This window comes from Hypanus sabinus, chromosome 30 (assembly GCF_030144855.1).
Source record: "Hypanus sabinus isolate sHypSab1 chromosome 30, sHypSab1.hap1, whole genome shotgun sequence".
Taxonomy (NCBI): Eukaryota; Metazoa; Chordata; class Chondrichthyes; order Myliobatiformes; family Dasyatidae; genus Hypanus; species Hypanus sabinus.
The window spans coordinates 37105612-37161446 of NC_082735.1; the positions used below are offsets into that span (position 1 = coordinate 37105612).

The 55835-nt window shown below is 39.5% G+C and overlaps 1 protein-coding gene across 1 annotated transcript; it reads right to left on the reverse strand.

Annotated features, from left to right (window-relative positions):
- Positions 1-4585: 4585 nt before the first annotated feature.
- Positions 4586-42218, reverse strand: ythdf2 (YTH N6-methyladenosine RNA binding protein F2). Its single transcript, XM_059954716.1, has 5 exons — positions 41817-42218; positions 41608-41632; positions 37239-37318; positions 30291-31868; positions 4586-5489 (listed from the first exon to the last, which is right to left on the reverse strand). The coding sequence occupies exons 1-5, from the start codon at positions 41841-41843 to the stop codon at positions 5466-5468; spliced, it is 1734 nt and encodes a 577-aa protein (XP_059810699.1). The 5' UTR covers positions 41844-42218; the 3' UTR covers positions 4586-5465.
- Positions 42219-55835: the final 13617 nt, after the last annotated feature.

Genomic DNA, 55835 nt, shown 5'->3' on the forward strand with positions numbered 1-55835 from the left:
TCCTTGCTGCAACTCTCCTCAACACCAACGAAGGGCAACCAAACTTTATTCAAAAGCTGTTCCTCTGCCCACAGATGCAGCCCGACCTCCTGAGTATTCCCTCCATGTTGTTCATGGACAATTCCAGAACTGAGAGGTTATAACCATGACCAAAAGCTGAACCAGCTGGGGTTCTTTCCTTCAGAAAAGCAGCTAAGAACTAACTAGATGGAAGCATTTTAAATTATGTGCATGGAGTATTTATAATACAGAAACAAGTTGTTTCATCCAACATAATAGGATTAAATGTAGTGAACAAGATGGCAAGAGTAACATCTTGATTAACTGAAGGTTATATTTCCCCAAGAATGAAGGTTTTAAGGGAAATTTCATGCATGAAAAGGGCTGGGCTAGAGACAATGGATCATTTGACACACTGGGAGCGAAGGCTCTTTATTATAGCAAAAATAACTTTATACCTCAAAGGTGCATGCCCTTGGATGTAATGGGGTTATAGGGAAAGATCCAAAGTCAAATACTCATCAATTAAGGAACACTGGTAATTACTGAAGAAAAGTAAGAAATTCAGGAGAACCCTGTGTAGAAGTGTGAGGGTGAGGGACACAGGCAGCACTTCAAGCCACATAACTGCTTGAACAGAATACATCAGCTGGCCTCAATGAGATAGTGTGAGAAATCAGGTGAAGTGTATTAACTGCTGATAGGCCAAAACCTGTTTCTAAAGGGGAGAATTCTGGATAATTCTAACTGTGGTTTGTTCAGAAGGCCACGGTAACATACACTATAAATATACTGCACTCCGCACTGAATAGCTCTGACAAGATCAACTTGAATCAGGTTCGGTTTACAAAAACATAACCACTGTCACAACTGCAGCATGTGCACTGTTGTGGCAGCACATCTTTGCAATGTGATCAGCTGTTGTAGACATGTCAGCAAATGAACATTTACGTAAGTAAATTACCCAAAGCTCTGTGACGGTAACACAGAGGGGTACATGCAGCACCATCAGCTATCAAACAGCACCAGAGACCTGCAGCAGTTTTAAGGAAATCAGTTTGTAGGCCATTTAAGCTACACTAAGTAGTCCATCTCCCATGACAATCCACTCAGGGACTTGAACCAAATGTAGGCTTCATGTGAATTGGAGTTAGAGGGCAGGAGTTAATTAGAGCAGTGTAGAGAAAATTCAGTCTTCTTTTTCAAGTCATACATTTCTACTTCCCTCTTTTTAAAAAACTTGATTTTACTTCGCATTTTAAACTGCAAACATTGCAACCATTTATAGACAAGGGATTCTGCAGATGCTGGAAATGCAAAGTATATACATAACGCTGGAGGAACTCAGGTGGTCAGGCAGCATCTATGGAATGAATGAATGAACAGTTGACGCTTGGGGCCAAGATCCCTTATCAGGTCTGGAAAAGAAGGGAAAGATGCCAGATTAAAAAGATGAGGGGAGGGAAAGGAGGACAAACAAACAGACATGGGCGAGTACACGTGAAGAGTCGGAGGATAGCAGAGATCGGAGGGGGACCATTTATAGAATGAAGTGAAACTGCCTGAGGATCTCCACTTTAGAGGGTGTCACAAAATTGAGAATGCAACTTTTAATGGATAGGATTACAACACAGGGAAATGCCCAGTTTTAATGCTTAGTATGCAGTAGGAGTTGCCCAACTAAATTATTGACTGCAGCAACACGTCTAACCTTGTAATAGCTGATGGCGATGATGGGCCTAAATGAGTTGATTGATCAATACAAAATACAGACTCCATCAAGCTTAATTTCCAGTTTGATTAAAGACACCATGTAAATTCTGGTTTCAAAGGTTCATTAAGTTCCTTTCCGGACCTTTATTACTATTTATAGGAGGAGTAGGATCAGCTCATTCAGCTTAGTGACCCTATCTACTATTCCTCAGTTTCAATTCTTGATTCTCTGCTGAACCCACAGGGAAGGACAGACAAAACACTAGTAACTCTCACTGGTCCAATTTCTGAATATCAGCCTGTTACAAAGCACCAGTTGGAAATAATGTGCTCAGCAAGATTTCCCTATTTACTCTCAAAAAGGTGTAAGCACTCCTTCCCTCTGTCTGCAGGTAGCCCCTGGGCAAGGTGTAGCACCTGCTTAGCCACTCCCCCTCCCACCACATCCAAGCAGGGTCACATGAAGCCATGTGAGCAGGTGGTGGATAGTCCAATGAGCAATTGGTGCATATCAGAAATCTTGACCATGTGACCTCTGACAGCCAGACAATCTGAGTATCAATAATGGCCGGGGTCACCTGGCTTGTAAAGACACTGCCCAGAAGGTGGCAACAGCAAACCACTCAAGTGGAAAAATTTGCCAAGAGTGGGGATGGTCATGGAAAGACCATGATTGCCCATGTCATGACACAACACATAACAAATGAACTCTCACAAAGTGATCCCTTCAATCTGTTAAGTATGGTAGTAGTAGAAAAACTTGGTCAACACATCTTACCCCTTAAAATTATAACCATAGTCTTCTGTACTAACATCTTGGTTATTATCTTAATCACCAAATTTAAATGGATTTAGTTTGTGAAAGTAGTAAAAGAAACACTTCAGAACCCTTCCAAATTCAGCCAGTCTGGTGCAAGTCAGCCAACCCAGTCCCAGATAAGGAATTACCAAAATGAAGCTGGGAGCAACACATGAAAAGGCTAAAATCCAACCAGTAGGTTTCCAAACCAAGGCAACCCATTAACTCAAAGGAAGTAGGAACAGCATGGAAGAAAGAGTAAACGATGTTGCAACACAGCCTTGAGACAGGAAGAATTAGAACTCTGCAAGCCTTCCCCTCCCACCATCGCTGATGTATCAAGCGTAGAGTTAGTGATTGCAGCCCATTCCACCAGATGGCAGCACTTAGGTTCCTTACCTTCTCCTGTGGGCTGAGTTGGACTGTCTTCTGCCCGATGGGGAGTCAGAACTGTTTCAAAGCTGACAGCCAGATACTGTCAATGTGCATTGAAACACGGATTTCATTCTACTCCTGTCAATATCTGCGCCGCTTCCTCCCCTCCAGCTGTAGATTCCCTTGTTTGTTTTAATGTGGGTTAGAGATACTGCACAGATTAGGCCCTTTTAGCCACGTTGTCTGTCCAGCCACCTCCAATTCAACCCTAGCCTAATCACAGGACATTTTTATAGTGACCAATTAACATAGTAACAGAGGTCTTTGGACTGTGGGAGGGAACTGGAGCACCCAGAGGAAAGCCGCACATTTCACGTGGAGGACATGCAGACTCCTTACAGAAGATGATGTTGGATTTGTTCTGTTCACCTACCTTGTCACATTGAAACACACACTATTGCCCTACACATCCCATCCAATTAACCCTGCAGTCATACTAATCCTTAGGTCTCTGTCATAGAAGGAAGAACAACCGGGAATGAGACTTGCCAGGATTCACAGCTTCAATCCATTCCACTCAAAATTCCCTGATTGTCTTTGACAGTTCATCCTACTGACAGTCTGTATCGCTATTTGCAAAAGATAATAAAAAGCTTTTTTAAACAGTTGGTATTGATTTACAATTTAAAGGATATATTAAGTATAACAAATTTGTTGGAAATACTCTACTAGTGTCAATTTATTAAATATACATTGTACTGTATACACAATTAAGAGGGGTATAAATAGGGCAAATCCCATTGAGTCTGGGTGAGACAAGAACTAGAGGTCACGAGTTAAGAGTGAAAGATGAAATGTTTATGGGGAACTTCTTCACTCAGATGGTGGTGAAAATGTGGAATAAGCTGCGAACAGAAGTGGTGGATGAGGGGTCAATTTCAACATTTAAGAAATGTTTGGTAAGTACATGGAGGGCTGTTTCGAGTGAATGGGGCTGGGCAGAATAATAGTTCTCCATGGACTGGATGAGTTGAAGAGCCTATTTCTGTGTTGTAACTCTCTGCAGCCATGAAATGGCAAAACTCTCACCCTCTTTTCCACACCCCCCCCCCCCCCTCAAGACTGTACTCCTCACCCACACTCTAGGGGCAATTTAAATGGACAATTACCAACCCATGACTTTGGGATGGGAAACAATTGGAGCAGGTGGGTGAAACCTATGTGGTTACAAGGAGTACGTGCAAACTCCACACAGATAGTTGCTGGAATTGTGACATGCTACAACACAGCGCTACATCATTTTGCCAGCAATTTCACACAAACTGCTCCAGTGGAAAGAGCACATGAATAACCCCATCTTACTACTACAGATAGTGCCCCAGGTTTTTTAAAAACTATCAACTCAGAGAACATGGAGACTTTACGTAACATCTGAGCTGAACGATGCCACATTCAACAATGTGACACTCTCAATAAAGTACCGTATTAGTTTGACTAATCTGTTCCAGGAGCTGGAGATTTCACCATTCCCTTGACCTTTTGTATTCAAAGTGCAAGATCTTAGGATGGCAGAACTTAAATTTAACTGGATGGACACAGACTACATCAGATATGTATATAACATTCTCCTTAACCTCCACAATAGTCGTTTAGCAAATAACATTAAAACACCAGGAAGAATGAAACACCAAACAAAAATGCATTCAACGCATCCATTCTGCTGAACAGGATATCACATTTATTACTGAGAAGTGATTAATAATGAAGAAAGGGTAAGTTCCCAGTTTTTCCACTGTTGACGAGGATTGAAAAAAGATTCTAAGCAGTTTTTGTTTCTCAAAGTTCACTGTTTGAAAAATTCCTTACAGTATTTCTTTAGTCCAGTCTTCCTTTTTTTTAAAGGTTTTAGACATAACTGGTGGCAATTTTTATTTTAAACTTGCTCACATTAACTTTTGTCAAGAGTAACTTGCTTTTAATATTTTGAACGAAAGGCGGGACAAACACAAAAGTAACTGCTCTTCCCAGGAGCCTTTTTTTTAAAACAAAACAAGCAGCATTTTCAGTAAAATGAAGGGTGAGGTGGGGTGGGCAGTCCTCGAAAGCCTGAATGAAACAATTTAGGCTCCATAAATTAAACCGAGTTGGAGAAGGAATCTGTTCACACGTTGAACCCAGCTGGGTAATAATGTTGCGAAGCAACTGGTCTCTTCTCCATGGAACTGCATTTAAATGCAGCCCATGGACCATAAAAATGAAGAAATGATTCATTGTTTGAATATTTTTTTTAAACAAGGAAAACAAATGTACCACTTTATAAAGTCACAACTGATAATTGAGAAAGGATCCTTAAAACGTTTTGTTTCCCCACCTAGTTCTTGCTATTATTACCATAGTGCTACAGAAGAGGATTAAGTTTGACAACTACATGGCTGAAAGTCGTAGAATTCACTGAAAATGAAAGAGGGTGGGTGGGAAGGAAGGGGTGGAGAAGGGAATCTTCATTATCACTCAATTTCTTGACGAAAATTCAGGATATGACATTTAGGTCGACGTCACATTTCCAGAGACTGCAGCATTATTTGACACGACCTTGGCGTTCCTGTAAAAACAAGGAAAAGGTTCAATGTACAATTCTCTTGTTTCAGTGACAACAAATTAAACCAAGACATCAGTAAAGTCAACCCTTTGAATTAGGGACTCTGGGAAATTAGAATGTGGAATCCTCTCTTATAAATATCTGTTACTCGTGGAGCTTATAAAATGGAGAAGCACAGTAGTGTAGTGCTATTACAGTGCCAGCTGCTCAGGTTCAATTCCCACCGCTGCCTGTAAGGAGTTTGTACCCACGACAAAGTAGGTTTCCTCTGGGTGCTCCATTTCCTCCCAAATGCCAGGTAAGTTCATTAGTCACATTGGTATAACTGGGCAGCATGGGCTCGTTGGGCTGGAATCTCTAAACATACAAAAAAAAAATAAAGAGAAACAAGCTCCAAAAGCAACTATGACATTATTAGTTTGTATTTGCCATCAATGCACAGATGAAAGGAGAACTGGCTTTCGCTGAGTGTGAAGAGACAGCAATTAACTACATTGTTCTTCAACAGAATCAACACTTATAAAGACTGCACTGGAAGAACCTTTGGTTCTATTGATTGTCAACAAGAACCTAATAAAGCTGAAGCCTATTCTTCACTGTGGCAAATAATTAAAATCTGCTAACTGCCTACTTGTTAAAAGCAGTGTAAAATTGAGATTTCCATACCTGAAGTAACCCAGAATCACTGTGCAGCATGAATTATATTATGTGGGGGATTACTAGGAAATAAACAGTGGATCATGGACACTGGTCCACAATCTTAGAAGCCTGAAGCACTTCACATCCAAGTGAATTACATCCAAAGCACCACCTTGTAGAAAATAAAGACAACTAAATGCATACTTCAACAATCAAACACCAGCACCCAATTCATCTATTGTTTTGATTGTATCAAATAAGGGAAGAAATTTTGGCCAGGATAAGGATACAATAATTGCTCCTAATATCCAGAACTTGTGTGGGGCAGGCTACATGGTGAATGAGGTCATGAGGGTTAGAGGAGGCTTGAGAAAAATTAACTAGGGCTTAAAGTCCTCATTGCCATCAATGGCCCATGGTGGAAGTAGGTTGGAAATGCATCAGGTTTGATGCAATCTGGGTCTTATTCACACTTTAAGTTCAGTACTTTTGAGTTAGGGATAAACACCTGCAAGGTATACAAAAGCTAAAATATTAGAGGTTGAGAATAATGAAATATCAGTGCCCACACATACTGAACCTGTGAAAACAGATTACCAGCTCATACAATGAACAATTTATTCAATTTTTTTTTAAATTAAAGTCAGATTTATTTCTCACTACAAGCAGGTGATCACTATACCTTCTGTTATTCAGGACCAAGGCACATCCTTGGCTTGGCACTGATTGCTCAAGTTAATCAATAATTCTTCAGAATTTTGATTCAATGCTTTCATAAATAAATAAAATCAATCAGGTTCTGCACCTTTACCAGCAGACAACTGGGGTGCAGAGGGACACAGACACTCCAGCCACGTGGGGGAGGTTAGACAGACCCGAACATCTTATTTTTCATTAGAAAGCACATTTTGTAAACCTAAGCCCTCAGCAATGAGACAACACATGTCATTATATAATTAAATTTCTCTTTTCTGTCTCCCACACCACCACCAAAAGTAGCCATCAATTGGGCAAATATAGATAGTAAAAAAAAAGACAATTTTCTAGTGAAGTTCAAGAAAATCCCGGTTTTGCCAGACTAACCAGTAAAGCACTTCTTTAACCACAGGTTGACAAAAGCACAACTACAGTAATACTACCATTAATCATGGAAAATTACGACTTCCACCTCAAACCACCATTCCTCCCACTTCCATCAATGTCTTTCAAACTTTTAATTTTGCCCGAACATAACCAACTTTTAAATTTAATTATGAGTCATTGAACAAATAAGACATTTTACTTTCCTGCCTGACTTCCACCATCTTGGTTAGAAAGTGGAGATTTTTGGGAAATAACTTGGTAATAATTTTATATTCCCAGTAACAAGTCACAGATGGAATCCTACTCACCATTTGATGCTGTTAATTTAATGGATTGTGCACAAACATAAACCCCGTGAGGTTACCTCTGGGTTGCACTAAAAAATAATAATTTTAATGTAGCTCATTTCCCGTCTCCACCTGTGATCATCAAAGCGGATTCGGGATTCAAAGAAAGACAATCATTCATACAAGGCTATTTTCCTCATGCCTGCATTGGTACCAATGCACAAGCATAACCTGGCATTTACAGATCACACTTAAAAACAGTATCTTTCTGATCAGCATGTACTGATGCAAAGCCACGAGCAGTGAGAAAGGGCACAAATGTTTCAGTTTTTACATTTATCGTACATATACAATCACACTGTTTTGGAATTTAATGGACTCTGGTACAATTTCATAGCCACTAAAATCTAATTCATAGAAAATAGGTGCAGGAGTAGGCCATTCAGCCCTTCGAGCCTGCACCGCTATTCAGTATGATCATGGCTGATCATCCAATTCAGAACCCTGTACCTGCTTTCTCTCCATACCCCCGATCCCTTCAGCCACAAGGGCCATATCTAACTTCCTCTTAAATATAACCAATGAACTGGCCTCAACTGTTTCCTGTGGCAGAGAATTTCACAGATTCACCACTCGCTATGTGAAGAAGTTTTTCCTCATCTCGGTCCTAAAAGGCCTCCCCTTTATCCTTAAACTGTGACCCCTCGTTCTGGACATCCCCAACATCGGAAACAATCTTCCTGCATCTAGCCTGTCCAATCCCTTTAGAATTTTATACGTTTCAATAAGATCCCCCCTCAATCTTCTAAATTCCAGTGAGTATAAGCCTAGTCGATCCAGTCTTTCTTCATATGAAAATCCTGCCATCCCAGGAATCAATCTGGTGAACCTTCTCTGTACTCCCTCTATGGCAAGAATGTCTTTCCTCAGATTAGGGGACCAAAACTGCACACAATATTCTAGGTGCGGTCTCACCAAGGCCTTGTACAAATGCAGTAGAACCTCCCTGCTGCTGTACTCAAATCCTTTTGCTATGAATGCCAACATACCATTTGCCTTTTTCACCGCCTGCTGTACCTGCATGCCCACCTTCAGGTACACCTTCAAGAGCACAATATTTCCAAAAAGACTCAATATGCTCCAGAAGAGAAAGGAAGAAGCTGGTGAGGAAGTGGGTGATCAGAATCAGAATGAGCGCAGGAAGTAGGCATCCCATCTGCCACACCTTCATTGTTTTTCTGAAGGAGCTAATTAATTGGAAGCACTTGATCTTACACACTCTTTCACAATTTATTTCACAACTATATACCAGATTCCCTTCTAAAAGGTGTTATTGAATCAGTTTTCAAGGAAACTACATCATTAACAAATAGAGTAAAATAAAACATCAAGTTTGTCCTAATGTGTCCACATTCCCAGTTGTTATGCATTGATAAACCAGAAGAATATTTCAAAGATTCACAATACTCAAAATGAAGAAATTTCTTAACATCTCTATCCTCAATGACCAAAACTGGTTTTAGACACCTCATCCAAGGGAAATGTTAACTGTGCATCTACCAGATACAAAACACTTCCCTTACAAGAATCTACATGTTCTGTTTGTTCAATCTGCCAAACAATTTTCATACTTGTGCAAATTAGAAATTACAATATGCCAGTTATGATTTCACCAGGGCTCTACATCATCGAGTACGTTTCTACCTTTGTGCTCAAATTCTTTGGCCAAAACAGGAGTTGCATTCCTCATCACTAGCTCTATTTGCATGCTTACTGCTGGTGATTCATGAATAAGGATACTCAAGTTCCTATTGATACTAAACCCTGCAAGGTCATCATTGAAAAAAAATACACTCTCCCCCCACCCAAATTTGCCCCGACTTATTTTCCATCTGCACATCCTTGACCAACATCCATCCCAAACCCAGATGCAAAAAGAGGGTTGGGCATAGGGCTAGCTAGCAACCCCATCCTGTAAAAACAGTACTGAAATATCTACAGAAGCTCCAAAGACCTCATTCCTGGGAGGAAGGACATTGGCAAGCTTCTGTCTGCCCATTAGGGATGATGGGCTTAAGACGACAATGACAGCGTTGCCCATTCTTAATCATTTATACTTGAAACTTCTTTAGCTCCACCTCACAGCTCATTATCACCTGACTTCATACTAAACTTAATTTTGCACTTGAGCCTCTGATCCAAATAACTGAAATTTGAACAGCTGGGTTCCCAGTACCAATCCCTATAGCATTCCCTTAGTCACAGCTTCCCAACATGAAAATTACACTGTTATTCCTGCTTTGCTCTCTTTACTAACCTTATTTTGCCCTTAACAAGCACATGCGTTGTCCTAAAATCCAAAGACATGTCAACTGTTTTGTTCTTATCCATTCTGCTAATAACAATCTCCAAACATTGTTCATCTCATAAATCCACCTTTACACTGCCCAGTCATTATTACTTTTCTAAGTATGCTGTAACAACATTTTTAGAAAAGGCATTTGGACAGGTGCATGGACAGGAAAGATTTAGAGCAGGGGTTCCCCAACCCCTTATTTAATGGTATTGGTCCATTGCATAAAAAAGGTTGGAAGCTCCTGGACAAGATGTAAATAGGATTATTCAGATAGAGAGCTTGATTTCCATGGACAAGTTGTACCAATAGGCCTATCACCATGCTGCACAATTCTACAGCTTAATGTGAAAATGAGAAAACAGGCTAAATTTACAGATTAAAATACAGAACGAGCTCTCCACAAAATGATTTTGAAAGCAAAAAGAAAACTAATAACTGGAAATCCTAAGATATTTCCATTCTATTTACAAATCTTACCTACTCAAAGTTGGTGGCACTATGCAATTTTTATTTTTGTTTCTAAAGTGTTCAACAGTCCTAGATGAATTAATAGTTCCAATTTACAATAACTAGAACTTTTTAAAAAAAATATATTCTTATACACAAAGGATGTGTGTAACAGATTGTACCTGTACTGTGCACTGCATAATGCAAACTATGTCAAATGCAAACATTTATGTTTCCCGAACCCTGGATATAAATTCATGCAAATTACAAAAGCAATCCAAATAAATCTCAAAACTGCCAGAACTTTCCAAGATATCCAAAGTTTTTTTAATCTAAAGTGTTTGCTTATTTCCCCCCACTTATAGAAGCTTAGGGGGAAACCTGTACTCTTTCATGCTGAAGTACCAACATTCCCACAAATTTCTCTCCATAAAAACTATTCCTCTTATTTCAAAGGCAAAATCCTTCGATAATAGCAGTATTAGCAAAACGGTTAATACAACAGATTGATTTTGGGGAAGGGAAATAGATGCTTGATTTCTAGTTTATATAATCCTTAAAATTTTGTAAGTATGTGCTGTAGATGACTGTGGCTATTTATTTGTGCAACAGCATTTACAGCTTAAACACTAAAGATAAAAAAGGGGAGAAAAAAATTTCCTCAGTTGTTAAACTTAATTCATTTTTTCCACTCATCAATTTTGTTTGCAGCAGAGAATATATTTGTAGCAGAAAATGCAGAGAGAATAAATGATAGTGCAAAAAAAAATCATGTTTCTGGATTTGATCCACTTTTTCCATTCCATTTTCCTTCCACTGCCACTCTATACTTGCTATATATGCTACTTGGAGTCAAATTATCTACCCAAATCAGTATTTGCAGTTAGGGCTTTCACACTGGTCAAATGCTAACTTTCTTACACACACACACACACACATCAGAAATGCAAGCCTAGCTCATCCAAACTTAACACGAAATCCTTTCAGCTACCCCGAAAGAGAAAGGATAAGGAAGTCCACAATACTAGTTCTTCCAAAAGGTTAATTTGCAGTGTTCATCTACCAAAATAAAATGACCAACATGAAAAATGAAGAACTGGCATTTACAAAAAATAATGGGCCAGTGGTAGTGTAGCAGTTAGAGCGACACCATTACAGCTTGGAGTGAATTCCAATGTCATCTGCAAGGAGTTTGTACACCCTCCCCATGGAATGCATGTGTTTTCGCTGGGTGCTCCAGTTTCCTCCCACAATCCAAAGATGTACCCATTGGTAGGTTAAATGGTTGCTGTAAGCTGTCCCGTCATTAGGCTAGGGTTAAATCAGGGGATGCTGGCCAGCATGGTTCAAAGGCCCAGAAGGGCCAGTTCCACGCTTGTCTCAATAAATAACAATCTTAAGATGTTCAGCTGAACAAAGAATTAAGAAAATAAAGTAGAAAATATTTTAAAATGCCTTAGCATATTTCTATCAACATTAGCATTTGTTTAATCTACACGATGATCTAATGAGGCACTCTTTTGGGATCATGAATGATTTGTTTCCATTGAAGTTGTTTATGCTCTGAGGTGCCTGATGAAGCAACATGGGATCTGTAGCTTCTGCTATGGGTACAGTAGTGTGCAAAAGTCCTTGGCACATATATACAGCTCGGGTGCCTAAGACTTCTGCATAGTACTATATTTGTCAATGTGGAGCAGAGAGCCAGTTTGCAAGTCTGGTGAGAGAACAAGATGTTGGGAATGGCAGGGTGGAACGTTGTGAGAGGGATGTAGGATAGGTGGCAGAGGAATGCCAGAGGCAGGGAATGCCACAGCTGCATTCATGCCTAGTCCAGAGAAACCACTAGGCAAGGTCATTTGATTCTAAGCAAATGGTTTATTGATTACAGAATGTCTCTCTGGTGCTTCCCACTCCGTCCCCTCGGCCTTCCCCCTTTTCCAGCCATGATTCCCCTCTCCCTGCCCCCCCCTCCCACTCTCAGACCACAATAAAGACCCACATCAGAATCAGGTTTATCAATCACATGTCATGAAATTCTTTTTTTTGCAGTAGCAGTACAATACATAAAATTACCACAGTACTGTGCAAAAATCTTAAGGTGTGCGTGTGTGTATGCATGCGTGTGTGAGAGAGAGAGAGAGAGATTTAAGATTTTTGCACAGTACTATACATGACAGGCCAAGCAAGTGGTAATTTGGGAGGCAATGACCTCCTTCATTTATACCGGGCTTTTGTGTGCTCCAGAAAAATTAACAGAAATCAATGTCACCCAAATGATTCTCCTCCACTTTAAGCAGTCATGGACCATTTGAATGATTGTGGATATTACATATTTTTCAATATTTTTTGCTGTTTGCTTTCTTCAAGCTATAGAGCTCAAATGTTTTGGCAATATGGTGTTTGGCATATAAATAATAATAGTTTAACCATTCAAGTAATTTCAGTTAATTAAGGCATTAGTACTGAGGAGAGAACTCCAATGACAGTTTTGTCACTGGATGTGCACAATTTACAGACAATATTAAAACACATTGTTTTGTGGTACCCTGTACCTCAGCATCAGAAGCTCTGATTTCTGCCTTTTGGGTGAGGTGGGGGTTTGAGAATTTAATCTTGAAGCACACTTTTCTACTGATTCTCTGATAGTGGTTCATTAAGATTTGCTTCCTTTGAGAAGTGTGTGGGGAAACTAAATGTCTACTTCCCCTTCACTGATCTGTACTGTACAGTGTGGGAAAGTTACTAACCATCAGTCTTATGAAAGTGAATGAGTTAACATGACTGAGCTCAGCCTCAGGTTTAATATCACTGGTATATAAATATTAAGGCAGTGTTCACTGTCCATTCAGAAATCTGATGAAGGACAGAATGAACACATATGCAGATGTTTGTTCCAAGTTGAGGTGGCCTTTGTTTTATAAAGTTAATGAAAGATGAAGCAACTTCCTGTTTGTCCTATAAATTCAGAGAAAGATTTTGTTTTGAAAGTGCAGTTATATGGCCAGAAATACTGAAAGGATTGGGGTAACAATGTTGCATTTTTCAAGCTCAGTTTACATAGATTCCATTTTGATGTGCTGGCTATAATCATGGCCGGCATACCATTATGAAACAAATATACAAGATGGAATGAATCTCAGTAACCAAGTACAAGATGCTTCCACATTTCCTCTAAATTAGAGAAAGCTTCTGAGGTCAAAAAAAAAAGGTCAGGCATAGTTACCCACGCTTCTTGGAGTTAATGCAATGACTTTCATCTATTAATCTGTACATGGATGGAATTCCCAATGCAATTCAGGGTGCAACTCTGACCATGAAGAGGTGTTTAGTAGATGCTGGCAATGACATGGCCAGTGGCAGTCATCACACATCTCAGCAGTTCACTGAGATACATTCTGCAGCTGTGAGAGCTGAGATGTGTATCTGAAGTTTCTCTCTGACAAATTTTAGAACTTCAAAAAAAAACCTGATGACGAGAAGCATTGCCCACCTGTGCAACGAAGGGTTAAAATAAAAGCCAGTAGACCAACTGCAAAGGCAGTTTGAGCCAGTACTTTATTCCTTCATGCCAAGGCTGTTGATCCTTCATTTTGACTCCATAGAATGATGACCAAGCCCTGGCAGCAACACAGTCAAATCCCCATAATTCTATACCCGTATTTCCTATTCTTGGTTTAAAATTGTTTGATTATTGTGGGCTTGAAAATTTGGAAAGCATTGCCACCATCCCAGCCCAAAGTAGTTCAGGTTGGAAGGTTAAAATGTAGGTAGGTATACGGGAACATGTGGAAACTGGTGAAAATAAAGTATTAATGCAGGATTATTGTAAATGGATGGTTGACGGCTAGCACAGGCTTGGTGTGCTGAAAAGCCCAATTCAGTGCATTATCTATCTTCAGAGGGTAGAATCATAAAGTAATCAAGTAACAGAGCGGCCCAAAGAACTCAAAGATACTACTAAATTAATCAGCCTAGCTAGCTCACCACCTAACAGTATATCATTTGGCCAGAATTATACTGTTTTGGTTAATAAACTGGAACTGGTTGATTAAGTAGTTAATTGCTCTGATGTGTTGCAACAATCAATTCCAGCAGTCCTACCATGAAACAGAACTGAAATTCTATTGGTGGTTATACCAATCACATCCAAATTGTGCATGCCTTTTTGGGTGATAACAACAAAGGTTCTAACCAGCAAGGCAGTTTCATCGTGGATAGACTTCAGATGTACGATCCTGGGCAGGATTTACAATAGACTGCCTGAGAAGGTTCTGAAAACAGAAATGAAGGAACAAAATGCTGGAAACACTCAGCAGGTTAGGCAGCATTTGTGAAACAAAAACCAGAGCTAATACTTCAAAGATCCATTGTCAGAATTCATTACTTTCATTCTCAGCTGGTGGAAACAGATCGATTAAGTTGAGAAATAAACTTTTATTTGAAAAAGCAAGTACACTCATGACAAACTTACATTAACCCCATATTACAGAGCACAACACTATATCTGAACATTCAACAGTTTCCTGATTCAGTTGCATGGCATTGGAGGATATTGCAAGGCTTACCAACCTGATCTTAGAACTTGTTTATTTCCAGCAAAAATTATACTCGTTACGAACCTGATTTGTGTTGGTATGCAAATAAAATGAGCTAGGGATATACTAAAGATGCACACCAAACTACAGGATAGACAAATAGGTGAAAGGAGGAAATGGAGTTCATCAGAATAAAGGTATTATAACAATCTACAACACAACCAATACAATGTACAGCAAACTATTTGCAAAGGAGTTGAGTTTTATTACTTCCTGCACTTGTAGTTCCTTCTTTACACATTAACTGCATTACTCAATTTACGACTCAATTTCCAGTTCCTGTCTTCCAGGTGAAGTTTCCATTAACAAATGCAACCCTCACTAAAAATCTATCGAACCTCACTCAGCATTCCATATCCATCCATAGGCAAACAGGCATTTTTCTGGATCCACAACTGACTCTCTGAGCTTGATTTTTGGTTCTTTGGGCCACGGAACACCAGATCAAATGAAGGGGAGCAATACAGATGAAAAAGTATGGGGAATTCCAAACCGTGGGCTTAGATTACCTAGTCAAGCATAAACTATCAAGAAAGTTCTGAAGGCTGTGCAATGAGTTTGTTTTAAAAATAAAACTTACCCAAATGCTGCCCAGGAATCTTGAAATCTAACCAATGTGAATAATAAATGTTTTCAGATTGATTACCAAGGATCAATGCCTCCAGACTTCTAGAAACATTAATGGCTATCCTTAACAATTCATTGTAAATGTTTTTACAATGTTAATTACACCTTTATAACTGAACTATTTAAGAAATGCTGAAAACTGTTCAACATTCTTAGGAATGAGTGTTGACTCAACTGTGGGAGAAGTATTTGTTTGCAAACACAAAGCATTCTGCAGATGCTGACAAACTAGAGTAACACACAAAATACTGGAAGATCTCAGCACGTCAGGCAGTATCTATGGAGGGGTATAAACAGTCAATGTTTACAGACAAGACCCTTGATCAGGACTGGAAAAGGGGGCAGAAGTCAGATAAAGGTGGGGGAAGGGAAGGAGTGCAAGTTGGCGAGAGATTGGTGAGACCAGGTAGGCTATAGGGGAACGGGAAGGAGGGGGAGAACCAGAGGCAGCTGAGGAAGAGAATGTGTGAGAGGGTAACCAGAATGTGGAATGGGAGAAAGAGAGAGAAAAAAAAGGGGGGGGGGTGGAGAGGAGATAGTAATTACTGGGTTAGAGGAATTAACGTTGATGCCATCAGGTTGGAGGCTATTCAGACAGAATGAGGTATTGCTCCTTTATCCTGCGCTCAGCCTTGTCATGGCAGTAGAGGAACCCACGGTCAAATATCAAAATTGGAACGGCAATTTGAATTGAAAAGGATAGCCACAAGATCCTGACCCAAGTAGGATCAGGTGACAGAGCAGGTGTGCAACACTATTGCACAATCTTAATGAACTCTGAACATGTCTGCGCCAAACTCTGAATGGGTTTCTTATTCATCACTCTACATTCACAACTCCTAGTATTTGTTTATCAGACAAACATATGTAGAAGTGGTTTTAAAGTTGCTCTGGGTTTCGAAACAGTAACAGCAACATGTCTGCAATGTGTACTCTTAAGGAAGCTTAACTTGTGTGCTGTCTCCTCTTGTGGATGTGGATAATCCCACAGCACTATGAAAAGCAGGTGACTTCTCCCCACTGTCATGCCCAAAGCTCATTTTACCAGCATCAAAACCGATTAGTCATGGGAACTCATGCACAATTTTATCGATTCTTGCCTAAGCTATTTTAATTGGCTACAGGAAGGGTGAGAAAATGGAAGTTGCCATTAAGCGCAAACCTCTCATTTTAATCCTTTTCCCAAACAACTAAATTGTTATGTTTGTGCAGACAGCGACAATCTAGATACATAAAGTATCCAGGAAATTAATGGGATTAGTGCTTTATTGAGTATATAACAGAGAGCCTATAACATCCACTTGAGCAGTGCTTATGTTTCACACAGCATACAATCTAATTCCCAAAATATTTTGCCTAATCCTTTCACCTGATCCTTCAAATGTTTCCTCCTGTGCTGCTCACCTCCAGCTAAGCAACATGGAAATAATTTTCACATTCTTACTAACTACAAATTAAGAAAGACCATTTGGCCCATCAAGACTGGTCAGCCACTTAATCAAGGCTGAAGTTTTAGAACTTCCTCAACCCCATTCTCCCCCAACCTGTGACCTTACTCTATCTTACGAGAATGAACCTGGGAATGAAAGGGTTAGCATATAAACAGCGTTTTGATGGCTGTGGACCCATATTCAATGGAATTTAGAAGAACAAGGGAGGGATCTGATTGAATTGAAAACCACCAAATACTGGAAGGTATAGACAAGGTGGAGAGGACACAGCGAAGTATGACCCAAATTCCCAATGGATTTATTATTCATTATTATGCATTGACAACTCCTGGTTTTGATCATGACCACAAATAGACACGTTCACCTTTCCCATCCTATTATAGTTTCACTTAGCTGCTTCCCACCAAAACAGACCTCAAAGTCTCAAAGATAATTAGAAAGGAGGCTCGCAAGATGTTTGTGACTACACACATACCAAACACACAGATGCACCTCAATGGGCAGACTATGACAGCAGATGATTTTAACTTGACTAGAGTGAATAAATAATGAAGAGAATGAACTGAATAGAACTGCATTCAAGGATCAAGGATGGGGAATTGTGTGAAGATGAAATGATAAAAAAAACTTCAGCAGGTCATCCTTAAACAAGAGGTTCCACCAAAGAATACAACCAAAAGAGAAATTTGGAACTTTCAGCATCTAAAACAATGTCTTAAGCAGGGGGCAACAAAGAGTGGTTAACAGGAATGAGTATACTGGAGCTTGAAAATTTTCTAGGCAGTAGTTTAATCAAAAGTTATAGAACCAAATAAGATATATTTATTATGAACCCAACAGATAGCTTAAAATTAAGCTTAATTAACTTCTTTTCCTAAGATGTTAGTCATAGACTCTGCAATAATTGTATACACATTTCTTTGAGAAGCAAGACAAAAGCGGATTCAAAAAGCAGTCCTGAATGTAGGGTTAATGTCTCAAAAAGGTGGTATGAATCATTAAGGACCCTCACCATTCAAAACATGCCCTCTTCTCATTACTGCCATCAGGGAGGTGGTATGAGGCTAAAGACCCACACTCAGTGTTTTTGGAATACCTTCTTCACCTCTGCCATTAGATTTATGAAAGACCCATAAACCATGAACACTACCTCACCAACCCTTTTTTGCAGTAATTTTATTGTAACAGAATTTTTTTTTAAATGTCTTCTACCACACTGCTATCACAAGCCAACAAATTTCACGACATATATAATAAGGCTGATTCTGATTGAAGCACACCGCCTGAAACAATCAGGAAGAAATCCACAAAAGTCGTCTTAGGTTGGTGAGGTTCTTCCACATGATGCAATTGGAGAGTCTTTAATTTGCTGAATATATAGCTTAGTAAATCATTTATTATTTTCCCCAACCCCCATCCCTATGCGGCAGGTTTACTCTCCCACTCTCCTCCCCCCCCCCCCCCCAAGCAGGTCTATAACCACCACCAGTTTTGCTCCTTATAATAGAAAACAGATGCTTTTGTGAGTAAAGTGAAGCCTGCAAGGCTGTGCTTAGAGGATTTTTCCCCAATTATTTCAAGTCATATTCTTGAACACCAATTCAACATTGGAGTTTAGCTTTATTTATCAAATGAACTGCAATGCTTGCATCAAATTAATCAGCCAGGATTCTACTGGGCAGCCTGCAAGTGTCACTATACTTCTGGCACGAACTTGGCATGCCAACAACTCACTAACCCTGTATGTTTGTCTTTGGAATGTGGGAGGAAACCAGAGCACCCAAAGGAAACCCATGGGGTCATGGGGGAATGTACAAACTCTTTACAGGCAGTGGCAAGAATTGAATCGTGAACAGTAATCGCGAGCACTGTAATAACATTATACTAACCACTAGGCTACCAAGCCTTCCTTCTTTACAGTACCAGACATACATACATAATTGTCAATGCAGAGTCTAAATAGAGGTGGCTATCTAGGCTATGATGTTTTAACCTACAAAACAAATCTATCTGGCCAGTTTCCTTTTTTTGGTGGATTTAATCTCCAGTTTTGACATTCCTGTTAAACACTGTCCACCATCAGATTTCTAATAAGGGGTCTATGCTTGACCCCTTAGTTATTTTGTATTGGAGACTTGTCATTTCTTTTTCAGCATTTGCTAAATTAGATTCTCAAAGAATTAATGTGTCAAGAAATTAAACAAGAATGCTTGATTAATATTTACATGATAAGCATAGCTTTTGCAATTACTTACAGCATACCATCCAAGTACAATCACTTTGGAGATCTAGCATGCTTTCCTATGACAAATTGTTTATAGGCCAATACCATTTATATTCATGGAAATGGTTGGCCCATTCCATAATAAAGCTGACTTTGGGTAAGGTTTTCAATTGGGAGCAACTTCAGTCCAACTGTGACAATGACATTTTCTGGGTTAGACTTTTCCTCGTGACAATGAAATTTACTAGGTCAATTTTTGCACAGAAATATGGCATCATGTCTAATCTAGTTCAGCCTTGTACATTACCTTGGATGTTAACTGCTCAAAAATCCAATCAATATTTTTCTATGATTACTAATAAATTGTTAGAGTACCACAACTTCATCTGAACCACTTAGAACAAGAATCAAAAATACAGTAATAAACTCTTCCTAATTCCACATAATTATTTATCAACTTTTTACCTTAAATTATCATCCAACCCAGCCCTCTGTTTTCTTATCACTGAGGATTATTTGATTTTCCTGGATCACATTTGTTTCCTCCAAATGTAATGCTGCATCTACAGAACCTCCATGCACAATGATACACTAGTTACACTTGTGGAAAAGCTGAACTGCCTTGCAAGTTTCTATACCACCCAAGGACATAAAAATCCAACGTTTGTCCAATATTACAAGAATTCACTTAAAGCAGAGGTATTCAGTATTAGTACCACCTTACTTCAGTAACAAAGATTCTTAGTGCTGGATTCATTAACTGATTTAAAAAAAAAATAAGCACAGTATTTCTTAGCTGTGGCAAAAATGGTCACTCTATAGTACTTATCTGTCCTTGCATAGCATACTAATGTTACCTGCTGCATGCTGTCTTCACAGCCTTCTGCACACCTAATACTCAACTACCCATATTCAGCATTAGATTTTACTTCATATATATAAATTAATGTGTGCACTTCATTTCACAAACATCTAAAATGCTTTTGGGATTTAATATGTGAGTTATATTTAGAAACAGCAATTAAAAGCACTCCACAAGAAATGCTGATACAACACAACCTCCAAGTGATTGACAAAATCAACAAGGGAGCCATTTTGAACTGGGTCCTGGAGAAATGCATTGCTTTCCTAAATCAAGTTTGCATATCATTGAGGCAAATACATTCAGCCAACAATTATGAAATGGACCCAAAGGTTTGTGGTCAAAATCAGTTAATAAAATAAATGGCTGGCAGTGAATGCCAGTCTTCAGAATCTGAACATAGAATACTCCACATATTTTTTTATATATACAATCGGCTGCATCATCTCTAATGAAACATGATAATTGAATATTTCACTAAAGTATAATTTTCAGTCTGTGTTCTACATGAAGTGAGTATTTTCTGACACATTTCATTCATAGAGCTCACACCAGTTACAAAACGAAGGTAATTACCAAAGAACAGGCAAATAAATTAAACGCTGGTAAGAATTAGCTTAACTGCTGTGAATACAGCACAATGGGTGGGAGTGGGGGAGCTCATAAATTGTAACTGAATCTCAATATATACAATTACATTATTGATAATATTAAACAAAGTTTTGATCAATTAAGAATGACATTCTTTTAAATGAGGTGAATGATGCAACTTATTTAGAACATTTCAATTAGGAAGAGAATGGATAGGCCAGGTTTGCTTCATTGGAAAGGCAGTGGCTTAGGAGGGAACCTGGTAAACTATTCAAAATTATAAGCAGCAGACAGGCATTAAATTTCACCCCCCCTCCCCCATAAACCTCTGCCTTCAAAGTTAAGGCAAGGAGTAAAAGAATTAATGAAGATGAGAGGAAGTATTTGTTCACCCAAGGATAGCTGTGATCTTAAAAGCATTGACTGAGAAGGTGCAAACAGATACTGACAGTACCCAGATGAACATAGGAGTCTATAGACCAAGAGCAGGTAAACCTGACCAATATAGACGGGTGCCGGATGAGTGGTGTAGATATGCTAAAAAGACATTTCTGTATGGCTGTAGGACTCTTGTCCACAGGTCCAGCAGGCACAACATAACGCAATTTTAGTTTCCCATCCACAAAGGTTCTCAAGCACAAGACAAAACACCAGTGCTTCCCCCCACAATTACACTGTGTTCACTGGGAATTGAATATACAAGGCAGGATAAATTTGCAGATGATATGAAGTTGACGTTGTTGATAGCAAAGGAGGTTGTTTAAGAAAGCATGTCACTGATCAGCTGGGAAAAATTTGGCAAAGCAATAGCTTTTAATCATGAAGAGGATTTTTCCCACGGTGGGGGAGTCCAAGACCAGAGGACACAGTCTCAGAATACAGGGGCGTCCATTTAGAATGGAGATGAAGAAGAATTTTTTTAGCCAGAGTGGTGAATCTGTAGAATTTGTTGCCACTGGTGGCTGTGGAAGCCAAGCCATTGAGTATATTTAAAGATGAGGCTGATAAATTCTTGATTGGTCAGGCCATGAAGGAATACTAGGCAACGGGGTGACCCAATGGGGCACCCTTTGAGAGAAGGGTAGTGCAGTCTGACGTGACCATAATGAATATTACTTTTTCCTGTATGCTATTGGTTTCACTTTGCTTTGAAAATTGAATAAAGCCTCAGTTTATTAAAGAATGACGCATAGCAAGCTCCTCCTCATTTAACACAGGACGCTTTTGATGGCATAATTCCTGGTGATCTGCCACCCTTGTGCCTCTCCTTGGCATTCTGGAGATGTGCAATCCTTTCATCTGCCATCTCTTCTGCTGCTTATTTTTTGTCTCTGAGCTTGGAGATGGGCTTTTCTCAGCTCCTTTGTCTCTTCCTCTCCTCGTTCTGTGCCAGCTGTTGTCATTCTGGAGAAGTGCATGCCTCCCCTCCTCTGTCTCTTCTCTCATCTTTTTTGTCCTGACTCTTTGATCCTGCAGTCGTGCAGCCCTGGCCTCATCTGATTCTTGTTCTCTCCCTGCCGCTTCCTGACGACATTTGGCATCATCCCTTGATCATAATATACCCCTTTCTCTTGCCACTCGGCATAACTAGGCTGACTATATTGTTTTTACCCTAATGCTGGATAGAAGATACGAAGCAGTAACACCAAACCCTCCAGGATGCTGATTATTCTTGATGATGTGGTTGGCGCTCTCCTAAATGGACGTGATATAGTCACCGCTGTCCTTTGACTGCATCAAAGGATTTGATGGGTGTCTCAAAGTACGTCATTACAATAAGATTTAATTATCTCTTATTGATGGGTGGCAGTTAGATCTGTCCCAATCCTGCACATGCTGATGGTGATCAGCAGTATGTGACCGCTCGAAATAGAGCTGCCCTGCCCTTCTGCTCCGGTTGGTGTCGCTGCTGTGAGAATCGTGAGTGGCTTGAGGCTGGCCGTGTGCATGCATCGTGATTTCCATCATGGCTGACATCGGCTCTCGGGTGAAAGCGACGCTGTTGATTTTGGCAAGTGAGCAATCTCACTTTGCCTGCATTCTGTAAGTTAGCGCATTTTAAGTTGACTTAGTCAAAATTAGTGCCGCTGTAATGCACCATTTGCGCTAATTGGAGGTCAAAAACAGACAAACGGAGCATGAGAGTTTTAGTAGTATATAGACAAGGAGAAAGCAGGGAAATGGGGCTGAGAGGGAAAAATACATCAGGCATGATGAAATGGCAGAGCAGACTGGATGGCCTAATTCTGCTCCTATATCTTACAGTCTAACTACAAATTAATGCTTCTAGCAAAGCAAATGAGTGTAGGATTACAAAGCAAATTCTAGATTCTAGGATTTGGTTAATGAACAGAGCTGGGATTTCCTGTTACACTTCTATAAAAGATTGGTCTGGCACACAAGAGTTCCATTGGTCACACTCTATAAAGGATGTGATTGTGTCAGAGGGTGTGTAAGGAGAGTTAATAGTCAATACCTTGATTAAATTATTAAGTTTAAGGCTATATTTGTTTTCATTAGAGTAGGAAAGGCTAAGTACCTGATAGAGGTAAATAAAGTTATGAGACAGCCAATATCTTTTTCTTTTGGGTGGGGTGAGGAGTGGTGGTTGGCAAAGAGTGTCTAAGAGGGAACAGTGTGGAAGGTAGGAGGTTTAGTGGGTGATGCAAGGGCAAAGATTTGCACCTCCACACCCCTTTAGAGATGGTGAAGTCTGCAACATACTGCCTTAACTGGCAGAGGGAGGTACTCTCACAACATTCAAGAAGCATTAGGACAACTGTGAATTGACAAAGTATAGAAGACTACTGGCATAATGTTGGTAAGTGGAATTAATGAAAATGGGTACAACTGGGAGCCAAAAAGCATGTTTCTTGCCTTATGATTATGACTCTCCACGTGGTTAAGGAGGATTGTACATTTGCAATCAATTGCATTTTCAGTTTTGTACCCCACCGTCCACCCCCTTCTGTATTTCCAACATTCTTGAAATTGATGCCTATTTTACTGCAGATATTGCTTAATAAAACTGATAACTGCAAAAACAAAACTTCTAGTACATCATGCAATTGTTAACAAGCTATAGCTTTATAATAATTTCTAATACCCATTGTTACTTTTATCTCAATAGGTTAACAGATGTTTCATTAATATAGCAACTAAAAGTGAAACATTTCTAACTGCTTATCAGAGGGAAAAAAAGCCAGCCTCAAGCAATAGAACAGTTACAGAGGACTGAAAATATCACAGAGATTACAAAAGCTCAAAAGGCACAAACATTTGAGAACAGAGTCAATATCTTTTTATAGAGCCTTTTTTTGTAAATTAGTGCTTTGGAATCTGTTATACCTTCCCAAAAGCAATGTGGTATTCCCTTAATATCTCAATTGGGTAAGGACTTGGAGAGATTTCAGAACACAGGCAATCCCCAGGTTATGCAAGAGCTTTGCATCCGGGTGTTGTCTATTAGCCATTTTCTATAGTATTGTATTTCTCTACATTTGTTATAATTCTTTCATTTCACTGAATAGTCACATAATCATTATCCATAATTAAGATAATGGAATATTTTCTATATCCAGTCATTAATAAATATTGTCAAACATTATATTGGTTTTCAAAATGTTTTAAAAGTTTATGAAGGAATTTGTGTAAAGTCAGATTCTCACAAGTCAGGTCATTCATAACCTGGGAAATCCCTATAGATGCAGAGGTAACAAAGCATCTAATGGTCAATAGACAGTTCATTTGAAGTTGGCCAGAAAAGTCAAGGATATGTCTCAAAATCTAAACACACCAATCAAAATACAGATTAGACTTCCAGGTTTAGTTATCAAAAAATAAAATTTAAACCCAATCCTTCCAAATTGTAGGAAAACATGTTAGAGCTTAACATAAAACTTAAAACAATGTTAAAAAAGTTGCATTTATCCCATCCCAAAATTGTACCAGAGTGATCAGACCCAAACCAGAATCAGATATTCCCCTTCAAAGGTAGAAGACTCCAAAGGCACCAGGTAGATTTAATGCACTCAGCTAGAATACAAGCATATTCTGGTCTATTCAGCTAACCAGTGAACTGTGCCTAGCCAAGTTGCAAAATCATACTGAAGTACAAAAATGTTCATCTTTGTGCTTAAATCCAACCTATATGGTAAAGACAACCCAAACGTGACATTTATGCACAATTAATTTCAAAACCATCCACATTTAAAGCATAATGCTATATTCAAATTTAGATGGGCTGCACTGAAAATAGTTGGACCATATATAATATTGTGCAAGTTTTAGGCACCCATATATCCAAACATTCATTTTCCAAATGAGCTTTTTGTGTTCTTTGTTAAAAGTAACATATTAAGAATTAGACCACATTTCAAATAAAAACTTGATTACTTTGTAGGTGTCTCACCCAGTGCATGATTAACAAAGATAAAAAACAGGTGCTAATGATCAGTAACATAAGCTGAACAAACTAACTTATTAACTGAAACAGAAACAAACGACTGCAGTAGAAATCAAACTAAAAGATGAGGGTGTGACAGGTTAACCTTTAAATCAATTCTTGCACCATGGTAAGTGTGAGCATAGCGAAAAGAAAGGGTGGTCATCCAGCATCAGCAGGTCTTTTGCAAGCAGAAACTTCATGGCAGTCAGGAGTTTCAAGATGCACTGCCCAAGCTCTTCTGAAAAAGCACAAAGGAACTGGCAAGGCTGAGGACCCGAAACAGAGATCGGCCGCAGAAACTGAGTGCACCAGACGAGAGATACATTAAACTAACATCCGTTCTAAATTGGAATTAGTCCAGCACTGCTATCAGCTTTGAACTTGCAGAAACCACTGGAACACAAGTACTATCTGATACACCCCTACTATCTGGATAAGTCTTGTCAGAAGTAGTCTTCATGGAAGGTTGCCACCAAAAAGCTATTCTTCTGAAACCAAGAGACTCACCTACACACAAAGAGACTCACCTACACACAAAAACACAAGGACTGGGGTGCTGAACAATGGCGGCAAGTGTTTTGAACTAACGAGTTAAAATTTGAAATGTTTAGCTGAAACAGGAGGCAATTCATAGAAGAGCTGGACAGCTCTACATGGACAAGCGTCTTCAGCCAAAGATGAAGTACAGCAGAGGATCCCTGCAGAGTTGGGGCAGCAGTTCTGCAAACGGAATTGGTGATCTGGTCAGAATTAATGAAATCCTCTGTGCTGAGAAGTACAAGCAGATTACCATCCCTCCCACAATATCATCAGATGTGCCTGATTGGTCCCAACTTCATCCTGCAATACCAACAACTGAAAAACAAGGACAAAGCACTATCTTCACTGAACAGAACAAGGAGCTCTGCAGCAGATGGTACGGCCTCCACAGAGCCCTGATCTCAACATCATCGAGACTGTCTGTGATTACCTGGAGACAGAAGCAAGCAAGACAGCCAAAGTCTGCAGAAGAACTGTGGGAAGTTCTCCAAGATGCTTGGAACAACCTACCAGCCAATTTTCTTATAAAACTGCACACCAGTGTAGCTAAGAGAATTGATGTAGTTATAAAGGGAAAGGGTTGTCACACCAAATATTGACTTGATTTTTTTTTACTATTTACTGCTCTTTATAGTAAATTATTTGTTATTTTAAAACTTTCCATTTCACTAATTTTGAAAGCATCTTCATTCTATAGAATTATTTTTTTAATGTGTGCTCAAGACTTGCTCAGTACTGTAGAAAACAGCAGTCACTTTTGTGGACAGAAACACAGCAACTTTAGACTGCAGCTAAATGCCAACACAGGCAGTACCAGTTTCAGATGACAGCCAATTTGCACTTTTCTCCATTTGCATGTAGAGGAAAGCATTCTATTCTTAAACGACTCTTCAATGACAGTTTTATTAAATATTTACATTGTAAGTTTTCACTGCATAACCAAATTGATAAATTCACTAATTAGAAAGATTCAATAAAGTAACATGTTCATAAAATTGAAAGTGAAACAGCAGCAAAAAAAACATAGAAAATGCCACCCATCCGCAATATAGCATTAAACTGATTGAAAAGTACATATCAATACTTTATTTAAAAAATACAAAAATTAAAAATCAGCCATTTATGCTGAAGTATCACAATTTACTTTGGTGATTCAGACTTTAATTTAAACTGTTAATCTACAGATCAGCAGTGTAGCACACCAGACACTGAACAAAATGTTACTTTTAAGGTACAGAATTTATTAGACACTGATCTGTCAGTTGTCATATGCACAGTATTCCATCCCTCTAACCATTACGTATTCTTCCATCACCACATCCAGCTACCCATTATTCCCATATTCAATCTGTACTATTTCACCTAGATACAGTCAGAATCACAGCACATAAACTGCCCCTAGACACAGCAAGTGCAACCGGGTACCCATCTACACTAAATGGTCATCGACATCAGCATCAACTACCCTCCCATCCCCACCGGTTTTCCTAGCTACATTGACAATTAAACTTCCCAACACACTTTTTGCAATGTGTAAGAAAACCAGAGCACCAGAAGAAACACATGTGGTCACGGGGAGAATGTACAAACTCTACAGAGTACCGGAAGTTGAGATGTAACCCAGGTCCCTAGAATTGAGATAGCAGCTGTTAATTATGTCACTGTGCTGCCTGCTCTTGGTGCTGCATTTGCAAAATCCAGCACAGCTAAAGACCATTCATCTGGCTTTTGGCATTGTGGCTAAGAAAAAAAATCCTGGCCAACAATTACCTCAATTTGTATAGTGTCTTACATATTTAAGTGAATTTAATTCAGGAAGAGTGCAGAACAGATTCACTAGAATGTTCTCTGGAATGGAGGACGGCATTTATAGGGAGTTCGTACAGGCTGGATTTATTTGTCCTAGAATACAGGAGGCTGATGGGAGACTTGTAAAGAGGCTTATAAAAGGATGAAGGTCTTGAATAGTTTCCCCAGGTCTGGGGAATCCAGAACTAAAGAGCACAGATTTAAGGTAGGAGGGACAGAGAAATTTAAAAAGGAGATCTAAGGGGTAAGCATGAATTACAATAATAGCACTGAAAACTCATTTGGACAGGTACTCCCAAAGGAAAGGTACAGAGGAAATTGACCTAATGGGATTAGCGCATATAGTCAGCATTATGAGAAAGACCAAAATTACTCAACTTTTCCATTATACAAGAGAATATTGGTTAATGCATAATCTAGCTTTTACTATGAGCAAATACAAATTTCCTACAATGGGACACTGTTGCTCCAAGCTAATCACAAAACTAAAAGTGAGTCTAAAAGTACAACTTCTCACCCAAAAAAACTGCATCTTTAGTAATGCAACCTCTTACTCACAATACTGAAGCATCAAACAAGTCTGTATACGTTCAAATCTTGGACTAACCACAGAACCCACCCACCTTACCCCTAACTTTGGAAGGGCAGCATGGAATACATTTAAGTTTGACGAATCCTTTACCAACAAATCTGCGGTTTTCAATTTTTTTTGAACTGCAGAGATGTATATGATTTTTGATTTAAAACTGCCAACTTAAATAATTTTTTACAACAAATTTCTCAGCAAGAGAACAAGCGACTCCATGGCAGAAATGAATGCCAGTTCAATTGGTGAAAGCCAAATGCGTTACTCAGGTTAAAAGACTGTTTTAACAGATGGAAGAAATAAATATTTAATTTGGATCTATTCCGAATACCAGGATTAAATTTCCCTTTGTGGTTATTTAATTACTTTAAGTTCAAACAACAGTAATTAAATACTTCGATTTCAAAATCTTTTGCCTTCCATCAGTATAATAGTGCAAGTTTAAATGGAAACTAATGGTAACCATCCTGAATCCTAAACTACCAAATGGTCATGCTTACAAGACAGATCCCGTTGAAGGCGAGTTTGCTAGGTCCCCATTTGCAAGGGCCATTCTAGCTGCTATTTAGAACTTGGAGGTGTTACAACTTTAATAATGGAAGCATTCTGCTAACCAGGTTCAAGAGTTACGACCAGCAATAGCGAAGGTATTCATGCCCATAGCAGATGGTGAGAAAGTGATGTTACCCATAATCTTCTAAAATGATGCGATTTCAAGGTTGAGGGGCATCAGTCTGCAATTTTCAGATGGTTTCTACTGCATCACTGTACCTGAACAATGGAGAGTCAACAAAATCCAACAAGAAGGTGCCTCGCAAGATACATCACTTGGTATTTTTATACAATTGAATACAATATCTAATTTGAACAACAGAAAATGGAACTTCAGACATCGGTTTACCTTTAGTGATTATCCAGACTATTAATGTGAGGAATTCAACACTGATTTCATTCACTAACATAACCAAACTTCTCAGCTAAAATAGACATCCCTTGTTTGGTTTTAGAGAACTTAAAATAATCTACTGTTCAAGAAAACTGTCCTACAAAAAATCATGGTTTACTGTAGCAGCCATTGTGATCTTTCTGTAGGTTACCACCACAATATCAAAGTAAGCGATATTTCACATCATTGCATTAAAATCCAACTGAAACAGAGATGCTCCCGAACTTTTTTCAAACATTAAAAACATTTAATTTTTCAGCAGGATCTGGTCTAAAATGCAAACCGCAGTGGTTTGAATCTAGAGATGAATACTTTGAACTAATTCATTGACCAGACTTCAGAGTCAGAAATTTTTCTACTGGTGATACACAGCAAAATGAAAATGTATTTTCTTAAAAACTAAAAGTGGGTCATCACCACTATTCTGTTCAGTAGCTGTACCCTAATCCTTTAAATAAATTACCCACATAATTCCTTTAACCAAGTAGCTAAATCTTATATTAACATGGCCAGTGTCTTCATCACCAGTTTTGTTTTTCAAACTACAAGTGAAAAAGAAATCACATTTATGCCAATACACTTTTATTATGATATACTTGTGTGACACCTTAAATTTCTCTCAATGCTTCATCCTGTTGTAATACAAATCAAGAATACTTTCCAGATTCTATCCAAGTTTGGAAGGACAAAACTTAAAACGTTAATAATTGCAGTGAGGGATCACAGTGCAAGAGTACACTGAACATTTTTGCATGCCTCCATTTTGTTTTCTGAGATCCCAGTAACATTCATAAATCATCAAATTCAGACAAAATTAGGATTACCAGGGTTGAAGTAAACAGGTAGGGGTGTGTGTGTGTGTGTGTGTGTGTGTGTGTGTGTGTGTGTGTGTGTGTGTGTGTGTGTGTGTGTGTGTGTGTGTGTGTGTGTGTGTGTGTGTGTGTGTGTGTGTGTGTGTGTGTGTGTGTGTGTGTGTGTGTGTGTGTGTGTGTGTGTGTGTGTGTGTGTGTGTGTGTGTGTGTGTGTGTGTGTGTGTGTGTGTGTGTGTGTGTGTGTGTGTGTGTGTGTGTGTGTGTGTGTGTCTGTGTGTGTGTCTGTGTCTGTGTGTGTGTGTGTGTCTGTCTGTGTGTGTGTCTGTCTGTGTGTGTGTGTCTGTCTGTGTGTGTGTGTGTCTGTCTGTCTGTGTCTGTGTGTGTGTGTGTGTATTAATTAAAAGAAACTTAATACGCCAAAAGTTTCAATTGACTTTCAAAAGTTGACAATTTTCACCATCTTACAGCTTTCCAATTAACATTTTTTTGTATGACCAACCTTTTTAACACACTCCTCCTCCTCTTGACGTTTTTCGTAATGAGAAAAGTCATCAAAGATGGAGGTCGTATGCTTGTAACTGGCAATAATTTTCAGAACCTGCTTGGCTTTTTCCAAGGGCACCTCCTGAGTGTCTCGGGAGTTGGTGACAGGTTTATTCTCATTGTTTTCCAGGCGAATGTGCCGCAGCTGACTATTGGGCACGTCCTTCACAAATATCCACCTGACGTCAAACCGTCCCTTCCACTTGTCCTGAGACCATACCCCAGCACAAGTATTGTAGTCTACAGTCGACTTCATCTCGGCAACACCACAGAAGTGACCACTCCCATTGACACTAAACAAGAGGTAAACAGGACCCTTGCCGTTCATGGTACGGTAGGCTGCATCCAGTCTCTTGTTGCCATGCTCAGTACTACACCAAATGGAATATTTAATGGAGCGATGGATGTCATCCTCAGAGTAGCTCTTTATGATGAAAACTCGTCCATGTTTGGGGTTCCAGTCAAAATCCTTGGGGTTATAGTTGTTGACAGAACGCAATTTCTCCAAAACAGGATGCGCTTCCACTGAGGCAGAATTTGAATTCCCATGCACTAGGCCAATACCTCCAGCATCCACTCCATTTTGGCCAAAGCCAGCTGCACGGTTACGTGGTGCAACCCAACGATTTGGTTGTGGCTGCTGCTGCTGTTGCTGCACTGGCTGTGGGGTCACCTGCTGCTGTGGCTGGCCTGAGGACACTTGCTGAGGCTGCATATTGACCACCTGCTGGTTCACTGGCAGAGGAGGTGGCTGGCCTTGTTGCTGGCCACTGGCTTGAGTTGACGGCTGAGGAGCAGTTTTGGCCACTGTCCCTTTGTTATCCCAGGTACCAATATCCATATTATGTTTAATTGGAGGTGGTGGTAGAGATGGCCCACTGGACCCACCTTTTGCTTTCTTGGGTTGGGGTTTTGCAGGCTTGCTTGCAATGTCCGCCCATGAAGCTGGCTTGGGAGGAGCAATTGTAGTTGGTGGCATGGGATTGGAAGGTATCGCATTATTTGAAATAGTCGATATAGGATTGCTCCCAACAGCTGAACCTACCATTTTAGAGATGTTACTAGCCACCTCGCCACCACTTATTTTCAGTCCTGCCATTCCTTGGTCAATGCTATTCATACCTGGTGCTTTATTCAGTGTGTCGTTGGCAAAAGTTGACTGTCCATCCATCATAGCTCCACCCAGAGAGCTAGGAGGATAGGCGTAGCTGCTGGGGCTATAGCCTGAGCTCTGAGTGGACTGTCCCTGAGAACTGCTGGTCCCCCAAGCCGAGAAGTCCACACCACTAGGAAAGAAGTTAAACCCATGCTGGCTCAAGAAAGGAGTATTACCCAAAGTCCCTGGCTGTCCAAACATGGCATCAGGTAGAAAATGATGCTCTCCATTACTTAGCTGTCCATACGATGTCAGATAGGGCATAGGTGGATCCCCTCCTGTAGACCAAGCAGCCTCACTCAATGAATACTGGAACCCTATAGACGGACTATAGTAACTTGGTAGGTAGGAGTCAGACATGGCAGTATAGGTATTGCTCTGCAAAACAAAAATGAATATATTCAGTAAAGAAAGACATATGGAATGAGTATCTTTTAAGAATTTAAATAACATTTAAAGTTTCAGCTCAACTGCCATAAAAAAGTGGAAATATTTCACACCATTGCTACGGTTAAAGTTTTTCACATATCACTTCGACTAGAAATAGAAAAAAAAATTCAACAGGAGTTTCAAGATGATACAGTTTATTTCCATGATTATAAAACTGCTGCAGAGTTATGATTGAGAATTTCTTGGTACAAGGCATTTTGGCTAATACTGAAGTATAGAACTTAAAAGCCATGTGATAAATACATAAACTATACTAAAAATCATGAAATTAAGATTCCCAGGTTTCTATTTCCTTGGATTTTGCTTGTGTTTTTAAATTTTTTTTTATTTTACAGATTTTACACAAGGGGTCTTTCAAACCCAAGATATTTTGATAACAGATTGCATATTCAATTGCATTATTGGGAAATTCTACACATGAAATCTGGTCAAAGGGCAGAATGCGTTGAACTCAGCACAAAGGTATGAAGATTATTTTTGGTAGCATTCCATCTTTAGTGAAAATACTGTGGATTGCATATCTAAATCTAGCACAAAATCACTCCTAAATTAACAGAATATAGATATTAGCCTTTTGAAAGACGAGATGGTACTTCAGAAAGTAGCAAGCACCAACACGTCTTGATGCTCAAGGTGAAGTACATGGGTTAAAATAATGTCATAGTTGGGATTATACTGGTTATTTACACCTTTCCTTTACATTAATATCGCTCACAATGTCAAGTATTATACTTTTAAAATCAGCTTGTGAAAGTTTCCTTTAGTCTACACATGTCAAAATCACATATAACTGCAAAAGGAACAGCATACAGAAGCCAACACAAGTCAAAATGTCTGAAGAGTAAAACAATGAATGGATAAATCTTTGTCAAGCTAAATCAATTACTATTTTTTTGTATTACATTATTTTAAAATAAATTTGCTCGATCAAATATAGACCAGGCTTGGCAAAGGAGTTTGCCTACAAGCATCTCCATGGAAGTACATAAATGCAATCTTTTTTACGATTGCTGAAACCAAAATTATGCACAATTATACCCTATTATAATTGCAAGAGCATAACAGAGAAGTGATTCAATTCTGCTGTAACAACTCCCAAGAAACATCCTTTGGAAAGGCTCACACAAAAAAAAAGCATTACATCATTGTCTAGCAGGATTGAATTAATACCTTATTTGGAGGGGCTTTCCAGCATGAACTGATTGCACAGTCAACTACCCAACAAATTATACCCTTAGATATTGAGGGGAGAGGAAAGAATTCCCACTGTTCTCACATTTAGATATCTAATCAGGAAGAGGCAAAAGTGACTTCCCCCATTTCTTCACAAAGGCATAACAAAGATAGACAAGAACTTAGCATATATTTATGAAGCTACTTTTAACTTAAGATATCCATGGAACTCAATATAACAAACTGAATATGCACCAACTCAAGAAAAAGTTGCAAATGTCTACAATTATAAAAACATATGGAAACTGCTACCTATGATCAACAGTCAATATCACACCACAGATACTCTAAGTAATTTCTCAGAAATCAAGGTCTTCCTTTCTGTTAAATTTCACCATAAGTAGGGGGCAAAAATGCAAATAGGAGCAGTTCGGGAACATAAAGTTTGTAGGATATCTAAAGCAATATTTCATCAAAAAAAAAATCAGAAACCAAGACATTTGTCATGGGACAGGAAAAGAGAACAAAACAGTTTTCAACTGCTCCTAGCAAAAGCTCAAATTTGAAATAGAAACTTAGTGAAGAGCAAAATTAGCAGGGATGTGGTGGGGCAGGGGAGAATGGAGAGCAGAACTTATGATTGGAGGAAGGAGGAAGGAAATGCTTAGCTTGTGACATTGGAGGAACTTGGGGATAAGGATTTTAATGTTCAAAAAACAAATAATCCACAAATTAGAGGCAGTTGTTCATTATACTGCAAATTAGCTTTGTGACAAATTGCTCTAAAAAGAACAATCCACACATGATGTTTTGTTTACTGAATTCTGAAAAGACTGGAATTAAGTTAAATCTGGCAATCAAAGTATCATACTTACGCCACCAGATTGTGTCAACACAATAGTCTGCACAAGTCTACTGCAACACATAGGAATGAAGAGATCCCACAATAACAAATAAACCTATTAATCCAAAAAGTTATCAATGGCTAATCTGAAATGATAAGAGTTGATTGGAAGACTGAAATTTGAAAAGATGAGAGAAAAGTCAACAAAATATTGGGTATAAAATTAGAAAGAAAAAGCAAATGTGGTCAAAAACTTTGACATCCTTGTACAAAAAGCCAGAGCTTGAAGTACAGCTGAAACATGGATAGTTAATGTGCGGACAGAAAATTTTAAAGCCAAAAGGAATTTGGGACCTTAACACAGGTCAAAAATAAATGAATAGCCCTACAGACAGGAATCAAAATGCAGATTTGTGACAGCAGCTCTATCTCCATCAAAAAGATCACAAATGGAGTGGATGCTGGAGGTATTGGCCTAGTGTTCATGTGACTGTGTGGGTTCCCTCTAATGTGAAATGGAGACATCTCTTTCTCCCTTAGTGGGTGGAGGATAAGGGAGACTTGACTCCAGAAATGACTCAAACATTAGGTTTCTGGTAATAACAGGGTGTGGTTAAGGACAAGAAATGAAAGTCCTGTCAGACATATTTAATATTTTTAAGCTTTAGTGTTTTCATGGATGACATTAAAAAAAAAGCAGTCCACTCTTTCTGAAATGTCTTCTAAAAATTCTCACCACAGGAGTCTAGGATGAGAGTCTGTGACTGAGGAAAAGCTTCAGCAGGATACCAAGGCCTGGGTTGTAGAGGGGCACAGGGCAATTAGTAAGGAGGAAAAAGATGGGTGAAACATCCAAGTCTAAATATTTAATAAACAGCTTGGTCCAACAACGGCAAGTTTGAATGGAAGTTCGGATGTTATTGTACATTTGGAAGTGACATTTACCTTCAAATGATTTAATGAACTCAGTGTTATTTTCACTAAGCATCTAACAGCTAGCAAGAATAGTCCTTGTGGAAAAGGAATAAATACATCTTCACTTTCTCTCCATCTCAAAGAAAAACAGGAAGTACGGGGTATATACATCAAGGCAGCATCACCAGAAGAGTTAACATTTCAGGCCAATGATCTTCCATTGCTATTATTTCCTGTGTTTTGTTAATATTTCAGATTTCTAGTGTCTGCAGTTGCAGTTTTGCTACCTGAGCCAGGAAGAGGACATTTAAAATTAAAATGCCGCAGATGCTGAAAACCCGAAATAAAAACACGCTGGAAATACTAGCACTGAAAACTCAGTGATATTAAACCCCTCCGCAGATGAGGTCTGAACTATGAAGTATCTGCCAAATTTTTGGTTTTCATTTTAATCCAGTTTTAATTCTTTTTGGAGCCATACCGATTAGGATCAACAAAGTCAACAATGACACTAAATCATGTTGACCAACTATGACTAGACTCCCGTGGTGAGAATTTTTTAGAAGACATTTCAGAAAGAGTGGACTGCTTTTTCATGTCAGCCATGAAAACACCAAAGAATAGAAATATTAAATATGTCTGCCAGCATTCCTGTCCTTTATTTTTGCCTTTTAATTCCTCTGTTCCAGACAATCACAACTGCACTAGGCCACAGACATTTGCAACAGACATTTTGCAAAAAAAAGCTTCAAATACCTGGGTGGGTATTCCAATACTCTACTTGAATATGCAGATGAAGAACTAAATTAAGTTTAGTTGCCTAAGGGACATTTTAGAAGTGAAGAATCAAGAAAAACAGGAAATAAAAAACAATAATGAAAGCCAACCTTTCTCATCCTGTCCATCTTGTGTTTCATAAGATACCAGTAAGCACAAAATTGCTTTTCTTTTTTTGATTAGCTTCCCAAAGCACCCATTTTTCAACAAGCTTGACAGTCAGAATTTAATCAGAGGGACAGACAGCTTCTAATTTCCCACAATAAACTCACACCAACTATACTCCGCAAAAACATTGCCAAACATATTTCAAAAATTATACAAAGAGCTATTAAACATAATAATACCGTAAGTTAGCTCTTCTATATATTTTATTTTTGCTTTCTAAAACTGGCCATTAATTCAAAATGAATTCAACTCAACATTTACCCCAGAGACAATGAAGTAGACTAAAGGATAATATTGCTTAAACATTAGCAAAAATTCGTCAAAAACTTCATGAGAACTCAAAATAGTTCTCTATTTAAAACAGTTTATCTATTTATTCAAAAATACAAGCTGAGAATACACATTCAAGCAAGGGCTCCCAATCTTTTTTCATGCCATGGACCAACACTATCAAAACAAGGACCACATGTTGAAAACCCCTGCAAGGATGAAATATAATTTTCAATCATTCTGCGTCTTAAAGCAAATACTGGAAGTTGCTTTTCAGATTATCTCGAAATAAAAGAACGTGTCTTTCTTCACATCAAAAACTATTTGTTGGGAACCAAGAAGCAAAACAGAGGATTTCCAAGAAATTTTGGAAACATCTCCTCAGCAAACAATTTATTGATTTCCGATACTATTGTTCATTGACAGGCTCGAGTGTCCTCACAGAAGGCCTAAACAACCAAGAGCCGTAAAAATGTTAATGTGCCACATAAAGGTCACTAATACTGAAAAAAAGTGGTAAATACACAACTACAAGAATAAGGGGACAGTACTTTATGACTGAGTTAGCACAAATTTCTTCACCCACTAGTTTGATGGTCAACTAAAGAACCCCATGAGGGGCCAACATAATCAGTTCTGATAGTGTTGAGTTAGGAAAGACAAAATGTTTTGGGTCAAGGAATCTGATACTTAGGTCCTGACTGTTTGCCAAGTTAGATTTTATGTCCTTTTCTTTATTTGACATCTTCCTGCTCCATGGAAAGCCACACTACCGATTTCAACCTCAATTGAGGAAATGGTTGACAGTTAAGCTGTGGCTGGAAAGAAAGAAAAGATACAGAACTGATGTGGAAAGCCTATTTATGATATTCCTATAAAATCCAGGAACACTGAAAATATTGGGCTGCTTGGACACAAATGTTTCTCATGACAATATTTACATATTGTAACTGCAAAGAGTAACTGAAGAAAGGCTATATATTTAAAATAACACCAGAAAATTGTTCTCTCATTTCACCTTGTGCTGGGGTGCTGGTAACATTATTCTGGAAGAATAAATCACAGCTTAATTCCACTGTGCTATAACATTGATTAAACATAATTTTCTTTCCCAAAAAGCACAAATTGTTATTAAAATTCCACACACTCACCTGCCTAGTCTGAGTGTTCAGATAAGGCTCAAAATCGTCATCATTCAGTGCATCCTTTTGGTGAACCGCTCCATTTTGCACTATAAAAGAAATAATCAAAGGATTATTGAGATGCAGCACAGAAATCAGCCCTTCAGCTGACCACAATCAACAAACACCGGTCCTGCTATAACACAATCTATTCCTCCACACATTCCGACACTATCCCATTCCCAGATTCTACTAGTTAACCACACACAAGAGACAATTTAAAGAGGCCAATTAACATACTTATCTAACTTTGTGATGAAGGACACCAGAGCACCTTGGGCAGGTGTTCCCTACCTGGGGTCCACAAGCCCCTTGGTTAATGATAAGGCTCCGTGGGATAAAAAAGGTTGGTTTCAAAGGTACATTTAATGTCAGAGAAATGTATACAATATACATCTTGAAACGCTTTTTCTTTGCAAAACAGAGGGGTGCCCCAAAGAATGAATGACAGTAAAATGTTAGAACCCCAAAGTCTCCCCTCCCTCCTGCACGTAAGCAACAGCAAGCAACAACTCCCCCTCCCCCCACTGGCAAGAAAAGCATCAACACCCGCCACCGAGCACTCAAGCGTGCAGCAAAAGCAACAGCAAAGAAGCAAACTTGCAGTACTCCAAAGGCTACAGGGTCACCCGGTACTCGACATACCACAGGCCCTCGTTCTCCCTACTAAGGGAGAAAGAGATGTCTCCATTTCACATTAGAGGGAACCCACACAGTCACATGAACAAACAAGCTCAGCAGGTCAGGACTGAAACCAGATTACTGAAGCTGCAAGGCAGAAGCTCTAATCTTTCCAACCTCTTTATGCCATGGACCCCCTACCATTATATGAGGGGGTCTGTAGACCCCAGGTTAGGAGCCCCTGCATTACATGGCGATGGGAAAGAAATGGGAGATGGGAGACAGAAATGCAATGAGAACCTAAGATTTTTAGGTCACACTACCAGAAAACACCCAAAGATCAACTATAGTGCCAAGTAACTAACCAAGATTGATCTGCTTACAAATAAAATTGAGGAGTGATATAAAATCAGGCGAAGAGAAAGCCACCTCTTTTAGCCTCTCCTAAAGAGCAGCTTTCAGAAAGAGAATCAACAAAACTAATCATATTTGCATCCTTACCAGACACTTACTCTTGCACTTAAGCAACGGTTTGATTTGCATGACTCACTAACTCGCCATCTACTCAGTAGGCCAGACAAGCACGTGGTGTAACCATTCAAAGATATGGCATTCCTGCCAAGATAAAAATGCTTAATGCCTATGAATAGCAGCTTAGCTTTCCTGTTGCATGCTTTTGTTAATAGGGCATATCACCACTTTTAAAACTCCAGGCAACCAATAATAAGTTCCTTGTCCAACACTTGGAATAAGTACAGTGGATTCCAGACAAATTGGGCCATTGGTTAATCAGGGCAGCCACTTATATGGGACAACGCTTAAAGAACAAAAGCGAATCGAGAAAATTACCAGGATTCCCTTCATTTACTTGGGACACTACGCCGCTTAATTAAAGCAAGAGAATGTTGTTGAGCAGGTTCCAGTTAGCATCAGTCGCATATATTTGTGAGGCTGTTATAACACTACACCATGCTTTGAGTGGACAGTTTTTAAAAAATGGTGTCAGTTGGATGTGTGTGTTCAAAAAGCAGTGATTTTTGTCAGAAAATACTATTGGCCAGAAATGAGCAGCAAGGCAATTCAGAATTGTTTTGCTCACTATGATTTCAACCATTCAGGCTTAAAGATGCCAGAAACAGCCAGCAGCAAAAATGAAATCATTTCACTACTTCAACAAGTTGGGGACTATGAAGAAGTTGAAGGTATGGACAATCACCTCGAATGTTACAATGAAAATCAGGATTTGGAGGATGTAATCATTGAAAACATTGTATGAATATAGTCCATTATCTGAAGTAGGCATCTGCGCTGATTTAGTTCATTTACAAAAGAACATGGCAGCGTACAGTGGATGAATTCCTCCATTAATAATTATAAGTAATACAGTTTTATAATACTGTGAAAAGTATCTATAGTGTACAAATTTGTCCTGAATCTCATTTAAATACATCATTTGTTAGTTAGATGGTAATCTGCTTTTTTAAAAAAATACCTCAACTCTTTCCATGAAACTTCAGCTAACTAGCACAGCCACTTAATTGGGCTAAAACGTACTGGCCCCGATGTGTCCCAATTAACCAGAATACACTTCAGAAGCACCAGAAAATAGAGGATACTGGTATATAAATACTTCCATATTAACATGAACTACAACTCCACAGAAGATAAATGAAGTAAGTGTACTGTCTTGTATGCTATTTAGTTACAAACTGGAAAGTCAGATTTGATACCATGATGTGCTAGACCATTCTATAATGTCTCAGCAATGCATGTCCAAGGAGGTACAAAGATACAATGACCACTGAAGAAAACGCAAAGCTCTTGACATATAAAACACAAAATTTAATCCTTCCAATCAAACAGCACCCCAACAATATTGGAGCTCACATGCAATAAATGGCCAATCTTTATGTGGCAGACAACTTGTGTTACAAGTTGGAAGAAAATTTGGGGATTAACAAGGAAAATCGAGATTGGAAATATCAAGCCAAGTCTCTGGTTTGATACCTGCCATGACGAATCAGCTGCTGTTTGCATCACAACTAAAATCACACTAAAAATAACACTACTTTAAGTGGGAATGCTAAATCTTTGGAAGCTTCTAAACTATGCTAATAACTGCAGCAAGTGATAACGCAACCTCTATGAACACAGTCACAAATGCTTTCATTTGTGCTGGACTTGTATTTAGAGATCACACACCAATGCTGGCAGAGAATCCAGATGCATCTTTCCACAAACATTAATTTGGCAAACACAAGCCCAAAAATGTGAAACGATTATCCTAATCCGTCCTTTTAGTTAAATTATTGGTCAGCCTGAAACCTGTCCAGGGATTAACTTTACTCAGTTCCCACATATATTTAACCTATACTTGGGACCCATTGCCAGATAACCAGTAAAGTATACAAGAAAAAGATTTCAGGACAAAGAAAATGTTATAATCTGGAAGGTTAGATTCATCAAGACTTAAATAACCAACTTGTTATGGGCAAAGGATATGTGCTGTTTGGCAGAGATCAATTACTAATTAATGCAATAATTAGAAAGGTAAAGCATTTAATTTTGATACAATGATGTAAAAGCATATATTGTAACTACAAACATATTTATATTTGAAAAAATGTTTATTTTTCCACAAAGGCAGAACTACAGGTTACACTCAAACCAACACAAATTCATTTCCTATACAAGAATAAACTATGGAAGGGGAAAAAATTGTTCTTGCCTCAAAAAAATGACAGTGAACAGTACAAAGACTGAAGAAAAATGGAAACAAAATGTTGCCTGCTGCAGGAAATGATACAAAGCACAATAAGCATATTTAGTTCACCTAACTGATACCAAATTACATTTATTAAAATAATTGTTTACATTTAAACACAGGAAATATTATATTATGGACATGACATAGCTAAAAGTACAAAATGGATCCAAGCATCCCCAGCAGGTGAATGTGTTTATAAAGTTAGAGTTTTCATTGGAGAGTTTATTATTTAAGATTACTTATTCAATAAAACTTGTGACACCAGAGACCGCAGGTGCAGTGATCTGCAGCAAAGAGCAAACTGGGTGAAGGAACTCGAGGGTCAAGCAGTATCAGAGTTAATGCGATGGTCGATTCCCTGAACCAAAACTCCCCAATTTACGGAAGTGGAATACAAAGACTATTTATTTGTATAATCTTAAACCCTCAACTCGTGGAACTGCGCCACAATTGAAATAAAAACCTAAGTATCTCGAAGAATTGCGATCAATATTCGAGAATATAAAATGACGATGGTATTAAAATACATTAGTCATTCTTCCTGTTCATGGGGAAATGTGCGTCTAAAACAAACTTACTTTAAGACAAACTCCCATTCTGGGTTCACACCTTAAGAGGTATAAAGGTTGGGGTGCGTCAGAAGGGAAAGATAATTGGAGCGGGAAGGCAATTCAACAGATGTATCAGGGGACTGACAACTCGAGACCCAGGCTTTTAGGCCTATCTACTGCCCTTTCCCTCTTGCCCTCACCAAGCACACAAGGTTTTCTTCATATCAGGGGCTTGATTCGAGAAGGCAGGCCCGTTCTTGCGAAAGGAGGAAGAACCAAGCCCCGCTCCCGCCTTTCACACGCGGCCCCAGCCACCATTTTAGAATCAAACCCCCGGACAGGCCGAAACGGCAGGGCCTTCCGCCGCCCCATCAGGAGGGAGCGAACCACACTTTCTTACCTTTGTTTCCTTGGCCTTTCGGTCTCTGCGGCAGTAGGTTTCCACCACGGTGAGCAAAGAGGGAGAGAAGAAAAGAGGAAAGATCATTAATGGAATGCCGAGGCTGCGGCCTAACAGCCACAACCACCACCCTGCCCGCCTTCCTGCCCCGTCTCCCCGTGTAGAAATCGGAACGCCGACCCCGGCCGGTAAACACTGACGGTCCATACCTGATCCAGGACGCTGGTGGCCGACATTTCTTCATGAACCGAAACCGGGGGGTGGGGAGGGGGAAGGGGGGAGAGTCGCTACGCGGGTCCCGAGGCTGTGGGCTGGGCTCCAGCGGCCTGTCGAAGGTGGGGGTGCGGGAGGGCGCCGCGCAGAGATCGGGATTTATTTATTTTTTTCCTCCACCTCCCCGACCGATCGATCCGCGCCGCCGGTCTTGTGAGCGCTCTCTCTCTCTCGACGGCTCGCCGCTCGCTCGTCGTTCCCCGTCAGGGCCCGCTGCTCCACTCGCTCGCTCCCTCCCGCACACAATGGCAGCGCCGCTCACATGGGCCACAGCGGAAACCCAGTTTACAAGAGAACCGCCTGCGCACCGAGCTCGCCCCGCGCACTCCCCCGCCCCCCTCAGGATCACAGCAGACCCGGCTCACGCCGTCCTCCTGACACAGCGCCCCCTGCCACCGGCCTCCATCCCACACCTTCCCGCGGGAGGCCACTCAGCCCATCTGCCAAAATACTCGATGCTTGCAAATAACTAAATCAGGCGTTCCCAACTTATTTTAAGCCATTAGTCCATGGACCGGTTTGAAAACCCCTGAGCTAAGTTAAAGGATGATAAAAGGGGAATGAATCCCGAAATATTCGGCATGTTATTAACAGACAGACTTGGTAATTGAAACAATTTCTATTTCCCCTAACCAAACCAAAACCTTATGGTACTGTACCCCTTCACAAGTCCTTCAACCTCCTTCACTCTATGGAGAACAATCCGAGTCTCACCTTGTAACTGAAATATTATAGTATTTTTTTAAAGATTAAAGATTACCTTCAATTGTCACAAGTACGTCGAATAGGAATTGATGCCCCAGTCACTGGCACTGTAAACCACTACGTTATCTGTAACGCTAACTTGCCACCCAAATTCCATGAAATAGTCTAAGAACCCCAATAGTTCTGTTTGCATTCTCTCTCAGATCTTAAATTCATTTCTAGTGTCAAAGCCAGAATTACGTACCAGGTTTGGGCCGTATCCATGGTTGACGAAAGAGAGGTAAAGTTTCTGTTTGCAAAGGTTCCATCATGAGTAGATTATGTTCAACTTTCTTCACAGCAGTGTGACTCTTCCTCCATCCAGTTTGACTGTTGGTTTTGAATTGGCTTCCATCTCCTTTCAGTCATCTGATCTTAGACTAACAAATTTCATCTCCCTGCTGGTTCTTCTGTCCAGACCTCAAGCACGAGTTGTCTGATTATTGAAACTGCTGCCTTGGAAATTATTTCTACTTTATTAAAGTCATTCATTATATTGAACACACTAATGAAATTGCATCTCTACCTTATCTTCTCCAAGGGAACAAAATTGGCTTCTCAGCCTCTGCACATTCAAGTCCCTCATCTCTCATATAATTTCAGTAAATGTTCTCTCTACCTCCAAGAAATTTATATCCTTCCTAAATAGTGGCCCTAAACACCCAGCTGGATGCATCTTTGACAAAATATCAACACAAGTCATTTTCAAATTATTTTCTTTCTTATAGTAATAAAGTCAAGGCATTCTGAACTTGAACTGCCGGCATTAACGTACCACTTTCCAGACATAAACATGGATCTCTCCTTTCCTGTGTCACTTTAAAGTCATACTATTCTTGCAAGTCCCTACAAAGGATCACGAGGACTGCGGAGAGGATCATCGGAGTCTCTCTTCCGCCCATTACAGATATTTATCGTACTTTGCGTACGCAGGGTCCTTAGCATTATCAGTGATTCCAATAATTTCTTTGATGCCCCCTACCATCAGGCAATGGGTAGCATAGCATTAGGACGAGAACTGTTCAGATGGGAAACAGCTTCTGCCCCCCAGGCCATAAGGCTACTGAGCTGCCTGCCACCACCTAGGTCTCATCACATATGAAGCACCAATACTGTTTACTTTTTAACTTGTGTTGTATATGCACTCACCATATTATTTGCTAGTTAATGTGTGTGTTATATGAACTGTTTTGTGCATCATGGTACGGAGGAACATTGTCTTGTTTGGCAGTTTGCATGTGTATGGTTCAACAACAATGAATTTAAACTTGACATTTCCTCTTTCACTTTAAAATCATGTTATTCTTGTTGGGAGGGCTCTTTGATTATCTTATTTGCAGAAAGAAGTGTAGACGGAGTTAATGGAATCAGAATGAGTACCCTACAGAATGGGGAACAAGTGTTGAGGTATTTGAAATTTGTCAGATTCCTTGACTGTTCTGGCAGGTGACATGCATTCAAGCATGTCCTTGACTCAGAGATTATATATCAGGAAGATGACTGACTTCTGAGACGTTGGATAGAAAGGTGTGATCGATGCAATTGGGTGGGACTCAGCCCTACACCATTTGAGGTCTAATCATTACTGAGGCATCTCTAAGGCTTAAGCAGCACCACCTAGACACAGAAGCCAGGCAACATTGCACAGACACATCTATCTCAATTGTGCAAGTGTGGCAGCAGGCAGGATCCAGAAAGATCTGGTCCATTAGGTTTCTCCATATTCTCCTGAATCCTGCTCTGCACCTTCTGTTTATTATGTTAACTGGTTTATATCATCTGCAAACTTTAAAATTATGCCCTTCATGCTCAAGTGTTGAAAATCAATACACATGTAAATTCAATAACCACACATATGTACATACAACACACACAGTGGATTCCAATTAATTGGGCTATTGTTTAATCAGGGTAGCCACTTATTTGGGGCAACTCTTAAAGAACAAAAGCTAATCAAGAAAATAGCCAGGATTCCCTTTCTTTATTTGGGATACAATGTCACTTAATTGGGACAGGAGAGGGTTGCTGAACAGTTTTAACTAGCATCAAATGCCTGCACTTACAACATACTGAGAGTGAACAGTTTTTAAATAGTGTCTGTTTCATGCGCTTGTGTTCAAAAAACAGCGATCGGTGTCACTGATAGTTGATGCGAAATAAGCAGAAAGACAATTCAGAACCATTTTACTCATTGTGTGTTTTCAGGCGTTCTGGCTTGGAGATGCCAGAAATGGCTGGGAATGAAAATGAAGCGATTTTACTACCTCAACAAGTTGGAATTTGAAGGTTGCTTGAATGTTGTAATGAAATTGAAGATTTGGAGGATGCAGTCGTCAATACCATTGTATGAAGGAAGTCCATTATCTGTACTATATGTCTGCGCCGATTTTGTTCATTCCATACACTGGATGAATTCCTCTGTCTATAACTAGTGGAACTAATACAGAGTTTTATATCTGAAATTTCAGAAGGAGAAGCTAAAGTCAAATGTATAGGTATTACAGTATAGTAAAGGGAATCACAGAGGCATGGGAGAGGAGTTGGCCAGAATTGATTGGAAAAGAACACTGGCAGGGATGATGGCACAGCAGCAACAGCTGGAGTTTCCAGAAGCAGTTCGGAAGGCACAAGATAATTTCATCCAAAGTGAAAGAAGTATTCTTGACTGGTTAGGGCATGAAGGGACACGAGGAGAAGGCAGGAGATTGGAGCCGAGAGGAATATTGGATGAGCCATGATGAAATGGCAGAGAAGACTCAAAGGGCCAAATGGAGTAATTCTGCTCCTATACTTTATGATCTTGAAAGTACTGTAATAGTATCGATAGTGCTCCAATTTGTTCTGTATTTCATTTAAATACATAATATATTGCTCAGTTAAATGGTAGTTTATCTTTTTTATACCTTTTTAACTATTTCCATGAAACATCAGTTAATTGGGGAAGCTGCTTAATTTAGGCAAAAATATATTGGTTCTGATGTGTCCCAATTAATCAGAATCCACTGTGTATATAACTTTACCAGCGTCTGTTGATTGCTCTTTGACTGAGCTTTTTTTTTGAGTTCAAGAGTTTCTGACATTGGTTTACAAAATTATGGGCTTAAGGAAAGGGGTGAAGGACCATGCCTCTCACAGATTTAAAGTGGCTGGCAAAAAGATCCATTGTTATATTTTTACACAGTGAATAAATGATACAAAAAGTGAAGTATTAAAGTGCAGTGGATGCAAACTGAACGGTAGTTTATGAAGGTAAAATTGAAGGTTAAAAAAATGCTGGGCTATTGGAAAGGGGCCAGGCAGTTGGACTGTCTCAACGCAACACAGAAGAGCACAGAATTAATATGCTCAATTTCCTCCTGTGCTGTAGGTACTATATAATCACAATTTTCTATCATGCTGTGTGCTAATTAACTATCACATTTGTCTTATAGCTCCAATGCCTTTATTCCAGAAGTATTTCATTGACCTCACAGGGTTTAGCATATTTTGGGAGATGTTCATGTAAATGTGTTTCTTCTCTGCGAGTATCATGGAATTCAAATTGACCTCAGGACAGCAATCATTAGGGAAGACCGGTTGTGAGACCAGAATGATCCACAAATAGACAAACTTAGAGCGCACACCCTGTCCAAGGAAAGTATTATGGGCCTTTTCAAATTGTTTACAGAATCAATTAAGTGTTAAGGTCATTAGGTAAGAATTAGAAAATAAATATTTGAGTCAAAGCTTCCATGACGAAGCCAAACAAACTATAACTTGCTGTTTGTTAGAATTGTTCAGTATAAACCAATTCCCCTCTATGGAAGATAGACCTTATTTGAGAAAACGCTATCAAGTTTTTAGAATTATTAGATCATTTTGCCAGTAGTGATTTTACTTTTAAGTTCCGGTAATTAATTACAATAGGTAATAGCTCTAGAAAAGATGCAAATAAGATTTACAAGTATATAATGCCAGAAATAAGGGTGGATATTTATTTCCTTTGGAAATAAGGCTGAAGATTTGACTACATAACATTTAGGGTTATATTTTTACTTCCTCCCTCATCATTCATTCCCATCAGTCTATGACTTACCAAAGCTATGTCACTAACACCTCTTTTTAGCTTTTAGCTTATAGGAATTGTACCTGTGTTTTGGAAATATTTTGAGTTTTAGAAATTGTTTGTAATCTGGAAATCATTCATACAGTAGAAATCCTTCGTGAGTTTTTAAACGTTTTTCAAGAATGTTTTCTCATTTTAAATGTGTATCACTAAAACTAAATGAACTGTGTTTAAACTACTTCACTAACTGGAAGTATCCCCTCTCACTGCTCAAATAGTGGGTATGTGATCCAGCCTTTCAAGAGTAGGTGGCTGTAGTATGAACTCCCTTTAGAGAGGGTACCGTAGCTATCTACATAGGACAGGACTTGACATCTTCAGAATCGGGTTTAATATGTGGAGAAATTTGTTGTTTTTGTTGCAGCAGTACAATGAAATACATAATAGCAAAAAACTAAATTACAGTAAATATACATGTACACACGCTAAATAGTTAAATTAAATAAGTAAAGCAAAAACAGAAATAAAATAGAGGTCGTGTTCACTGATTCAATGCCCATACAGAAGTTAGATGGCAGAGGAAAGAAGCCGTTCTTGAAACATTGAGTGTGTGCCTTCAGGCTTCTGTATCTCCTTCCTGATGGTAGCAATGAAAGAACAAGGCAAATCTGCGTGATGGTGGGGGGGGGGGGGGAGGATCCCTAATGATGGATGCTGCCTTTTTGAGACATTGATTCTTGGTGTCCTAGATACAGCAGAGTCTAGTGCCCATGATGGAGCTAAGTTTACAACTCTCTGCAGCTTATTTTGATTCTGTGCAGTAGCTCCACCCACCCCATACCAGATGGTGCTGCAGCCAGTTAGAATGCTCTCCACACTACATCTGTAGAAATTTGCGAGTGTCTTTTGTGACACATCAAATCTCCTCAAACTCCTTATAACTGCTGTTGTGCCTTCTTTGTAGCTGCATCAATATGTTGGGTCCAGAATAGATCCTCAGACATATTGTCACCCGGAAACTTGAAATTGCTCACTCTTTCCTTCTGATAAAAGTATTCCTTTGATCCCTCAAAAAGTTTGAGTTCAGAACTTCTTGGAGAGCATACCCAATACTATGACACTACACTCATTTTTAAAAATATTCCATGGAAATTGAATATGCGATTTATTTTCATAACATAATCTCTTGCAAGGAGTGCAGCAAAGATTCACTGATACATTACCAAGACTCCCAAGACATACTATACATCCTTTCAAGGGTTTGGTTTCCACAATGGTATGTTGTTTCACATGTGAGATACATAATATTTTTGCTTTCTCCCATATCACTCATTCTTTTTAGTCTAAGACTTGCCAAAGCTATGCCACTACCCCCTCCAACATTTCTCATTTCTAATAACTTAGAAAGAACAGGGAGAACAGGCACACAGACACATGAATATCCGGAAATTCCTCTCCTAGCTGCATACGCAACCTGTTCCATCATTAGTGGAAATAAATCTTATACCTGTTAACAGAATAACACTACAGGAATACTTTTGCCAGAAGGAATGCAAGCCTCAAAGATTCACTACTACTTCCACCTTCAAGAGCAAATGAAGTAGTGAATACACTGGCCTGTGAGTAGTGCCCACAGACCACATGGAACATTTTAAACACTTTAATGCTGTGCCAACTCTGGAAGACGATACAATGAGTCAAATGTGCTGATTTTTTTGCTGCATAGTTCTATGAATAACAAAGTTCAAAGTTTGAAGTACATTTATTATCAAAGTATGTATTCTTTATACAACCTTGAGATTCATTTCCTTGCAGCTACAAAAGAAACCTAATAGAACCCATCAAAACAAAAGACCATCAAACACCAAATGTGCAGAAAAAAATCAGTTATTACACCTTTCACTGACATTGCAGTCATTTGAAGTCCCTGAAATCCATATTCTTGATTGAATCAAAGCATGTATAAATCAAAACAGGCAACTGCTGTCAAATTACCGAATGAATTACCTAGTTATCAACAGAACTAGACTTCCATCTCTCAAACTAGATACATGTATCAATGTTAACCAAAAATGATTCTTAAGTTTGTAACTTAAAATTCATTTAATCCATGATAAATAAAGCTGCAGATGCTGCAGTCTGAAATAAGAATTAAAATATGGGGAGATCTCAGCCAGCAAAGCTGCAATTGTGGAAAGAAGGGAAAAAAATAGTAAATGTTTCGATCAGGGACCCTTACTCAGAGAGTTTAGTTTTCAAAACAGAACTGGGGAGATGAGAGAGATACAAGATGAACAACTATGCACTCAGTAGACCCTTTATTAGGTATCTCCTATACCTACTGAAAATGAACTGAAATGGGTCGTGTTCTTCTGCTGCTGTAGCCCAACCACTTCAAGGTTCGACATGTTGCTTGTTCAGAGATGCTCTTCTGCACACAACTATTGTAGCGCGTGGTTATTTGAGTTACTGTCACCATCCTGTCAGCTTGAACCAGTCTGGCCATTCTCCTCTGGCTTCTCTCATTAATGAAGTGTCTTCTCTCACAGAAATGCTGCTCACTGCATGTTTATTTTTTTTGCACCATTATCTGTAAACTCTAGAGCAGGAGTTGCCAACCATTTTTATGCCATGGACCAATACCATTAAGCAAGGGCTCCATTGACCCCAGGTTGGGCACCGCTTCTCCAGAGACTGTTGTGTGTGAAAGTCCAGATCAGCTGTTCTGAGATACTCAAACCATCCTGCCTTTTACTAACAATTATTTCACAGTCACTTTGATCACTGTTCTTCCCCATTCTGATATTTTGTCTGAACAACAACTGAACCTCTTAACCACTTCTGCATGCTTTTATGCACTGAGTTGTTGCCATGTGATTGGCTGATTAGATACTTGCATTAAAGAGCAGATGTATAGGTGAACATAATGAAGTGGATACAGAGTCAATGGAGATTGATCAAGGCACAATTCTGGCACCGTTCTGTAAGGAGTCTTCCATATATTTCCCCCGTGGAATGCATGGGTTTTCTTTGGATCCTCTGACAGTTCAAAGTACGGGCCCATACTGGTTAATTGGTCATTGGAATTTGTCCCATAAGTAGTTTAGGGTTAATCATAGTTGTGGGGCTGCAGGAGCAGTGTGGAAGAGCCTACTCCACATTGTATTGCTAAATAAATAAACAATTTGTTATGGAGCACAAGTACTGAAGGTTGCAAAGTGCCTAGATGGAAGGTGTTGTTGCCCTAGTTTACAGTGTACCTCTCCGTGGCAGAGGAAGGCCACTGAGATCAGATGAGGAATGGGATTAAGAATTAACATGGCATGCAAACACTGCCGCAGACTGAACCCAGAAGCTCCAGGAATGAAGGGTTACCGTATGAGGAATGTCTGGCAGCTCTTGGACTGTATTCCCTGAAGATCAGCAAAATGAGAGAAGATCTCTTAGAAATATTCTGAATGTTAAAAGGTGTGAACAGATTAGATATGGCAAAGTTATTTCCTATGGTAGGGAAGTCTAGGACAAGAGGGCACGACTTCGGGATTGAAGGACGTCCATTTAGAACAGAGATGTGGAGAAATTACTTCCATGAGAGGGTGGTTCATGACAACAAATTCTGTGGAATTTGTTGTCATGAGCAGCCATGGAGCACAAGTCATTGCATGCATTTAAGGCAGAGATAGATAGGTTCCTGATTAGCCAGGGCATCAAAGGGTATGGGGAGAAGGCAGGGGAGTGGGGATGACAGGAAAAATTAGATCAGCCCGTGATTGAATGGCGGAGCAGACTCAATGGAGCAAATGGCCTTATTCTGCTCCTATATCTTATGGTCTGCATTTGGTTCTCCAATGCAGGGGAACTTATATTGCAAACATCAAATCAAGTTCAACTGAATCCATACTTCATCTGGAAAAATTCTAATTAATTTTGTAGCTTGCAATTCCTGCCCTTTGCAATATGATCCAGCCACCAATGGAATCTTCTTTCTTCCCTTTCTGAATTTCATTTGGACCACTCACTTTGACTCCATAATATACTTCTGCATCCCCACCAACCAGATTCCTGGTTCACGACATCTTTCTCTGGAACTGACAGAAATGCAAGTCCAGTCCATTCGCTTCTTCACTTCTGACCATCCAGACACCCGAAGAATCATTTGACTGCAACTCCTTTTCTGACATGCATGTTTGTGGTCTCTTCCATGACCCAATGAGACTCCATGTAAACTAGAGGAATATTGCATCTTCTAGCATTTCCAACTTACAGTAAACTGTTGTCTCATTATTACTCATCAATATCCTTACATCTTCTTCTCAATTTCTGTAAAATGTTTTCCAAATTATCAGTATACATTCCATATCACCTCATTTGTCTGAGATAACCTCCATAGTCTTGTGCTTTACAGTTTATCCTTGTCCAGCTGTTTTAAAAACTAAGCTCTCCCACATCAGAAGGGATCCTGACCCAAACAGTAACTGGTTTCTTTCTCCACAGATAACTGGCCAGTGGTGTAGTGGCATTGGCACCAGAACCAGACTTTGAAGTGAATGGTCCCAAGTTCAAATCTGGCCAGTTCCTTGCATGCTTTCCATCTGTGCTGGTTTGAACGCCAAGCCAGCACCTCAGCCTCGTAAAAAAACAGCAAGGTGCCACCCAGTGTGGAAAGAAATACATTTCTCCACAGATGCTGCTTAAATGGCAAAGCTCTTCCTGCATTTTCTGGGTTTTTTTTTTGTTATTCCACTTACTTGTAGGACCCTGCTGGTATTAGCAAGTAATAGAAAATTCCCAAATCATTTGTCTTTGTAAAGTTTACACAAAGATCCACTTTTTTTTTGGGATCTGAGTTGTTAGTAGATCTTAGGCATCACATATTGATTCTATACCAATGCCAGGCCTCTTTGGTGCTTCATGGGTATCAATATGCACTATGTATTCAAATACCCAGTGCAGCTGCAGGCAACCTGCTATCCCAGAACTTGTTATACTTATCTTCCCATTCACTGATTATGCAAGTAAATATCATGAATAAGATTATAGTCACTTCCAAACATCCAATGATGTTCAAATATATAAAATAACAATTGAGATGCAAATATTTACAGACTCTACATAGTTCATCCCAGTTCAAAACAATTCTTCCCTATTGTTGGGTGATGATTCATGCTTAAGATCAATCTGAATACTTATCAATCCCCTCCCCAAAGTTGTCTTCAGCTATTTCCTCATCCCTGTGGAATGCATGGGTTTTCTTCAGGTGCTCCAATTTCCTCCCACAGTCCAAAGTCATACTGGTTAGTAGGTTAATTGGGTCATTGTAATTTGTCCTATGATTAGGCTACGGTAAAACTGGTGGGTTTCTGGGCCAGAAGGGTCTGTTCTGTATCTATAATAAAAAATAAATAAAAGTGGAAGATCAGAAAAAGAACTATATTTAACCCCTTGACTGTTTCACCACTTGGTTTGATTGTTGTTGAAATTTACCTCATTACAAGCTTTCCCTCGGTTCTAACACTAACCATCCCCCCACCCATCACATTGACTGGACTTTTAAAACTATTAACACAAGTCTGCAGATACTGGAAATCCAAAGCAACACACACAAAATGCTGGAGGAACTCAGCATCTAAGGAAATTAAACAGTCAACGTTTCTGGCCAAGACTCTTCCTCAGGACTGGGAAGAAAGGGAGAAAGCCCCAGCATAAAAATGTGTGGGGGGGGGGGTGAAGGGGGAGAAGAGAATAGCTAGGTGACAGGTGAAGCCAGGTGAGTAGCAAAAGTAAAGGCTGGAGAAGGAGGAATCTGATAGAAGACAATAGGAGAAAGGGGAAGATGACCCAGGGTGAGGTGATAGGCAGGTGAGAAGAGGTAAGAGGGTAGGCAGAAGCATATTTTTTTAAACCGGAAGATGAAATCGACTTTCATGCCATCAGCTTGGAAGTTATCCAGGCCGAGTACAAAGTGTTGTTCCTGTACTCGGGAGGGTGGCCTTATTTTGACACAAGAGGAAGCCATGGACTGACATGTTGGAAAAGTGATGGGAATCAGAATTAAAATGCTTGGCCACCAAGAAGTTCCACTTTTGGTCAATGGAGCAGATGAGCTCGACAAAATGGTCCTCCAAATTTTCAATGGGTCTCACCAATGTAGAGGCGGCCACATCAGGACTGAATAGACGACACCAGCACATTCACAGGTGAAGATGTACCTCACCTGGATGGAACATTTGGGGTCCTGAAAGGTGAGGGAGGAAGATACTGGGCACTTAATCCGTTTGCAGGGAGTTTAGTAGGGATGAATGGACAAGGGAATCACGCAGGATCACGCATAATTCCTGTGGAAAATAGGGTGGGGGTGTGGTGGTGGTGGTTGGCAGTAGGATCTTTTTGGAGATGGTGGAAGTTGCAGGAAGATATGTTGGATGTGGATGCTCTTGAGGTGGTAAGACAAAAGGAACTATTACTGTTAAGGCAGCAGGAAGATGGGATGAGTGCAGTTATTTGGGAAATGGAAGTGATGCAGTTGAGTGCACGTTAATAGTGGAGGAAGGGAAACACTGTCTTTGAAGGAGAATATTTCTGACATCCTGGAACAGAATGCTGCAGATGTGGCAGAGATGAAGGAACTGCGAAAAGGGAATAGCATTTTTATAGGAACCAGGGTGACGAGGTAGTTAAGATAACTGTGGGAATCTGTAGGTTTACAAATGTGGGCCAACAGTTAGGCTGTTGGAGACAGAGAAATTGAGAAAGGGGAGGGAGGTTTCAGAAATGGACCAATTGAATTGAAGGGCAGGGTGGAAGTTAGTGGCGAATAATGAAATTGGCAAGCTCAGCATAGGTGCATGAAACAGCACCAATACAAAGTATTGAAGGAAAAGTTCAGGAGCTTTATCAGGGAAAGTTTGGAACATGTAGACACCAAAGAAGCAGATATAGTTGGGGTCCTTGCCTACCCTCAGTCTGCAGAAAGAGAGAGGAGCCAAAGGAAAATTTGTTGAGGGAGAGGATCAGCTGTGTCAGATAGAGAAGGCTGATGGTGGAGGGGAACTAGTTGGTTCTATTTATCCCACTGATAGCAACCAGATATTTGCCTTTTCTACTAATTGCCTTAACTCTGGTTTTCATGGCTCTATTTATTTAGTGATACAGTGGGAGGAAAAGGCACTTCATGCCACCCCACAACCTCAATAAACCCTAATTTAAGCACGGGACAATTTACAATTACCAATCAACTTATCCAGTACATCTTTGGACTGTGGGAAGAAATTGGAGCACTTGATTCTCCACCAGCTTACAGTGTCTTGAAAAGTATTCAGCCCCCACAATTATTTTCACATTTCACTCTCATTTTCTACTTTTATATTGAAGTAGGATTTTGAGCTAAACCACAAAACATTGTGCGTGTCAAATCAAAAGAAAAATAGCAAAACACGTGAATAATTTATTAATATTTAAACCCAAAATTGAAGCTAAGTATTCATTGCTTTTGTAATTGCACTTTCCAAGGGTGTAATACTGTATATTACACCTTACTGATTCACCCAATTTGTTGATGAAGAAAATTGGAGGAGTTTCTGTAGTTTGTATAGCAGATATTCAACATCTCTGGCAGGACCTCAAAATTGCTCTCCACCACCATTCCCCAACTAACCTGGCACAGCTTGAGCAATTTTGTGAGGAGGAATGGGAAAATCTTGCTCCATCATGTTGTACAAAGCTAATAAGAGACTTATCCAGAGAGACCACTGGCTGTAATAGCTGACAGAAGTGACTCAACTAATTACTGAGCAAAGGGGGTGAACATAAGAGATTCTACAGATACTAAAAATCCAAAGCAACAAGTACAAAAATGCTGGAGGAACTCAGCAGGTCAGGCAACATCTATGGAAATGAATAGATAGTCAGCATTTTGGGCTGAGACCCTTCTTACATTTGAACTGCTGAGATTTCAGTTTTTGAACTTTTGGTTTTTCATGCTTTACAATTTTCTGTTTTTTTGGGTTTGACTGCAAAAAGCATGTGATTTATGATTAAAACTCTGCGGATTTCTGTGAAGTAAGAGTTGTAGAGGGTTGAATACTTTTACATGGCACAGTAAATACTTTACCCTTCCCATTCAAACTCTTATCTACCTTGTACTGTATCATTTTTTTAATACTCACAATATAATCACTTGAAAGGAGTCCAGCAAAGGTTCTCTGATGTGCCACTAGAAATCCCAAATACTGTACTGTGATGATAAACCTGATTCTGATATAGGTCTGTAGACAGTGGGAAAGGGGTAGGGAGAGAGGAATCATGGTAAGGAAAAGGGAGAGGGAAGCACCCAGAGAGACATTCTGTAATGATCAATAAATCAATTGTTTGGAATCAAATGACCTTGCCGGTGTCTCAGGGCTGGGAGTGTCTGCACCTGTACCACCCTGGCACTCTTCCGCCAACTAACCTGCACACCTCCCACGGTACTCCACACTCACCATTTCCAAGGTCCTTTGCTCCTGCCAGATTTACAAACTTTCTCTTGACTCATGCATGTTGCCAAATACATTATTGTCCAAAAGTAAGATCTACATACATGTACCCAAGACTTTTGAACAGTAGTGTATATCCTTTCCAGAATGGTACATCATATTTTGGAAAGATTTGGCAACTCTTCCCACCCTTTTATTATGCTTGAACTGGGTGATACTAGATACTGATCTTTAATGTTTAAGTTATACAAGCCAATTTGTTAACTTGCCATCAACATCCCTGTAACAAATATTTGCAGTATTTGCATAACTCATCTCAATTTGGGCAATGTGATAATGGTTAATGGCTAGCACAGACTCTCTAGCACAATTACAATGCACTGAATCTCATGGTTTCCAATTTTGCTTCAGATTTTGAATGCTGTATCTTAAATTTCAATTTTCAGTCCATTAAGACAGTTTCACCAATTAGAAATTAGTTTCACCGCGACGCTATTACACCTTGGGGTGTCAGAGTTAGACGAGTTCAATCCTGGCATCCTCTGGGCTTTCTCTGGGTCCTCAGGTTTCCTCCCACAGTGGCTTAAATAGTCACTGTTAACTGTCCTGTGAGTGGATTAGGGTTAAATCAGGGTTGTTGGGCAGTGCGACCTTAAGGCCCAACGCTAGAAAAATAGGTATAACTGGTGGAA

Coding starts and splice junctions, on each gene's coding strand:
- ythdf2 (XM_059954716.1), bottom strand. CDS start 41,843: ATGTCGGCCACCAGCGTCCTGGATCAG. Junction 41,633..41,816: donor CCACCAGCGTCCTGGATCAG/GTATGGACCGTC, acceptor CTACTGCCGCAG/AGACCGAAAGGCCAAGGAAA. Junction 37,319..41,607: donor GAAAGGCCAAGGAAACAAAG/GTAAGAAAGTGT, acceptor TTTCTTTTATAG/TGCAAAATGGAGCGGTTCAC.